General features: G+C 32.5%; 2 protein-coding genes and 2 long non-coding RNA genes across 5 annotated transcripts; 2 read left to right on the forward strand and 2 right to left on the reverse strand.

The window, feature by feature from the left end:
* The first annotated feature begins 3582 nt into the window (after positions 1 to 3582).
* On the forward strand, positions 3583 to 7101 carry LOC139844464 (uncharacterized). Its single transcript, XR_011757967.1, has 4 exons — positions 3583 to 3872; positions 4033 to 5715; positions 6344 to 6473; positions 6569 to 7101. It is a non-coding gene; the product is annotated as an uncharacterized lncRNA (long non-coding RNA).
* Positions 7102 to 10639: 3538 nt separating this feature from the next.
* LOC139844465 (ethylene-responsive transcription factor WIN1-like) lies at positions 10640 to 11761 on the forward strand. 2 transcript variants are annotated; one of them, XM_071834694.1, is made up of 2 exons: positions 10640 to 10802; positions 11055 to 11761. In XM_071834694.1, the coding sequence occupies exons 1-2, from the start codon at positions 10723 to 10725 to the stop codon at positions 11545 to 11547; spliced, it is 573 nt and encodes a 190-aa protein (XP_071690795.1). In that variant the 5' UTR covers positions 10640 to 10722; the 3' UTR covers positions 11548 to 11761. The 2 variants fall into 2 exon arrangements, with proteins under 2 accessions (XP_071690795.1, XP_071690796.1); XM_071834695.1 differs by having other exon boundaries at positions 11064 to 11761.
* A 2036-nt stretch (positions 11762 to 13797) lies between these two features.
* On the reverse strand, positions 13798 to 16165 carry LOC139844466 (uncharacterized). The gene is made up of 2 exons (XR_011757968.1): positions 16006 to 16165; positions 13798 to 14691 (listed from the first exon to the last, which is right to left on the reverse strand). It is a non-coding gene; the product is annotated as an uncharacterized lncRNA (long non-coding RNA).
* Positions 16166 to 48921: 32756 nt separating this feature from the next.
* LOC139844467 (RNA-dependent RNA polymerase 6-like) lies at positions 48922 to 53250 on the reverse strand. The gene is made up of 2 exons (XM_071834696.1): positions 50533 to 53250; positions 48922 to 50005 (listed from the first exon to the last, which is right to left on the reverse strand). The coding sequence occupies exons 1-2, from the start codon at positions 53242 to 53244 to the stop codon at positions 49133 to 49135; spliced, it is 3585 nt and encodes a 1194-aa protein (XP_071690797.1). The 5' UTR covers positions 53245 to 53250; the 3' UTR covers positions 48922 to 49132.
* Positions 53251 to 72089: the final 18839 nt, after the last annotated feature.

Genomic DNA, 72089 nt, shown 5'->3' on the forward strand with positions numbered 1-72089 from the left:
TTGCACTTGTTAAATGACGTTATATGTATTTTTACTACGAAATACAGTATTGTGAGTTTCATTTGCTCCCTTTTATATATATTTTTGGGACTGAGAATACATGCGCTGTTTTTATAAATGTTTTACGAAATAGGCACAAGTACTAAAACTAATTCTACGTGGGTTTAAACCAGAAATATACCCTTAGCTTGGTAACATTAAACTACTTGTCTATGTACGGTAGGCGCGAATCCTAAAGATAGATCTATTGGGCCTGACAAACCCCATCCTGACTATGGGATGCTTTAGTACTTCGAGGTTATTTTAAACACACCTGATCTGGTGTACTTCAGAGGGTAAAACATGAATGTTAAGGCTTGTTACCGGGTGCCTACAACTTATAGAATACTTTTATACACTTGCGAGTGTACATATATTTATAAACGGAAATCTTGTGGTCTATTAATATATTAAAATGATTGTTATGATAAACCTATGAACTCACCAACCTTTTAGTTGACACTTTAAAGCATGTTTATTCTCAGGTATTAAAGAAATCTTCCGCTGTGCATTAGCTCATTTTAAGGATAATACTTGGAGTCATTCATGGCATATTTTGAAAGACGTTGCATTCGAGTCATTGAGTTTATCAAGATTATTATTAAGCCAATTATAGTTGGATGTATTATGAAATGGTGTGCATGCCGTCAACTTTCGTTGTAAAGAAATTTTGTCTTTTAAAAACGAATGCAATGTTTGTAAAATGTATCATATAGAGGTCAAATACCTCGCGATGTAATCAACTATTGTGAATCGTTTATAATGTATATGAACGGGTCCTTACAGATGAATACTGTAGAAGGAAGTTGTAAAAGTAAATGATCGGTTAGGGTTTATGGTGGTTAAAAAGCAAAGAGATATAACAGCTGTAATCAGTGGTGATTTTGGGGGTTTTGTTTTCAGCCACACACGTGTAAGGACAAGATAAAAAGGTGAATACATCGAAAAGTCCTTTTACGGCTAGAGGCGCGTGCGATATTTTAGCTGTGCAAAAATCAATCATCACAATGTCAGTAAAATTCGCCTATCATTTAATGCCTGTGATGTGCTTCCCAATGCAAAAGGAAAACGTGAAGACTTGGTTGGCATGCGTTATTCCAAGTTTAACAACTTAATCAATTTTCAAATGCTTAAGTCATTAAACTGGGGGGACTTAATGGTGTATCCTATCGAATACACGCATAAAAGGTATAATGGTTGCATAAAAGTAGCATCAGGAAGGCTGGAAACAACAGTTTTGTGGAGTTAACCGTCCAGCGTTCTCCGTTGTACAGGCTGCTCCGTCATGCGTAAGCCCTGAAGGCCGCCTAGCGTGTAAGCCCTCGCCGGAGAACGGCCCTTTCAGCATAAATTTCGGATCACGAATAACAGAACGTATCATCATCTGACACGTGTCCCCAAACAATCTGGTGGATCTGACACTATAAATAGACCCCTTGGGTCGTCATTTTACACAGTTCAGACATTCTGACAACTTTGAGAGCTAAGACTTCACTTCTCTTTCTCTCTACTTTCTCTCACGAGAAGTCATCCGGCTAGCACTTTTACGCTCTACGGACGACAGATTGATTAAGCTACCCCACAAGTTTCTACACTTGTGATCCGGGTCTGCAGGGATTATTTCCCGAGGGTAAAAATCAATCGGCAACACTCCGCCCTCCTAAAGCTAGATTACTTCTAGTATTTTGTTGACACACTAAGCCTTACCTCATAAGGAAATAGGTGTTAACAATATACATATATATACATTCCTGAGTTTTCCAATGCCCCGAGCGAGGCGGTAAAAAAAGGCACCTATGAATACAGATCAATGGAAATTACCGAGGTGTTGTATAACATATTGAAAGGCCCTTAGATTCTTAATTTCCTTTTACTTACGAATTCGTGATCAATTTAGATTTACACCTACCATCAATTATGTATAATGATCTTACCCACAGTTCGTGATCGGTTTAGATTTACACCTAGTATCAAAATGATCTCATTGCATGAGCACAATGGACATGTACAAGGAGCTCGTCATGTAAAGTAAGTCTAACAGCAGGGCCAGTCCCGAGTATTTTAAAGGCCTAGAACGAGGTAAAAAAAAGGCCATTAGGTCCTAACGAATAATATAAATTATAATAGACCCTTTCGGCCTTGCTAGAATGCTAGTGGACTTTGAGTTCTATTTTTTCGAGGTCTTTGATTTTTATTTCTGGGCTTATTGTAATTTGTCTTCGCTGCTTCAGTTATGTTTTCCTAGTTCCACTGCTTCCAAATCTTCAATTATGTCTGCATATATAGAAAAATTGGACCCCTGAAAATCATGGGCCCTGAGCGGTCGATCACTTTGCTCCCCCTCAGAGCCTCCCATGATATATATATATATATATATATATATATATATATATATATATATATATATATACATATATATATATATATACATATATATATATATATACATATATATATATATACATATACATATATATATGTATACATATATATATGTATACATATATATGTGTATATATATATGTGTGTGTATATATATATACATATATACATATATAGATATAGATATGTATATATATACATATATAGATATATACATATATATATATATATATATATATATATATATATATATATATATATATATATATATATATATATATATATATATATATATATATATATAGTGGTAGGATCAAGAGGGAAGTAACCATTCGGGGGGAAGCGGGGGGAAGCAAAAACTTTTTTTTTTCATTTTTTGAAAAAACTTTGTTCACGAACATTATAGATGAGATGAAAATATGAACATTTAGTAGAGACACTTTGTGATAAATGTTTTTATTTTAGCGGGAAAACGCTCAAAGAAGTAATATATAACAATTATCGTATTTTTCGAGCGTATTTTGAGGTTTTAGCTATTGGGGTTTAGATATTAGGGTTTAGATATTAGGGTTTATAGGGTTTAGATATTAGGGTTTAGAAATTTAGGGTTAGGGTTTAGATTTAGGGTTTACATTTAGGATTTAGATTGAGTTTTTAACACGAACGGTTTAGAGTTTAGGGTTTAGGGTTTAGGGTTTAAGGTTTAGGGTTTGGTGTTTTGGGTTTATTTCCATAAACCCAAAACACCAAACCCTAAACCCTAAACTCTAAATCGGGCTAAATTTTACTTCACAAAACATGAAAAAAAAACGTTCATATTCTTCACGAACAATATTATCTTGAATGTTATTTTTGTTGATCATTTTCCCGCCTAAATAATAACATTCATCACGAAGTATCTCTTCTAAATGTTCATATTTTCGTGTGATCTTGATGCCGGAAAAAAAAATTCAAAAAAAATGAAAAAAAAATTTGCTTCCCCCCGCTTCCCCCCGATTGGTTACTTCCCTATTGATCCTGCCTATATATATATATATATATATATATATATATATATATATATATATATATATATATATATATATATATATATATATATATATATATATATATATATATATATATATATATGCTAAGTGGGTTAATTGGGGATAAGGGGATAAGCAGTCATCTAACCATTCAATCTGTTCTCATCGACCTCTTCTCTATCTTATTCGGTGATCCGACAATGTATTCTGTCAACATCAACAAGGGTATTTTGGTCTATTACATATTACATGATTCATCTATTTCTCGTCACTTCCATGGACAATCCAACCTAAATCAGTTACATGTTTTATTTCAACTTCACTTCATACAACCAATTAACCCCTTCTTCATACGATTAGAGACGCGTTCATACTCATATAGGTTAATTGATTCAGATTAGAGAAGCGTTCATACTCATTCAGGTTAATCGATTCATTCTGTTTAAGTCAATATCAATTTCTATGTCAGTGGCTTTCTTATAGCTGTCATTATGATTCAATTTCATTAATTCTATTTTCAGTAGTTCGTAGTTGAGATTATCATCTGATTTTAGTAATTCTGATTCTTTTATTTTAATTGCAGATACGTTTTCAATTGTTCATAGTCTGAAAACCATCTTCTAAAACCAGAGAATCATCATGTTTTGGTAATTGAAGATGAGCAGTTACTATTTGATAAAACCAGCTTCTTCTAGCAAAATATTATATTCAATTCAGTTTTAGTTTATCAAGTTGAGAAAATTGAAGCTAATCTATAAGCAATTGAGTTTGAAGACTGAATATGATTAATTTATTATTTTAAATTGACTACTGATACATGGAACATATCATATGATACACTACATTTTGGTTGCACACCACATGTTTGATTAAAATTCTCAGTCACTTAACCTCTATTTTAGTATTTCCTTTGATTTCCGGATATTGCTCAGGCACCACCTATTTCATACCCATGTCTCTCTTACACACATACACACTTGAAAGTCATATGAGGAGGATGCTAAATGAGTCAAGTTGAGCTTAGCAAAGCTTAAATTTTTGTTGAATGCATTTAGCTTAAGCTCAAGATTGATTCATTAGCCAATTGAGCATGGTGCAAGTCTGAGATTGACTATAGAAGATTCATGTCAACTCAAAAGTGTTTATATGACACTATGTTTAGTTAAGCAAGTTCTATATGGTAATTTAGTATGATTTGGACAAGTTTGAATTGATTCGATCTTTTAATTATTTGAAAACCGTGTTTAGTTAAGCTAGCTCTATATGCAACTGATTTACGTGTGTAAGAATAAGTGGTTACATGTAAGATACGACTCGATATGTTTGATAAGAATGTGCTTTTACAACGTTACCCTTGATTTGGTACACATTTTCAACTTATACCTGATAGAAGCTCAATTGCGACTATCTTGATTTCTTTTAGTTTACAGTGTTGTGTGGACAGGTTTAAATAAAGTGTTTTTAGTGAAACAATTGGTCATTACGGTACATTGTACTGTCATTGTATAGTCTATTTACTACCGTTAGTTTAAGATAATCTTGTCTATAATTCTAATCAATTATATACATATATATGGATCAGTTGATCAACCTGTTTAACCCGCCCAATTTTCCTCATGAGGGCTATGAAATTATGATGGAATGCTTATATTTAAATGATTGTTACAAGGTAACTATTTTAATTTGTCTTTTGAGTGTAAATTTCTTGATTTTGTTATTGACGTCATGTGTAATGTTTTTATTACAGAGTATATAGATTAAATGATAGATTATGATGTTGTGTATATTTTCGTTCTGTTTTATTCCTCTCCCCTTCTTCTAGTGTATATAGTCTGTTTTTTATTCATGATTAAGTTAATATGTGTTTGTTTCATAGTAAGGGGATAGGTATGTAAAGTGAGATACTAAGATGACAAATATATGATAAGATGGATCAACCCATGTATTGTTCTTTCAAATTTTTTGTTGTGCATTAAAGTTGTTTGTTATAATTCTCTATTTAAATTAATGTTTTCTACTAATATGTGTTAGAATTTTAGATTCAGTTAGATGGTTAAAGGTTGAAGACAAAAATGCGGAGCTTATTGCTTGCATTCAGCGGACCTCCTTTAGCTCGATAACGCCAAAGATTTTCTTAGATGCTCTTACATTGAGGGGTTGTGGTAGATATCAAAAGGAGTAGCCCTGATCATCTTCTTGTGAAGAAAAAGGAAATGTTTTCGCCGATTATGTTCAACGACTTATTATGAAGTGCTTTTCATGTCAGGTGCATGTTCTTTAGACATAGAGTTATGATTTTTTTTATTTTTTTTTTTTTTATGATGATATGTTGTTATGTGATGTTATTAACCATGCCTCATTGACATATGAAATAGAGATGTGTCTTTAGTTAGGATATGTATATGTTTTTTTTAGGAAAATGTAGAAAATAGGAGATAAGAGAGTGAAAAATCAGTGGGTCAAATGGGTGGAGGTCAAAAGAAGTCATTGTTGTTACAATGATCGAAACAGTTCGTTTCAAGTTAACATGAATCTTTCTGTGTTAAAACTTGTTTTTATTTTAATACACTAGTGTACCAATATGATTATATTAGTTGTGAATGACAAATACATTTTTTCACCTCCGAACTCATATGAAATGCATTTCTAATCTTATAAGAATTTAATTACCTTATGGTGACAGCTACAGTACGAGTTCATATAGTTGGTGGCAGCTGCAGTACGAGACCATATAGTTGGTGGCAACTGAATTTGATTACCTTTTTTCATTTAAAATATTATCATACATCAAATGAATGTTAATACGCTCACAAAATATGTTATTATATATTTTTATCAGCTTAATTTGAACTTAATAGTCAGGCTTTTGCTCAATATCTTAATTTTGTTTGCAGGTAGCAAAGAGTCTGAGTATTCATATTTCAAAGTATTTGTACGAAATTGGTTACTTTGTTGGTGCAAAATGGTTCAAGTATTGATATTATACCAACTCGTCCAATCGAGTTATTTAACCCAAATAGTCAGGTTTGTTTTATTCAACCAGTTTGACACATTACTCCCCTTTCTAAACGAAACCCAAATTGACACATTTATTTAAATGGGTCCTAACATGTATCAAGAGAAGTACGAGGCCATATCATTGCTTGAACAACGCACAAGATGGTGGCAGCTGCAGTACGAGGCCATATAGGTGCCTGAATATTTGAAGTATCAACAGTCACACTCCACATACAAACTTTGCCAACCATAAAAGCAACAGTTTTCTCTTCTAGTGGTTCATCATCAGTTTCATTTTGATGGCCTTTTTATATATCATCCAATTGATTCCAAGATCCATAGGTTGATAACATCCTTAACACTGCAAATGAAGAGGGTTAGATTTGCTGACAAGAGGAGAATTGTGAAGGCCAAGTAATACCGAGTAGGTTGAAGGAGCAAAGAGAAAAGTGAAGTGGTGAGAAATGTTATTATAATAAACATTAATGGTATCTGATTTTTGTTGTTTTGTCACTTAAAATGTTATTATATGTTAACATACATCTCTTGAATGTTAACGTGCTGAAAAATATTTATTGTACATATGGTAAATGTTAACATACATCTCATGAATGATAATCTTTATTGTACATCTGGTGAATGTTAACATAAATATAATGAATTTTTTATATTTATTACTTAATATATTATCATACAATGTTAACGTGTTGATAATTTATTATTGTACATCTCATGAATGTTAATATTATTGTACGTCTAGTGAATGTTAACATTCATTTAGTAATGGTATAACATTTGATGAATGTTAACATACAACTGATAGATGTTAACATACAACTTATGGATGTTTTATATTTATTACTTAATATATTAACATACATAAATGTTAACATGTTAATATACATCTAATGAATTTTAACGTGTTAACATGCATCTGATGAATGTTAACGTGTTAACATACATGAATGTTAACGTGTTAACATGCATCTGATGAATGTTAACGTGTTAACATGCATTCGATGAATGTTAACATGTTAACATGCATCTGATGAATGTTAAAGTACTGAGAAATTATTATTGTACATCTAATTATATTCTAAGGAATGTTAAATGGTTGAGAAATTATTATCGTACATCCGATTTCTTTCAAAGTTGTACATGTTATGATCGCACACAAACGTGATTTAAGATACGGTGAAGAGTGAACACGAAAGCTCTATTGATCTTTTTTATAACCGAGTTTTGCAAATGACAATTTTGGAAGCATACTACCCAATGTGAGCAAAATTAGTTTGTTGAGGAGAATTTACTTATCGAATATAACTTTTCAAGGGTGATTAGAGATGTTAATGAGTTCGATGAGGAAAGTGCAGTTCCAAATTACAAAAACCTTAAACTGATACACTGTAAGCCTCTTGTATTTAACCATCAAATAATCAAATATAAGTAACCTACAATTGGAGAGAATTACTTTGGCTGTGAGGGAATGTGGCCAGCTGAGTCTGGTCATACAAAGAGGCATGTATATAATTCATCATTTATATTTAACATGTCTAGAAATCACAAACTATAACAAAGCCATGGATATACACTCACAAACTGTAACAAAAGGCAACTGTTTTTCAACAATACAATTGTATAAGATTTAACTTATTTATCGTACATAATAAGATTTTACATCAGATTCATCTATCATTCTGTTGCAGCGCCTTGTAGGATCAAGTGGTTCTATAGAGAAGGATAGAAATGAGTGTTCACTTGCTTCCACCTCAACTTCATAATTTTGGATTAAATTTAATTCATCTACGTTCTTATACTAACATATTTAGCTGCAACTTCTTGCTCATTTATCGAGTCATTTGGTTCACTTCCACCCATGAAACTGACATTAGAGATACTCGGTACATGTTAAAACTACAATGTTTTAATAATTAATCATTATTAAGAGGTAGAATAAAACATTAAAATAATCTAGCAACTATATTCATCATTTGAAATGCTGATATTCATTACACTTGACTAATATTCATCATCTGAAATTGAAACTATCGAGCAACAATTTTGAATATAAAAAAGTCTTCACAAAATTTCAGATGCACCTTAAGAAAAAAAAAACTATCAAACATACAAGACTAGAAAGAAACCATACCAATTTCAAAAACAAGTAGCCATTTCAAATTTGTACTCTTCAACTCTAGCTTTAAGTGAACACCCTTCATGTTGATCCTAAATGACAAAATTATAATCACTAAAATTAAGTTGTACACACCATAAATCTTTTAAATCATTATTTCACGCATTAAGCTTTGAAAAAATAAGTATCTCAAATTTTAACTTTAGTTAGATAGAGTACATCAAAGATAAATAAGAGTTTGAAGTTTATGAATCCTTAAAATCATGAGTATAAAGATACTTACAAAGCTATGTATTTACAAAAAAATGATTACAAGTATTTATCTTGTAAAAGATTTTTTCTGAAAACTAAGCAAGTAAAATCATATTATTTACAAGTTTTGACTTTTTAAGTCAGCAGCTAGAAAAAAAAGTACTTAATGGTTCCATTCAAACTAAAACAATGGACTAACAGAATTAGCAAAAACATCAAACATCTGAGTACCAAATATTAGTAAAAAGGAAGAAGAAGAAAAATGATGTTAAAATTGTACTCCGTATCTTTTTCTGAGAACTCCAAAATCAATTCACAAGACTCAATAAAACTTACCAGCAAAAATACCAGAGCAATCAGCATAAGATGGTCTAATAAAAATATACCGTCTGCCTCATGTAACCTCTTAATAACTCCTGTACAATTTGGCTTCAACCTGTCTAGAATTCGAGTATATGCAGATAACTAGAAAAGTCATATTTATGTAGCTAACTTGCTATCAAAGACCTCCATAAGATGGTCTAATTGTTAGTTATCATATAATGTTTAAAATTTAAAAAACAAATATGAGAAAACAGTGCTAACTTGTGACATCATTAGCCAAATTTATATAATGAACTGATTGTATATATTCAAAGGTTTGGACAATAATATGAACAAACTAACACTAGACAATAGATATAATTCATGGACAGATAATTGGCATTAAGATTTCAGTATCTGAATACTATAACATGGTTTTGACATACCCATTATAAAAACATATTGGGATGTATATCAATCGTAATGAAGAGTCAATTAATTGTGTATTACAAATGATCAGCATAATCAAAATGTTCATAATTGAACTAACATGTTCAATTCTTTCTGAATGTTCTATTGTTACATCTAAAATTTTGATATTCACTTCCGCTGCTTCTTCATTAGGACTAACGGCCTAGTATAATTTTCTCTATAAAGGAATTACCATTAATTGTGAACTGTGACATATAACCTAATAAAATTTGAGCAACAAATTTAGTGATGTATGTAAGAATCCTCGAGGAACTGTAACAACTCTATACAATTATCGCACCTATGTTTCACATTAACATTAAAATATATTACCAAATCTGTAACACTGAGGACCAACTAGATGTATATGAACATGATATATACGCAAATACATAAATAAAAGAAAATTGAATGAATTAGTACCTCCCTGAAGTGCTAATTATGGAGTATTTATTACTCAACGGAAGCAGGTCGCAATATTTTAATGAGCTTGTGTCGACGCTGTAACTTTTGTAAATGAGCGAACCCTAATTTTTGAAACCCTAAATATTGAAATCGAATTGACGACAAATCAGGTTAAATTGTGCAAAATACAGATGAAAACGTCGAACATCAACCCTAAATTCATAGTTATTGGGAATCCACATGTGATTTTAGTGTAGATCTGGGAAAATTTAGGATGAATGTGTGAAGAACATAAACCCCCACAGTAATTATTTGCTATTTTTTCTTTGACGCCTTTTAATGAGAATTGTCAATTTACTAAATTGACCTTCCGCGTGTTTTTTGAATTTAATCAGATCTGTGGTTATCTACTTATCCTCATTTTACTCCTTATCCCTTGATCTCTCTCCTATATATATATATATATATATATATATATATATATATATATATATATATATATATATATATATATATATATATATATATATATATATATATATATATATATATATATACACACACGGAGTATATAACAATTTATGATCTCCCACTCCTCTTTCTTTTACCATACATTTTTGATCAATTATTCTCATCATCTTCTATAAATTATTGTGTCAGTGAAACCATAAACACACATACACATACTAATAAGAAGCATAAATAAATATCATGGTACAGTCGAAGAAGTTTAGAGGTGTCCGCCAAAGGCAATGGGGATCATGGGTCTCAGAGATCAGACACCCACTCTTGTAAGTCTACTAGCTATTTACCATTTTCAACTATTTTTTAAAACATTTTTTAACCGCCTTTAAATATCATAATTTTCACTTTACTCATTGGTCTCCATTTTACTCACACAACATCTTGTAAATATAGATGAATAATTACTTAGTATGTAGTTTTGTGTTTGTAAGATGGAGGTTAATGTACATGTATTTTTGTTGACATGTATTCTAGTAATTTATACATATATAGCAGACTAATTTGAATACAATGCATAGAAAACGAAGGATTTGGCTTGGAACATTTGAGACAGCAGAAGCAGCAGCAAGAGCATATGATCAAGCATCCATATTGATGAATGGACAAAGTGCAAAGACAAATTTTCCGACAACAAACAAGAACAACACCTCCAACAATTGTTCATCATCACATACAGATATTCATGCGGCCGCCCTAGCAGCCAAGCTACGTAAATGTTGCAAAGATCCATCACCTTCACTTACATGTTTACGTCTTGATAGTGATAATTCTCATTTTGGAGTATGGCAAAAACGTCCTGGAAAAGGATCAGGTTCGGGTTGGGTAATGAAGGTTGAACTTGGCGGCAAGAGAAAGGAAGGGACGGTTGAAGAAACGATGTCCCCGGTGGTGGAGAATGGTGGTTCTTGTGATCAAGAAACAGATGAAGAAAATAGAGTTGTTATGCAAATGATAGAAGAATTGCTTAATTGGGATTCTACTCCACCTTCACTTTGTAAAGTTAATAGTTAATTAAGGTCATTAGCTTTTATCATTTTATATAATGGAAGTTATATAAAAAAGTAGCTAATTATTGTTAGGTGAATAATATATTAAGTTCAAATAAATTGAAGTAGAGAAAACTAGCAACGTGGAAAAGTCAAAGGTATCTTTGAAGGAATGGAGGAGTGCCACGTGGATAGAAAATGTCAAGTTTAATATATCTTGTAAAAAATATTTGACTTTGTGTGTAAAGTATCTTGTTATTATTTCACAAAATAAGCCTATGACCTTTTATCAAAAAGTACAAAAGGCTACTATGATTATTACCAAATTATAGATACTGTATGATTTTGACTTGTCAAATGTGTGCTCTTGCATCTTACAAGTGAGATTTCATGACAAATTTCATTTTACTTTATAAAGGTAAGGCATAATTATGTACTTCCATAAAAATTCTAAAGGATGAGGACCGATCGGTTTTGGTTGAAACAACAAAAGAAATTTTTTTTGATAAATAAAGTAATCACAAAAATAGATAAAACCTTGTAACCAACGTATTAATAGAAGGTGGTTATAATGCAACTTATAGCGAATTTAAGAGACTTGGCTACCCCACGTAGGTGGGGCCTTATCATATTTTAGTGGCTATTTTGTTATTCCAGACTAGTGTAAGACCCGCAAACTTGCGGGTTTTCTTACAGAAAATTCTCCATAATAACTTTTTGAGACAGATTCAAGAAAGTAATGAAAACGGGCAGGGTTTGAGCTTAGTAGCTGATTATCAGTTTATCACACTTTTGATTTATAAAAGCATTAAAAATGTATTCGATGTGTTTAGTTATAAAATGTTAATAAAAATGAATACATATAGAATAAACTGCAAGAATTGGAACACTCATTCGAAATTCTGTGATGTTAATGTAGTATGTAATAGTTGTAAATGAATGATAGTTCATGAGGGTTAAAGTTACCATGTAAAATACGTTAACAAATTGAATTTAATAAATAAATATAAACAATACAACAAACTACTTGAACCTGTATCAACTTGGCTAGAAATTATGGGTGTTCATCGGTTCAGTTTTTAGTTTCTTCAGTTTATTCGGTGTGGTTTTCTCGATTTTGAATATTTTAGGACCAGCACCGAAAACCAAACCGGAAAACCGAATTCAATTTCAAAACTGAAACCGCATCAAAAATCAAATTTGAATTTGGTTCCGTTCGATTTCGGTTAAAATCGAAAAAAATCGTAACTTAATTAAATTTTCATAAAAATTGACTTTGGTTTCCTATTTTGAGTTTTTAAACTAAATTTTTGTTTCAATAAATTAATAATTTAATATATTTTTCGGAAAAACCTAAAACCGAACCGGATATCAAATTCAGATTTGAAAACCGAATTCAAATTCGGTTCGTTTTCTTCCGGTTTGGATTCGATTTGTTTTTCAGTTTAAACGGATTGAAATCAAATATTGAACACCCCTAGGCTAGATGGTTAGTTTATAGTAGCTCTTAATGTAGCAAACTGAAAGTGTGCTTTCGAAATTTTGTTTGTTGTAGTTGTTTGAAGTTTTTATTGTGTATACGTTCTCAAATAAGTTTATGTATTTGTTAGCATAAGAAATATCACATGTTCAAATATTTATGCACAAACTACTCATGATTCACAGCATACCCAAATAAAAAGGTAGAAGGTTTGTCATGTTCGAGCTACTCGGGATGACGAGTAATCCGACCTCATACTCTGATGTACGTAGTCCAACATGATCGCTCCCTGGCTGTTTCTAACCCATCTCTGACCACCACTAAATATTCGTCATAGACAAGATTCGAACCTGACACCCTTTGCAAGGAACTTAGGATCACAACCACTACGTATCAACCATACCCAAATAAATTTGTCATAAATATAGCGGTAGGATTGTAGGAACTAAAGTAGCGTTTGATTTGCATTCGTAAAACTAAATAACCTATTTGAGATTATTACATCCAAGAAACAACATTTGATTATTATAGGGTCGTAGGTTTGGGAACTTATCATATAAATCAAGTTCTAATTGGCACGCAGATTTATGGTTTTGGTGCTATAATCTTGGTTACTACGATCTCATTGTACATGAGATTATCGAAAGTTAGAGTCTATGTTATCACAAATTATATGAGCATACAATGTATTAAGTATGGTCTCATTGCTTTCAGATGAACCGATTTTAAAATTATTAAACGAATTTTAAAACTATAGTAGAGCTATTAATACTCGAAAAAACAAAAAACAAAAAATGGAAAGCAAACGATCAATATTATTGATATTAGAATATAGAGAACGTATCCAGGTAGGACATGCATGAGGGCTGAGGCATCACGCATCACAATTACATGCCAACAAACATGAAACCACAGGATCACGCATATATACAGAAAAATACAACCCAAGCTAAATACAGTGACTTAATTCACCCAGGAAATAAACGCTCAACCTGGGTCAACTAAATCTATGCGTACAGAACCAATATTACTTGGATTCGAAAGCCAATCTAACCAATTTATTCGAAAATTATTTACTCTTCTATTCATCTGAAACTCTTAGCTTGAATCTCGTTTAGAGCTAGAGGATCATTCCAATTCAAAATCAAATAACTCGAAATCCATACTATGGCAACCCTTGTAGAATCCGAAACATTCAAACTTATTTTACCTTGGAGGATGTCTTCCATTAGCAAGGGTGGAGTAAAGAAGACCTCCAACCAATTAAACACATGCCACCAAACATCTACAGCAACATTGCACGAAAAGATAATATGGAGTCCAAGTCAATGCCTCTCTTGTCAAGTTCCATACGAGTCGGGATACTTTGCCTCTTTAAACGCCAAACAAAGACCTCGACCTTAAGAAGACCAGTTTTGTTTATCACGGTTCCTTTACTTCTTTGTTTTGTACTCGACAACTGACTTGTTATTAAACTCGTGAGCTTCTTTGAAGTGAATATCTTGTGTGCACTTAAATTCAATCTTCACACGTCTTGGCCCCTGTTATTGAAATCACACAACATAAAAATGTTGGTAATTGCTTCGATATCTCCTGCTGCGCGTCCAGTAGGTGCTCGGATCCACGACCAATTTCCGGTCCAGCTGCTGCCATCTCAAATAATCTATCACACATTCATCAAAATCAAGACTGTCCCTTTTTTTTTTTTTTATGTTAGGTTGGGAAATAGGTGATACAACAAAGCAAGAATAGAGGTATAAAGGTTATAAGAATATAAGAATAATGAATATGGCAACATCTTAGAAACAATTTACATACCACCAAATACATGCATAATGAGAGCCTAACATACAGATACATACAAATATATACACTACCGTCGTAAAATCCTTTTGTTGTGCAAACATGAAACTTCTGAACGATTGTGTACATATTAATCTTTCCAGTACATACAACAAAAGAGTTAGGTATGAACATTTTTAGTAATTATAAATAACAAAAACACCAAACCATGCGAATGACATTAACCTGAATTGTTAGTAACATCAACAGTCCAAAGATTAAACTGATTGATTGATTCTAACATGCTGCTGACATGAAAAATAAAATAGATAACTAAACCAAAAGTGACAGAAATCCAGGAAACGAACATAAGAAAGTGTGATGATCATAAAAATACGTTAACAACTAATGATCTAATCCAAAGCTGTCAAACAGTAAAATAATAAATGGAAATTACAACTGATGATCTTTGGGGGTGCTCTGCACAATAATGGCTACACATTCCACACCACTTTTTTGAATTTCAAAATGAAGGGATATATAAAAGAATCACAAAGTATAATGAAGTAATTTGAATTTAACATACAAATGTAAGGTAGCGATTTTTACCTGCAGTTGAACAAAATCAACCATCAAATAGGCCCTTCTGTAGCTAAGACAGCAACATGGTAATTTAGAACATAAAAAGTTACTATAATAATGGTAATCGTAATTGATGGGTGTTCAACAAATAAGATGAAGAAGAATAATAGCAAATTATTTAAGGCATAGTAACCATCTTTATCAAGAAGTTGAAACAAAATTCATCATCCCTAACTGAATTAACACCTATTATAACTGATAATTATAAACCCTAACTGAAATAGGGTTAATTATAAACCCTAACTGAAATAGGGTTAATTGATAACGTAGTTTTATTCAAAAATCTCTAAAAAATCGGAAAATCACATACCACCATCACTGTTATAAAATTTCGGAAATCACAATAATCAGATAAATGTGTTTTCTACATCAACTTTCAATTTGTATGGAGTCGAAAATGAATACATCTGAGCCGCTCGAATTGATTGTAGGAAATTTTCATTCAATAGGTTGCTTATTTTGATTGGCGAATGAACATTAATCACACAAAAAAATCATCATATCGGATCATATCGAATGTTCATGGTACCAAAACCGTAATAAAATTACAGATTACGCAAAACCCTAAGTGAAACTTACAGATTACGAAGATGGTGATATTTCGATCCAATTGAAGGCCGCCTGTAATGGTGTTTCTTCTTGAATCGATGCCTCTTCTCTGTTGATTAGACTTAAAAGACAAGCACGTGATCTGCGATCTTCGTAATCTTTGAAGAGATAAACAATTAAAATCGATGCTGTGTAGAGGAGCCGATTATAATCTGAATTTTGGAAGAAGCGTGTCTTTTTTTATTCTCAGTTCAAAGATTAAGGGCATTTATGTCTTTTTACATGATGATTAGCTAATGTCTTATATTTGTTAGCTAATACCTTTAATGAATGGTCAACCTATGATCATAAATGGATTTGATCTTTTAATGAAGAGAGATAATACTCCTCTTTTAATATATATAAAAGAGATTGACATACATATGCTATACATATGCTTGATTGATTTTAATAGTGTGAAATTTTATGCTATAATAGTAGGGTTAATGCACATTGTACTATTAAATTTAAGAGGAGGCACGGATATAAAATAGGGAAAATGCACGTTTAACTCTAACCACTCAAGTATATATATATAAATCGTATACTTTATAGTTAAGTATGATGTGATGATTAATCTATCAAAATCCTACAATGCCAATGACCTCTTTAATTATGTTGCATACTTGAGTGGTTAGAGTTAAAACAATCGTACAAGCACTTAATATACGTGGCATATCTAACTTCTTTTTCATGTCAATTAACTTAAAATATATCTGAATATGACATTCTTAATAGTAATATCATGTTAATGACATGCAGCAATTTTCGTGACATCAGTTTGAAAATTATCACGGATAAATAATTAGGGGAGACTGGAAGAGTATAATTCATAAAATGGTACTGTATTCAGTAAACATTATTGTAACACCCCATTCCAACTAGGAAATGGAAGGTAACATTTATTTATTACTAAATAATTGAAACCAAAATAGTGTAACAATATTAAACGACAAAGTCTAAAGCAACTGAATTATTAAAATCTCTAATAAAACATAAGTCTCCAAATCTTAACATAAGTATGAATAATTAATAATAAGTGTAGTCTCTAAGGCATCTTCCAGTCCATAAGCTCTCGCACTCATCCCATGTGACCCTGATTACCTGCCGCAGGAAAAGAATAATGCGGCTGAGCTAATAGCTCAGTGCGCGGATGTTGACAGATATAAACAGTAATAATAAATATTTTTAAAGTATAAGAACAGAAGGAATTAAATAAAATTATTTTTACATTTATTTTATAAGTCTCCATCGATTACCACCACAACACCAGAGTAAGAAATGAAATAAGGCTGAAGCAACGAGGGGTTGGGAAATTATACCGAGTACACCTAACAGAACTGAATATGGACCGAATAGAATGCACAACATCGGTGCCATATCATATCATAAATCATATATCACATGTCAGAATCACACACTGGTCATGACTCCAGGTGCAACCCTAAATCGGAAGGTGTGTATGGCACTACACTACACAACCGTCTACAGAAATCTGTCCATAGTATAACCTAGGATGCATCCATACGCCTCCCAAATAATCAGAAAGCTCTCCCACGAGCATAATCACATAATATAACAGAATATAACAGAGCGCTCTTCAACGAGCAATCACAGAAGTAGAGACGCCGCGGACTAATCGCACTGCCACGGATAGTGCCTTGTCATTGGTCGCCACAATGACAAGCCTATGGGCACCCCACAGGTAGTTACCTCGATATACCTATCTCCTATCTACAGAATCTAGGGTTCTATGATAGCACAGTGAACATACCAACCAACACCAGAATTATGTTCACCGTACATATGGAACCTAATCAAATGAATCAGAAAGAACGCTCGCAAATAAATAAGTTCACAAAGCTTATCAAAATTCATTTCATTTCAGAAAAAGGTTTTTCTCAAAGATTTCCAGAATAATCAGATCATGCAAAGTTTCTCATTTCATCATACAAAAGCATTTTCTCAAAAGTTTCCACAAAAATATATCTCATAATTTAGTTCAACTCAAATAGATAGATTAAGCACGCGAAATCAAATAACGAAGTGATAACAAGATAATCATGAAGCATATCAAGGTAACGCTGAAAGAACAGTACGGTCGTACGGACATCTGTACCTGGATAAATGTGTAAAGCTCAGAAAGTCAGAAAGATCCTCCAATATCCTCAACAACTGCTACTTAAAATAATTTAACTAAACTTAGCATTCAATCTCAAAGTCCTACTGTTATAATGACCGTTGTTCCAATATTATTATTATTATGTATATTTAAATACCTTAATAGTAGTTTACTTTGTGAATTATAATTTTGTATTATGTTTAAGATGTAGTAAAATGACATCAACTTTCACAAGCCTTATTATTGCTTTTATCATTCTAGATCAGACGACTCCAAGGTTAAGTATCAAAATTTATGAATCTTCTATTACATTTGCAAAAGTTATTATAGTTAATTATAAATGATCTTAATTTAATTATCTGAACAAATGTTTTCTTTCAACGCTAACCAGGCACTTTCAGAATAGTGTTCTAATAACATTAATTGTTTTAGCATGATTTAATAAGGATTAAATACTAGTCACAATTTCATGAATCTGACTATTTTTACTTGCAGACTCTATATCAATATGCCATTCTTTATAACTAATTTATTAAAGTGCTAGTAATCTAGGGAGTAAACAAAGAATATGGCCTTTCTCTTTATATACATTTGTAACTAGATTTATATCCTAGGGACTGGAAGTGTAATTTTATTATGATCATCTTCTTGTTTACTAAGTTCACAGGTCGAGAGTACAGAGACTTGAAAGTTTAATTATTAACTTTTCCATCATGGTTTATTTATAAGTAGTTTGCTTAATCTAAGCCACTCCTGGTCTAGATTAGTATCGTAAAATATGAGGTTCTAGTTACTAGTAAATGTCGTACTTTAGGACCGATAACTTATAGTAACGTAATCAAAACGAAAATTTAAGAGCTGATTTGGTTCATTTTAAGTAGATACAATCACTGATCGATTATAAAAGATTAATAACGTATATACATATATGTATATTCAAGTTTGTTATGAGTTACCTTTTAAAGAGCAACACCAGATTATGATCGTGAAAATACTCTTCCCTTAGCCTGCACTGATTCTTCCGGTAAAGTTTTAGAAATATTTTATGTGATTTGGTGATGAATGATTAGTTGAAATGTGATGTTGTATATAACCTTAACGTTGGCCAAAAATCCCGGATACCAGTCACGCAATACTAACGGTTTTGACTAGTTTTATAATAAGAGATAAACTTCAAGTAATCTTGAGACTAAAATCACGTGTGATTTCCAATTCAAATGCTCCATCTATTCTTAAGTATTTAATTATTACTAGTGAAATGACCCGTGAAACCACGGGTTTGTTTAAACGAAATAGTTTAATGATATGTTTTAGGTATTAAGTGAACGTAAATACTAAAGTTATTTAGTTTAATGACCCGTGGAACCATATAGTCCGACTAAGAAACTCGTCAGCTGAACATTTCATCAAACACCTAAAATGCATATTAAACAATCTACATCCAATTATAAGAGATAATATTGGTTGCCATTTTATTTTAAAAGTATAAATTAAAATATAAATGTAGAATTGGTTTTTTCTACCTAACTTTTATACCTTCTCGTACTCAATTCAAAATAATTAATTAAAGTAATTTAAAATTATTTAATTTTAATAATTAAAATAATTATTAATAAGATTTAATAATAATAATAATCAATTAATAAGATTTAATTTTAATTCAAAATTATTTAGATTAATGACATCACCCACCATATTTAGATTTTTTTCTTTTTATTTTTGATTTTTTCTTAACAAAAGAATTAACCTAATAATGACATCATCATTTTAGCAATATAATAGAAACTATAAATTATTCAAGTTAGTTTTGTCTTTAGGATAACTATATATATAAGATAATGATAATTAGTTTACTTTTTTTATTTTTTTGTCGTTCAAGCATACCATGTTGTATTAATTTTTTTGTTATTGTATTAATTGAGACTTATAATATAGCTCATTCCTTAGTTTATTGCTTATATTAACGTTACCTATTTTATATACATATTTAATACACTGTGGCGACCCGACAAAATCGTCATTGACGGCGCCGTCCACTTAGGTCACGTTACGTGGTCATAGTCCCTATATGAGACGCGTTTGACTAAAATTATGTCGCATTCGTTTGAAACGTACAAGATTTACAAAGTTCAGTTTACCAAACGGTTCGACAACAAGTTTAAGTTTACAAAAGATGTAAAGTATAAATGAAATAAACTTGCGACATAATATAAGTTGAAAATCACGGTTGCTATAAATAGCCTAAGTATGTATGCTTTAAGTTTGAATCCAAAGGTGCTATCACTAGCGTATGCATGTATGCTTAACCCCAAGCAAGTAATCAAAGTGTGCGGAAGCATGTATCAAGTAGTCAAGTATGAACCTGAGAAACATATAGAAAACTGTCAACGAAAAACGTTGGTGAAATTGTAACATCCCGCATTTTTCCGTTAAATTATTTTAACGCCCGTCTTTTTTTTTTAGATAATATCTTTCGTTATCTAAATGCGTACCTTCCGTTAATTAGCGTTTCAATATTTCCGTTATTTAATTATAACATCTCTCGTTTACTCTCTCGTTTTTAAAATAATTCGTTTGGTTAATTCACGCACCCGCTTTAAACTCGAAGGACTAGACTTGTCATGGGACTAAAGTTTCAACTAGTGGTTGACTTAGTCAACTTCACCTCCTCCATTCATTTTATTTCTTTTTCTCTTTTCTATTTTCTTTCAAATAATACTTCTATTTTTGCATCTTTTTGATCTTCACAAGAATTCATCATCCATTTCACATCTAGGAAACTCACAACAAATCCGACTACATATTTGGAATCCTCTCTTCATCCTCTACAACTTGATACCAATTTCATCCATTTTGGGTAACTTTCTAAAATCACTAGATTTCTTGTTCTTGATGTTTTTGACTTGAAATGATGTTAATTAGTGTCTATGGCTCGTGTCTAGCATGAATATATGATTTATTTGCTCGATCTTGTTGTTTTGCATAAACTAGCATGAACTTGAAATGGGTTTGTTTAATCTTGAGTTTTGAGTGATTAAATGTTATTTAAATATTAAAGTTCATGTATTAAATGTGTTACTAGCATCATTAGCTTCAATTTGATGTGCTGGTTGATTTAGAAAAGCTTCATTTGCAAAAATGGTTGAATTCATGATTTTGGTTAGGGTTTGATGAACTTTAAAACGAACTTTTGACGCATTGAATGCTATGAAATGTTGTTAGTAAGTTTTTAGTTGTATTGTATGTTTCATTACCTTCAAAACGGCGTATCGTATGTGTAAATTGGATTCCCGAGTCAAGAAATGCGTTTTATGAACTTGAAACTTCGATTTTGAACATTTAACGATCATATATTGAGGTTTTCATTACTGTTAATGATGGATTTGATTCATTAAATGTGTTTAGTTGTATTCCTTGTTAAATTAACTTTCCAACGATATAAGATACGTGTTGTGAATATTTACGGTTCATAAGTTATGATCGTTTGAAGTTGGATTCGTGTTTGAGTGTTCAAAAACTGCCAGACTTGCTGAACATGCATACTGAGCGCCGCTCAGGGTTCTGGACCGTCGCTCCGGGCCCCTGCTGTCCAAAAACACACATTTTCGATTAATTCTAAATATGCTACGCACCCCCGATCAACATGAAACTTGGCCAACATGCTTGTATATGATTAAAAACCCCAAAAAAATAGTTCGGGACCCGACCCGACCCTGTTGACTTTTTCGTTGACTTTGACCAAGTTTGACTATTAGTCAAACTTAACCAAACACTTTTGCAATCGTTCTAACGTGCTTTTATACTTGATTCTTGCATGAAACTTGACAACGTGATTCACATGCTATATATTCTAGTCGTAACGAGCCATAGGACTAATTGAACACATTTCGCCTGACCTTGTGTCGTAATCGGTTAATTGATACAACTTACTTGTTTAGGTCAAGGCTAAGCAACTTTCATGCACACGTTTACTTTGTGAAGTACTTTTATACTCGTGCACCCAAGGTGAGATCATAGTCCCACCTTTTCAATAACTTTTATACTTTTAAATCGTGGGCTGAGAAACATATACTTTGTATACATTTTATACGGTTTATACTTTTATACTTTGAACACAAGTACGAAGAAACAAACATTCCACAGCGAGTTTGAACAAAAATCCTCAATTCGATTATCATTAGTTACACTTGTCGGGTGTAAGCGAGAACTTATGTTGTATGGCCATACGGGTTTGACAAACCCTCATTCGGACGGTTCGCTACCGTTATGCGGATGAAATATATTTTCGAGAAACAGTGTATGTTCTAACACTATTGTGATGGGGTTCTATGGAAGGAAACGTTAAGTCTTGATAATTGGGTGCTCGCGAACATACTTTTGGAATGCAAACGATTTAGATAATCAACGTTATGGAAATACAGAATCTTGTGGTTCAAAAACAACGTTTACAAATACACCTATGATATCACCAACGTTTTTCGTTGGCAATTTTCTATATGTTTCTCAGGTTCATGATTGGCTATTTGATACATGCTTCCGCATACACTCATACTTGCTTGGGGTCAAGCATACATGCATACACTTTGATTACTTGCTTGGAGTCAAGCATACATGCATACGCTAGTGATAGCATCTTTGGATTCAAACAAATGTTTACATACATATTTACGCTATTTATAGCAACCGTGATTTTAAACTAATTGTGTCACAAGTTATTTCATTTATACTTTATAACTTTTGTAAACTTAAACTTCTTGTCGAACCGTTTGGTAAACTAAACTTTGTAAGTCTTGTACGTTTCAAATGAATGCGACATAATTTTGGTCAAACACGTCTCATATAGGGACTATGACCACGTAACGGAACCTAAGTTAACGGCGCCGTCAATGACGATTTTGTCGGGTCGCCACAGAAATCATAGGTGTATTTGTAAACGTTGTTTTTGAACCACAAGATTTTGTATTTCCATAACGTTGATTATCCAAATCGTTTGCATTCCAAAAGTATGTTCGCGAGCACCCAATTATCAAGACTTTACTGTTTGGTACCCTGTTACGTAGTGTTAGAACATACACTAAAATCGAAAATATATTTCATCCGCCGACGGTAGCGAACCGTCCGAATGAGGGCACGTCTAGCCCGCATGGATCCACACAACATAAGTTCACGCTTACACCCGCAAGTGTAACAAATGATAATTGAATTGAGGATTTTTGTTCTAACTCGCTGTGGAATGTTTGTTTTCGTACTTGTGTTCAAAGCATAAAAGTATGATACGTATATGTTTCCCATCCCATAATTTAAAAGTATAAAAGTTGTTAAAAAGATGGGACTATGATCTCACCTCGGGTGCACGAGTATAAATGTACTTCACAAAGTAAACGTGTGCATGAAAGTTGCTTAGTCTTGACCTAAACAAGTAAGTTGTATCAATTAACCGGTTACGACACAAGGTCGGGCGAAATGTGTTCAATTAGTCCTATGGCTCGTTACGACTCGATTAAATAGCATGTGAGTCACTTTGTCAAGTTTCATGCAAGAATCAAGTATAAAAGAAGATTAGAACGATTGCATAAGTATTTGTTAAGTTTGAATAAAAGTTAACTTTGGTCAAAGTCAATGAAAAAGTCAACGGGATCGGGTCGGGTATCCGACAATTTTTCTATGAAAGATAAGCATATATAAGTATGTTAGCCAAGTTTCATGTTGATCGGGGATGCGTAGCATAGTTAGAATTAAACGAAAATGTGCATTTTTGGACAGCCGGGGACCGGAGCGGCGCTCCAAGACCCTGAGCGGCGCTAAGACTGTGGGTTCAGCAAGTCTGGGCAGTTTTTGAACACTCAAGCACGAATCCAACTTCAAACAACCATAACTAATGAACCGTAAACATTCAAAACACGTATCTTATATCGTTGGAAATGTATTTTGATGAGGAATACAACTAAACACATTTCATTTACCAAAAACATCATTTACAAAAATCAAAATCCTCGTCGAATGATCGTTAAAGGTTCATTATTAAAGTTTCAAGTTCATAAAGTGCATTTCATGATTCGGGAATCCAATTTACACATACGATATGCCGTTTCGAAGGTAATTAAACATACATTGCAACTAAACACTTACTAACAACATCTCATAGCATTCAATGAGTCAAAAATCCATTTTAAAGTTCATCAAACCCTAACCAAGAATCATGAATTCAACAATTTTGTAAATGAAGCTTTTCTAAATCAACCTACATACCAAAACGAAGCTAATGATGCTAGTAACACATTTAATACATGAACTTTAACATTTAAACAACATTTAATCATCTAAAATTAAAGATTAACTAACACATTTCAAGTGTTCATGCTAGTTACTCCAAACAACAAATCGAGCAAACAAATCACATATTCATGTTAGACTTGAGCCATAGACACTAACTAACACCATTTCAAGTTCATAAATCCAATTAGAGAAATCTAGAGTTTTTAGAAACCTTACCCCAAGTAGTGAAATTGGTACCAAAATGAAGAGGATGATGAGAGGATCTGGAATATGTAATTTGTTTTGATGTTTGCTTGCTTGAATTGATTTAGATGATGATTCTTTGATGATGTCAAAAATGGTGTTTTGGTAACTAGAGAGAAAAGAGAGAAGTAGAAGAAGAAGTGAATGAGTGGTGGTGGTGGGGTTTGACTAGTTGACCTAGTCAACTAGTTTGGCCCATTTGTAACTTTGGTCCCTCAAGTTTGAAAGCGGGTGCGTGAATTAACCGAACGAATATTTTAAAAATGCTAGAATAAACGGGAGATGTTATAATCGAATAACGGAAATATTAAGAACGTTAGTTAACGAAAGATTCGAATTTAGATAACGAAAGATATTATCTAAAAAAAAGACGGTGTTAAAAATAGAGAACGTATCCAGGTAACTATGGTCTCATTGCTTTCAGATGAACCGATTTTAAAATTATTAAACGAATTTTAAAACTATAGTAGAGCTATTAATACTCGAAAAAACAAAAAACAAAAAATGGAAAGCAAACGATCAATATTATTGATATTAGAATATAGAGAACGTATCCAGGTAGGACATGCATGAGGGCTGAGGCATCACGCATCACAATTACATGCCAACAAACATGAAACCACAGGATCACGCATATATACAGAAAAATACAACCCAAGCTAAATACAGTGACTTAATTCACCCAGGAAATAAACGCTCAACCTGGGTCAACTAAATCTATGCGTACAGAACCAATATTACTTGGATTCGAAAGCCAATCTAACCAATTTATTCGAAAATTATTTACTCTTCTATTCATCTGAAACTCTTAGCTTGAATCTCGTTTAGAGCTAGAGGATCATTCCAATTCAAAATCAAATAACTCGAAATCCATACTATGGCAACCCTTGTAGAATCCGAAACATTCAAACTTATTTTACCTTGGAGGATGTCTTCCATTAGCAAGGGTGGAGTAAAGAAGACCTCCAACCAATTAAACACATGCCACCAAACATCTACAGCAACATTGCACGAAAAGATAATATGGAGTCCAAGTCAATGCCTCTCTTGTCAAGTTCCATACGAGTCGGGATACTTTGCCTCTTTAAACGCCAAACAAAGACCTCGACCTTAAGAAGACCAGTTTTGTTTATCACGGTTCCTTTACTTCTTTGTTTTGTACTCGACAACTGACTTGTTATTAAACTCGTGAGCTTCTTTGAAGTGAATATCTTGTGTGCACTTAAATTCAATCTTCACACGTCTTGGCCCCTGTTATTGAAATCACACAACATAAAAATGTTGGTAATTGCTTCGATATCTCCTGCTGCGCGTCCAGTAGGTGCTCGGATCCACGACCAATTTCCGGTCCAGCTGCTGCCATCTCAAATAATCTATCACACATTCATCAAAATCAAGACTGTCCCTTTTTTTTTTTTTTATGTTAGGTTGGGAAATAGGTGATACAACAAAGCAAGAATAGAGGTATAAAGGTTATAAGAATATAAGAATAATGAATATGGCAACATCTTAGAAACAATTTACATACCACCAAATACATGCATAATGAGAGCCTAACATACAGATACATACAAATATATACACTACCGTCGTAAAATCCTTTTGTTGTGCAAACATGAAACTTCTGAACGATTGTGTACATATTAATCTTTCCAGTACATACAACAAAAGAGTTAGGTATGAACATTTTTAGTAATTATAAATAACAAAAACACCAAACCATGCGAATGACATTAACCTGAATTGTTAGTAACATCAACAGTCCAAAGATTAAACTGATTGATTGATTCTAACATGCTGCTGACATGAAAAATAAAATAGATAACTAAACCAAAAGTGACAGAAATCCAGGAAACGAACATAAGAAAGTGTGATGATCATAAAAATACGTTAACAACTAATGATCTAATCCAAAGCTGTCAAACAGTAAAATAATAAATGGAAATTACAACTGATGATCTTTGGGGGTGCTCTGCACAATAATGGCTACACATTCCACACCACTTTTTTGAATTTCAAAATGAAGGGATATATAAAAGAATCACAAAGTATAATGAAGTAATTTGAATTTAACATACAAATGTAAGGTAGCGATTTTTACCTGCAGTTGAACAAAATCAACCATCAAATAGGCCCTTCTGTAGCTAAGACAGCAACATGGTAATTTAGAACATAAAAAGTTACTATAATAATGGTAATCGTAATTGATGGGTGTTCAACAAATAAGATGAAGAAGAATAATAGCAAATTATTTAAGGCATAGTAACCATCTTTATCAAGAAGTTGAAACAAAATTCATCATCCCTAACTGAATTAACACCTATTATAACTGATAATTATAAACCCTAACTGAAATAGGGTTAATTATAAACCCTAACTGAAATAGGGTTAATTGATAACGTAGTTTTATTCAAAAATCTCTAAAAAATCGGAAAATCACATACCACCATCACTGTTATAAAATTTCGGAAATCACAATAATCAGATAAATGTGTTTTCTACATCAACTTTCAATTTGTATGGAGTCGAAAATGAATACATCTGAGCCGCTCGAATTGATTGTAGGAAATTTTCATTCAATAGGTTGCTTATTTTGATTGGCGAATGAACATTAATCACACAAAAAAATCATCATATCGGATCATATCGAATGTTCATGGTACCAAAACCGTAATAAAATTACAGATTACGCAAAACCCTAAGTGAAACTTACAGATTACGAAGATGGTGATATTTCGATCCAATTGAAGGCCGCCTGTAATGGTGTTTCTTCTTGAATCGATGCCTCTTCTCTGTTGATTAGACTTAAAAGACAAGCACGTGATCTGCGATCTTCGTAATCTTTGAAGAGATAAACAATTAAAATCGATGCTGTGTAGAGGAGCCGATTATAATCTGAATTTTGGAAGAAGCGTGTCTTTTTTTATTCTCAGTTCAAAGATTAAGGGCATTTATGTCTTTTTACATGATGATTAGCTAATGTCTTATATTTGTTAGCTAATACCTTTAATGAATGGTCAACCTATGATCATAAATGGATTTGATCTTTTAATGAAGAGAGATAATACTCCTCTTTTAATATATATAAAAGAGATTGACATACATATGCTATACATATGCTTGATTGATTTTAATAGTGTGAAATTTTATGCTATAATAGTAGGGTTAATGCACATTGTACTATTAAATTTAAGAGGAGGCACGGATATAAAATAGGGAAAATGCACGTTTAACTCTAACCACTCAAGTATATATATATAAATCGTATACTTTATAGTTAAGTATGATGTGATGATTAATCTATCAAAATCCTACAATGCCAATGACCTCTTTAATTATGTTGCATACTTGAGTGGTTAGAGTTAAAACAATCGTACAAGCACTTAATATACGTGGCATATCTAACTTCTTTTTCATGTCAATTAACTTAAAATATATCTGAATATGACATTCTTAATAGTAATATCATGTTAATGACATGCAGCAATTTTCGTGACATCAGTTTGAAAATTATCACGGATAAATAATTAGGGGAGACTGGAAGAGTATAATTCATAAAATGGTACTGTATTCAGTAAACATTATTGTAACACCCCATTCCAACTAGGAAATGGAAGGTAACATTTATTTATTACTAAATAATTGAAACCAAAATAGTGTAACAATATTAAACGACAAAGTCTAAAGCAACTGAATTATTAAAATCTCTAATAAAACATAAGTCTCCAAATCTTAACATAAGTATGAATAATTAATAATAAGTGTAGTCTCTAAGGCATCTTCCAGTCCATAAGCTCTCGCACTCATCCCATGTGACCCTGATTACCTGCCGCAGGAAAAGAATAATGCGGCTGAGCTAATAGCTCAGTGCGCGGATGTTGACAGATATAAACAGTAATAATAAATATTTTTAAAGTATAAGAACAGAAGGAATTAAATAAAATTATTTTTACATTTATTTTATAAGTCTCCATCGATTACCACCACAACACCAGAGTAAGAAATGAAATAAGGCTGAAGCAACGAGGGGTTGGGAAATTATACCGAGTACACCTAACAGAACTGAATATGGACCGAATAGAATGCACAACATCGGTGCCATATCATATCATAAATCATATATCACATGTCAGAATCACACACTGGTCATGACTCCAGGTGCAACCCTAAATCGGAAGGTGTGTATGGCACTACACTACACAACCGTCTACAGAAATCTGTCCATAGTATAACCTAGGATGCATCCATACGCCTCCCAAATAATCAGAAAGCTCTCCCACGAGCATAATCACATAATATAACAGAATATAACAGAGCGCTCTTCAACGAGCAATCACAGAAGTAGAGACGCCGCGGACTAATCGCACTGCCACGGATAGTGCCTTGTCATTGGTCGCCACAATGACAAGCCTATGGGCACCCCACAGGTAGTTACCTCGATATACCTATCTCCTATCTACAGAATCTAGGGTTCTATGATAGCACAGTGAACATACCAACCAACACCAGAATTATGTTCACCGTACATATGGAACCTAATCAAATGAATCAGAAAGAACGCTCGCAAATAAATAAGTTCACAAAGCTTATCAAAATTCATTTCATTTCAGAAAAAGGTTTTTCTCAAAGATTTCCAGAATAATCAGATCATGCAAAGTTTCTCATTTCATCATACAAAAGCATTTTCTCAAAAGTTTCCACAAAAATATATCTCATAATTTAGTTCAACTCAAATAGATAGATTAAGCACGCGAAATCAAATAACGAAGTGATAACAAGATAATCATGAAGCATATCAAGGTAACGCTGAAAGAACAGTACGGTCGTACGGACATCTGTACCTGGATAAATGTGTAAAGCTCAGAAAGTCAGAAAGATCCTCCAATATCCTCAACAACTGCTACTTAAAATAATTTAACTAAACTTAGCATTCAATCTCAAAGTCCTACTGTTATAATGACCGTTGTTCCAATATTATTATTATTATGTATATTTAAATACCTTAATAGTAGTTTACTTTGTGAATTATAATTTTGTATTATGTTTAAGATGTAGTAAAATGACATCAACTTTCACAAGCCTTATTATTGCTTTTATCATTCTAGATCAGACGACTCCAAGGTTAAGTATCAAAATTTATGAATCTTCTATTACATTTGCAAAAGTTATTATAGTTAATTATAAATGATCTTAATTTAATTATCTGAACAAATGTTTTCTTTCAACGCTAACCAGGCACTTTCAGAATAGTGTTCTAATAACATTAATTGTTTTAGCATGATTTAATAAGGATTAAATACTAGTCACAATTTCATGAATCTGACTATTTTTACTTGCAGACTCTATATCAATATGCCATTCTTTATAACTAATTTATTAAAGTGCTAGTAATCTAGGGAGTAAACAAAGAATATGGCCTTTCTCTTTATATACATTTGTAACTAGATTTATATCCTAGGGACTGGAAGTGTAATTTTATTATGATCATCTTCTTGTTTACTAAGTTCACAGGTCGAGAGTACAGAGACTTGAAAGTTTAATTATTAACTTTTCCATCATGGTTTATTTATAAGTAGTTTGCTTAATCTAAGCCACTCCTGGTCTAGATTAGTATCGTAAAATATGAGGTTCTAGTTACTAGTAAATGTCGTACTTTAGGACCGATAACTTATAGTAACGTAATCAAAACGAAAATTTAAGAGCTGATTTGGTTCATTTTAAGTAGATACAATCACTGATCGATTATAAAAGATTAATAACGTATATACATATATGTATATTCAAGTTTGTTATGAGTTACCTTTTAAAGAGCAACACCAGATTATGATCGTGAAAATACTCTTCCCTTAGCCTGCACTGATTCTTCCGGTAAAGTTTTAGAAATATTTTATGTGATTTGGTGATGAATGATTAGTTGAAATGTGATGTTGTATATAACCTTAACGTTGGCCAAAAATCCCGGATACCAGTCACGCAATACTAACGGTTTTGACTAGTTTTATAATAAGAGATAAACTTCAAGTAATCTTGAGACTAAAATCACGTGTGATTTCCAATTCAAATGCTCCATCTATTCTTAAGTATTTAATTATTACTAGTGAAATGACCCGTGAAACCACGGGTTTGTTTAAACGAAATAGTTTAATGATATGTTTTAGGTATTAAGTGAACGTAAATGCTAAAGTTATTTAGTTTAATGACCCGTGGAACCATATAGTCCGACTAAGAAACTCGTCAGCTGAACATTTCATCAAACACCTAAAATGCATATTAAACAATCTACATCCAATTATAAGAGATAATATTGGTTGCCATTTTATTTTAAAAGTATAAATTAAAATATAAATGTAGAATTGGTTTTTTCTACCTAACTTTTATACCTTCTCGTACTTAATTCAAAATAATTAATTAAAGTAATTTAAAATTATTTAATTTTAATAATTAAAATAATTATTAATAAGATTTAATAATAATAATAATCAATTAATAAGATTTAATTTTAATTCAAAATTATTTAGATTAATGACATCACCCACCATATTTAGATTTTTTTCTTTTTATTTTTGATTTTTTCTTAACAAAAGAATTAACCTAATAATGACATCATCATTTTAGCAATATAATAGAAACTATAAATTATTCAAGTTAGTTTTGTCTTTAGGATAACTATATATATAAGATAACGATAATTAGTTTACTTTTTTTATTTTTTTGTCGTTCAAGCATACCATGTTGTATTAATTTTTTTGTTATTGTATTAATTGAGACTTATAATATAGCTCATTCCTTAGTTTATTGCTGATATTAACGTTACCTATTTTATATACATACTTAATACACTGTGGCGACCCGACAAAATCGTCATTGACGGCGCCGTCCACTTAGATCCCGTTACGTGGTCATAGTCCCTATATGAGACGCGTTTGACCAAAATTATGTCGCATTCGTTTGAAACGTACAAGATTTACAAAGTTCAGTTTACCAAACGGTTCGACAACAAGTTTAAGTTTACAAAAGATGTAAAGTATAAATGAAATAAACTTGCGACATAATATAAGTTGAAAATCACGGTTGCTATAAATAGCCTAAGTATGTATGCTTTAAGTTTGAATCCAAAGGTGCTATCACCAGCGTATGCATGTATGCTTAACCCCAAGCAAGTAATCAAAGTGTGCGGAAGCATGTATCAAGTAGTCAAGTATGAACCTGAGAAACATATAGAAAACTGTCAACGAAAAACGTTGGTGAAATTGTAACATCCCGCATTTTTCCGTTAAATTATTTTAACGCCCGTCTTTTTTTTTTTAGATAATATCTTTCGTTATCTAAATGCGTACCTTCCGTTAATTAGCGTTTCAATATTTCCGTTATTTAATTATAACATCTCCCGTTTACTCTCGCGTTTTTAAAATAATTCGTTTGGTTAATTCACGCACCCGCTTTAAACTCGAGGGACTAGACTTGTCATGGGACTAAAGTTTCAACTAGTGGTTGACTTAGTCAACTTCACCTCCTCCATTCATTTTATTTCTTTTTCTCTTTTCTATTTTCTTTCAAATAATACTTCTATTTTTGCATCTTTTTGATCTTCACAAGAATTCATCATCCATTTCACATCTAGGAAACTCACAACAAATCCGACTACATATTCGGAATCCTCTCTTCATCCTCTACAACTTGATACCAATTTCATCCATTTTGGGTAACTTTCTAAAATCACTAGATTTCTTGTTCTTGATGTTTTTGACTTGAAATGATGTTAATTAGTGTCTATGGCTCGTGTCTAGCATGAATATATGATTTATTTGCTCGATCTTGTTGTTTTGCATAAACTAGCATGAACTTGAAATGGGTTTGTTTAATCTTGAGTTTTGAGTGATTAAATGTTGTTTAAATATTAAAGTTCAAGTATTAAATGTGTTACTAGCATCATTAGCTTCAATTTGATGTATTGGTTGATTTAGAAAAGCTTCATTTGCAAAAATGGTTGAATTCATGATTTTGGTTAGGGTTTGATGAACTTTAAAACGAACTTTTGGCGCATTGAATGCTATGAAATGTTGTTAGTAAGTTTTTAGTTGTATTGTATGTTTCATTACCTTCAAAACGGCGTATCGTATGTGTAAATTGGATTCCCGAGTCAAGAAATGCGTTTTATGAACTTGAAACTTCGATTTTGAACATTTAACGATCATATATTGAGGTTTTCATTACTGTTAATGATGGATTTGATTCATGAAATGTGTTTAGTTGTATTCCTTGTTAAATTAACTTTCCAACGATATAAGATACGTGTTGTGAATATTTACGGTTCATAAGTTATGATCGTTTGAAGTTGGATTCGTGCTTGAGTGTTCAAAAACTGCCAGACTTGCTGAACATGCATACTGAGCGCCGCTCAGGGTTCTGGACGGTCGCTCCGGGCCCCTGCTGTCCAAAAACACACATTTTCGATTAATTCTAACTATGCTACGCACCCCCGATCAACATGAAACTTGGCCAACATGCTTGTATATGATTAAAAACCCCAAAAAAATAGTTCGGGACCCGACCCGACCCTGTTGACTTTTTCGTTGACTTTGACCAAGTTTGACTATTAGTCAAACTTAACCAAACACTTTTGCAATCGTTCTAACGTGCTTTTATACTTGATTCTTGCATGAAACTTGACAACGTGATTCACATGCTATATATTCTAGTCGTAACGAGCCATAGGACTAATTGAACACATTTCGCCCGACCTTGTGTCGTAACCGGTTAATTGATACAACTTACTTGTTTAGGTCAAGGCTAAGCAACTTTCATGCACACGTTTACTTTGTGAAGTACTTTTATACTCATGCACCCAAGGTGAGATCATAGTCCCACCTTTTCAATAACTTTTATACTTTTAAATCGTGGGCTGAGAAACATATACTTTGTATACATTTTATACGGTTTATACTTTTATACTTTGAACACAAGTACGAAGAAACAAACATTCCACAGCGAGTTTGAACAAAAATCCTCAATTCGATTATCATTAGTTACACTTTTTTGGTGTAAGCGAGAACTTATGTTGTATGGCCATACGGGTTTGACAAACCCTCATTCGGACGGTTCGCTACCGTTATGCGGATGAAATATATTTTCGAGAAATAGTGTATGTTCTAACACTATTGTGATGGGGCTCTATGGAAGGAAACGTTAAGTCTTGATAATTGGGTGCTCGCGAACATACTTTTGGAATGCAAACGATTTAGATAATCAACGTTATGGAAATACAGAATCTTGTGGTTCAAAAACAACGTTTACAAATACACCTATGATATCACCAACGTTTTTCGTTGGCAATTTTCTATATGTTTCTCAGATTCATGATTGGCTATTTGATACATGCTTCCGCATACACTCATACTTGCTTGGGGTCAAGCATACATGCATACACTTTGATTACTTGCTTGGAGTCAAGCATACATGCATACGCTAGTGATAGCATCTTTGGATTCAAACAAATGTTTACATACATATTTACGCTATTTATAGCAACCGTGATTTTAAACTAATTGTGTCACAAGTTATTTCATTTATACTTTATAACTTTTGTAAACTTAAACTTCTTGTCGAACCGTTTGGTAAACTAAACTTTGTAAGTCTTGTACGTTTCAAATGAATGCGACATAATTTTGGTCAAACACGTCTCATATAGGGACTATGACCACGTAACGGAACCTAAGTTAACGGCGCCGTCAATGACGATTTTGTCGGGTCGCCACAGAAATCATAGGTGTATTTGTAAACGTTGTTTTTGAACCACAAGATTTTATATTTCCATAACGTTGATTATCCAAATCGTTTGCATTCCAAAAGTATGTTCGCGAGCACCCAATTATCAAGACTTTACTGTTTGGTACCCTTTTACGTAGTGTTAGAACATACACTAAAATCGAAAATATATTTCATCCGCCGACGGTAGCGAACCGTCCGAATGAGGGCACGTCTAGCCCGCATGGATCCACACAACATAAGTTCACGCTTACACCCGCAAGTGTAACAAATGATAATTGAATTGAGGATTTTTGTTCTAACTCGCTGTGGAATGTTTGTTTTCGTACTTGTGTTCAAAGCATAAAAGTATGATATGTATATGTTTCCCATCCCATAATTTAAAAGTATAAAAGTTGTTAAAAAGATGGGACTATGATCTCACCTCGGGTGCACGAGTATAAATGTACTTCACAAAGTAAACGTGTGCATGAAAGTTGCTTAGTCTTGACCTAAACAAGTAAGTTGTATCAATTAACCGGTTACGACACAAGGTCGGGCGAAATGTGTTCAATTAGTCCTATGGCTCGTTACGACTCGATTAAATAGCATGTGAGTCACGTTGTCAAGTTTCATGCAAGAATCAAGTATAAAAGAAGATTAGAACGATTGCATAAGTATTTGATAAGTATTTGTTAAGTTTGAATAAAAGTTAACTTTGGTCAAAGTCAACGAAAAAGTCAACGGGGTCGGGTCGGGTATCCGACAATTTTTCTATGAAAGATAAGCATATATAAGTATGTTAGCCAAGTTTCATGTTGATCGGGGATGCGTAGCATAGTTAGAATTAAACGAAAATGTGCATTTTTGGACAGCCGGGGACCGGAGCGGCGCTCCAAGACCCTGAGCGGCGCTAAGACTGTGGGTTCAGCAAGTCTGGGCAGTTTTTGAACACTCAAGCACGAATCCAACTTCAAACAACCATAACTAATGAACCGTAAACATTCAAAACACGTATCTTATATCGTTGGAAAGGTATTTTGACGAGGAATACAACTAAATACATTTCATTTACCAAAAATATCATTTACAAAAATCAAAATCCTCGTCGAATGATCGTTAAAGGTTCATTATTAAAGTTTCAAGTTCATAAAGTGCATTTCATGATTCGGGAATCCAATTTACACATACGATATGCCGTTTCGAAGGTAATTAAACATACATTGCAACTAAACACTTACTAACAACATCTCATATCATTCAATGAGTCAAAAATCCATTTTAAAGTTCATCAAACCCTAACCAAGAATCATGAATTCAACAATTTTGTAAATGAAGCTTTTCTAAATCAACCTACATACCAAAACGAAGCTAATGATGCTAGTAACACATTTAATACATGAACTTTAACATTTAAACAACATTTAATCATCTAAAATTAAAGATTAACTAACACATTTCAAGTGTTCATGCTAGTTACTCCAAACAACAAATCGAGCAAACAAATCACATATTCATGTTAGTCTTGAGCCATAGACACTAACTAACACCATTTCAAGTTCATAAATCCAATTAGAGAAATCTAGAGTTTTTAGAAACCTTACCCCAAGTAGTGAAATTGGTACCAAAATGAAGAGGATAATGAGAGGATCCGGAATATGTAATTTGTTTTGATGTTTGCTTGCTTGAATTGATTTAGATGATGATTCTTTGATGATGTCAAAAATGGTGTTTTGGTAACTAGAGAGAAAAGAGAGAAGTAGAAGAAGAAGTGAATGAGTGGTGGTGGTGGAGTTTGACTAGTTGACCTAGTCAACTAGTTTGGCCCATTTGTAACTTTGGTCCCTCAAGTTTGAAAGCGGGTGCGTGAATTAACCGAACGAATATTTTAAAAATGCTAGAATAAACGGGAGATGTTATAATCGAATAACAGAAATATTAAGAAGGTTAGTTAACGAAAGATTCGAATTTAGATAATGAAAGATATTATCTAAAAAAAAGACGGTGTTAAAAATAAATTTAACGGAAAAACGCAGGATGTTACATTACCTATACCTTAAAAGAAATTTCGTCCCGAAATTTAGTTGGAAGTAGTAGTAGTTGTTTCTTCCTCGAGATCTTGCGTTTTCAAATCTACAGATAAGTGAAGGTACTTCCTTGGGCATTTCAACAAATTTCGAAAATCGGGGTTTTACGTTGTTTCAAAATTTGGTTTCACGATTCATAGTTTCAACCGGTTCTCCTAGGAAGTGAAGTTAATCATCGATAGTAAGTTCATCGAAGAGGATAACAAGTTCTTGTTTCGCAAGACACGTCTTTAAGTTTGATACACAGAATGTAGGATGAACGGAATTTATTTGAGTTGGAAATTCGAAACGGTAAGCAACGGGTCCAATACGCCCCAAGATTTCAAAAGGATCAAAATATCGTGGATTTAGCTTTCTACATTTCCCGAAACGGATTGCACCTTTTCAAGGTGCGACTTTTAACATTTCGCGATCACCCACTTGGAATTCGAGAGGTCTACGTCTAACATCGGCATGGTGGCGACTATGGGCCGTCTTGAGCCTTTCTTGGATTTGAACGATCTCTCGGTTGTTTCATGAATGATTTCGGGTACGGTGGTTTGATTATCATTTACTTCGGTTCAACAATTAATAAAACGACAATTGCGGCTTTATGAGTTTTCGAAAGGTGTGGTGTTAATACTCGAATGAAAACTATTGTAGTACTAGAATTCAACTAAAGGCAAATACTTTTCTCAAGTAAATTTGAAGTTGATAACACAAACTCGTATTATGGTTTCTAAGGTTTGAATCGTATGTTTGTTTGGTCCGTCGGTTTGTGGTTGATACACCGTACTCATATCTAAAGGTGGTCCCGAGGCTTTTTGTAAGTCTAGAAGTGAAACGAACATCTCGATCCGAAACGAGGTACATTTCTTTAAGATACATTTTTGAACAAGTTTTTAGGACTTGAAAACGTTTGTTAGAACAAGTTTCTTATCGGTTTCTGAAAACGTTCGTTAGGACTATTCACCTTCGAGGCGAATACTAGCATAATGTGAAGAGTCTCTCTCTCCATTGAGAATTTATATAAAAGATTTCCTTATACATAAGTACGAGTGTGATGCGAGAGAAGTTTCCGCCTCGATGTGAGCATTACAAGCATATTGTAGTTCGTCGATAAAACTGTGTGAAAACGAGATAGTATACACGTGTAACATATGTTTGAAGTTGAAGGAATTTGTCATCCATTCGGAAGCATAAATATGATTCGGCAATAATCAAAGGTGTGTCCTTGGTATGGTTGTCATCAATATTTTCGGAGTTTTCGGATATCCAACAAGGAAAATGAAGTCATGTACATGGCACATGGTGGTGATTAGGTTGATCAAGTCCAATCACCATCACGTGTCATTAGAACTTTGGTATGACTTACCATAATATAACCACGTTGATCGAGTGTCGTTATATTATGCTAACTCATACCTCCATTCCCACATCACTCCATAACATCAAGTTCGTGTAATCGTGAAGATCTAAAATAACAAAGTGTAACGACGTCTCAAACGTGACTCGTATTGGATAGAAAGAATTAGTGCAACTCTGAAGATGCGTTTCCCGAGGGAAGTGTATAAATGATTGTTCACGTCAATGTGGTTCAAGTCAAACAATAACGTCTTTAGGTACGAAAAGAGTAACTAATTATAATAACGAGTAGTACGCAACCTTAGTGATAAGTAGTGATGACGATAATCTCCTATAGTATTGGTGGTAGTAACAAGAAGTGGTAGATAGCAAGGAACACCGGTGTAACATCGGTAGTGGTTAAGGATCGCCATAGCGGTGGGAACCTCGCAGCACTTGTGGATAGCAAACCCGGACGGTGATAAATAACAATCTGGGAGACAGAGTTTCTGAAATAGTGTGACTAATGAAGTCGTCGTCATCCTTACGTGTATGAATCATGAATTTACATGTGTTACCAGAAAGTGGCAAAATACGGATTCGTATGATGAAAGCTTGGTACCATTAAGAAGTTTGCCTAAGAATGATTCAAGTATAAATGCACAAGTAGTCAAGTAAGTGCTATCTATAGCAAATGCAAGTCAGAATGCAATGATTAACTATCCGGTTGTAGTCTAGATTCACTAATGCTTCCTAACGACTCTGTTAGACACACTAATGCACATCCTAGATCCCAACAACCAACGCTCTGATACCATCTGTGGCGACCCGACAAAATCGTCATTGACGACGTCGTCCACTTAGGTCCCGTTAAGTGATCATAGTCCCTATATGATACGCGTTTGACCAAAATTATGTCGCATTCGTTTAAAACGTACAAGATTTGCAAAGTTCAGTTTACCAAACGGTTCGACAACAAGTTTAAGATTACAAAAGATGTAAAGTATAAATGAAATAAACTTGCGACATAATATAAGTTTAAAATCACGGTTGCTATAAATAGCGTAAGTATGTATGCTTTAAGTTTGAATCCAATGGTGTTATCACTAGCGTATACATGTATGCTTGACCCTAAGCAAGTAATCAAAGTGTGCGGAAGCATGTATCAAGTAGCCAAGTATGAACCCGAGAAACATATAGAAAACTGTCAACGAAAAACGTTGGTGAAATCATAGGTGTATTTGTAAACGTTGTTTTTGAACCACAAGATTTTGTATTTCCATAACGTTGATTATCCAAATCGTTTGCATTCCAAAAGTATGTTCGCGAGCACCCAATTATCAAGACTTTACTATTTGGTACCCTGTTACGTAGTGTTAGAACATACACTAAAATCGAAAATATATTTCATCCGTCGACAGTAGCGAACCGTCCGAATGAGGGCACGTCTAGCCCGCATGGATCCACACAACATAAGTTCACGCTTACACCCGCAAATGTAACTAATGATAATTGAATTGAGGATTTTCGTTCTAACTCGCTGTGGAATGTTTGTTTTCATACTTATGTTCAAAGCATAAAAGTATGATACGTATATGTTTCTCATCCCATAATTTAAAAGTACAAAAGTTGTTAAAAAGATGGGACTATGATCTCACCTCGGGTGCACGAGTATAAATGTACTTCACAAAGTAAACGTGTGCATAAAAGTTGCTTATTCTTGACCTAAACAAGTAAGTTGTATCAATTAACCGGTTACGACACAAGGTCGGACGAAATGTATTCAATTAGTCCTATGGCTCGTTACGACTCGATTAAATAGCATGTGAGTCACGTTGTCAAGTTTCATGCAAGAATCAAGTATAAAAGAAGATTAGAACGATTGCATAAGTATTTGTTAAGTTTGAATAAAAGTTAACTTTGGTCAAAGTCAACGAAAAATTCAACGGGGTCGGGTCGGGTATCCGACAATTTTTCTATGAAAGATAAGCATATATAAGTATGTTGGCCAAGTTTCATGTTGATCGGGGGTGCGTAGCATAGTTAGAATTAAACGAAAATGTGCATTTTTGGATAGCCGGGGCCCGGAGCGGCGCTCCAAGACCCTGAGCGGCGCTCAGACTGTCTGTTCAGTAAGTCGGGGCAGTTTTTGAACACGCAAGCACGAATCCAACTTCAAACAACCATAACTAATGAACCGTAAACATTCAAAACACGTATCTTATATCGTTGGAAAGGTATTTTGACGAGGAATACAACTAAATACATTTCATTTACCAAAAACATCATTTACAAAAATCAAAATCCTCGTCGAATGATCGTTAAAGGTTCATTATCAAAGTTTCAAGTTCATAAAGTGCATTTCATGATTCGGGAATCCAATTTACACATACGATATGCCGTTTCGAAGGTAATTAAACATACATTGCAACTAAACACTTACTAACAACATCTCATAGCATTCAATGCGTCAAAAATCTATTTTAAAGTTCATCAAACCCTAACCAAGAATCACGAATTCAACAATTTTGTAAATGAGGCTTTTCTAAATCAACCTACATACCAAAACGAAGCTAATGATGCTAGTAACAGATTTAATACATGAACTTTAACATTTAAACAACATTTAATCATCCAAATTTAAAGATTAACTAACCCATTTCAAGTGTTCAAGCTAGTTACTCCAAAACAACAAATCGAGCAAACAAATCACATATTCATGTTATACCTGAGCCATAGACACTAACTAACACCATTTCAAGTTCATAAATCGAATTAGAGAATCTAGAGTTTTTAGAAACCTTACCCCAAGTAGTGAAATTGGTACCAAAATAAAGAGGATGATGAGAGGATCACGAATATGTAATTTGTTTTGATGTTTGCTTGCTTGAATTGATTTAGCTGATGATTCTTTGATGATGTCAAAAATGGTGTTTTGGTAACTAGAGAGAAAAGAGAGAAGTAAAAGAAGAAGTGAATGAGTGGTGGTGGTGGGGTTTGACTAGTTGACCTAGTCAACTAGTTTGGCCCCTTTGTAACTTTGGTCCCTCAAGTTTGAAAGCGGGTGCGTGAATTAACCGAACGAATATTTTAAAAACGCTAGAATAAACGGAAGATGTTATAATCGAATAACGGAAATATTAAGAACGTTAGTTAACGAAAAATACGAATTTAGATAACGAAAGATTTTATCTAAAAAAAAGACGGTGTTAAAAATAAATTTAACGGAAAAATGCGGGATGTTACATACACTTAATTAACTAATGTTAAATTTTGGGTCATTATAACATATCCCACTAAAAATGATTTCGTCCTCGAAATCAACAATATTAAACTCTAGATATCTCATTCTAAATTTCCGGTCGTTATAATTATGATCGAAAGTTTTTACTTAGTGACAGGTAGGAATGTAAGATACATTAGTAGCGGATGTAAAAAAATATATTTTATTTACAATATGTATTACTCCGTATACGTCAATATGCTACATATACATGAAGAAACATTTTTATATATATTTATATATTCTTAACGGGCCAACCGCCCCCTTATAGTTTTTTTTAAAAGACCAAAAAAAATTTATTAAATAAACGTGAATATTACAACATTAGGTACCTAAGCGGAGCCCAAAATTACAACCCGAGGACCAGTAATGACTAACTATACATGTATGAATGTTAAAATATAAACACGATGAAGGCATGAGAAACTCGAAATCTTATAGGAAAAGACCTTTCCTCACTCAAACCACTCCATAAGGGAGACGGAACTCGTAATAACAAGCTAGAATAGAAACAAGAAACAATGCTGATAACTCGGCTACTGCCCCCTTATAGGTTCATCTCTGAATTTGCAAACCAAGTCTGAATACTTTAAATATTTGCATCTGATGGTGCTTTTCCATTAATTGACCTATATACTCCATATAATATAAAAACTCTGCATCTCACCTTCATTCTAATTATCAAGGTTGCAAAATTTGCTATTCGGGGATTAATCGGTCAGGACTTTGGAAGGATTAATCGGCAATTCGGAGATTAATCGAGGATTAATCGGATTGTACTTTATGCATTAAATATTAAATTTCAAAATTTATATGTGTAAATATAGAAGAAAATGAAAAATATAAACATAAACTTTAACATAATTGTCTAAATTTGTTTATTTTATTCAAAAACTATAAATTTCTAGAATAAATTCATGTTAAAATGTTGACCAATTTTGACTTTGACTGAATATGATTACTAAATTCGATTTTGACTCATTAATTGACATTGACCAATTAATTAAATGGATTTTGAAAAATCGGAACGGATTGCTCTTAAAAATGATTAATCGGAGATTAATCGGCGAGTAATCGAGTTTTTTTCCAACACTGCTAATTATGATTCCCCTATAGAAATTTTGACACTTCATTACATATTATAGATGGCATTATAGAAAAACTCAATGTAACCCACAAAGTTTTTTAGTTGTGCTTGCTGGGTCCGTCTTTATTGTTTCGTATTGCTAGTTGTAGTTGCTTTAGTTGGTATCCATGTTTAGATTTTGCGTTTGTACCTTTGATGCTCACTAGTTTGGTTGGTTGCACTTTATGTCCGTCTTTGTATCATTTTGGATTAAAGTCTCTCTTTATGATAGTTCGTGTTTGTTTTTTTTTTTTTTTTTTTTTTTGGGGGGGGAAAAAGAAATAATGATTTCTATAATTAGTCTATCAAGTTGTATAAATAAGGGATTATATATCCGAAAATCACCTAAGTTTATTGTTTTGTGTTTGCATTCTATGATTATTATTTTTTAGTTCTAATATATATAAGAAACTGTTATAATATATATATATATATATATATATATATATATATATATATATATATATATATATATATATATATATATATATATATATATATATATATATATATATATATATATATATATATATATATATATATATATATATATATATAAATGGATAGTCAATTATTGATACACAAAAGTAATATTATTGTTTACCTAAACTTGTGATATTTTTGTTATAAATAGCCATGGATGCAAGCATTAAACTTGCACCATTTCTCACACTTACAAAGTGTTTCTTTCTTTCTCTCCATTATCATCTTTGTTCTTACACTTCATTATTAGCATTCTTAATCAAGAATCAAACCAATAAAGGTAGTTATAGGCCTACTGAATTATAACACGTTATCAGCACGATAATCTTAATACTAATTATGGTTGGCTCTGCCACCTAAATGATATATGGTCGGTTATACCACCTGAATAATATATGGTCGACACTGTCACCTAATTATCATTTATGTTACTAACATTTATATTTCTATTATCTAACATTTATATGGTCGACACTGTCACCTAATTATCATTTATGTTATATAACATTTATTTATGATTGCTTACATATGGTCGACACTGTCGCCTACTTATTATTTATGTTATATTAAATTTATGTTTAATGTTTATATACTTATGAATATAAATTGACTCTAATTTATCATGTTGTTTGTTTTAATTTTTGATAATAGAAAATGTCGAATCTGGAAAAGCTTAAATTTACTCCTTTAGAATCAACTGGAAACAACTACATGCCATGGGTTATAAAAGTAAAAATGCATCTTAAATCAATGGACATTCTTGAAACCATAAATGAAAACAACACTTGTTCTGAAAAAGAACAAGCAACGGCATGTTGCTTTATTCATCAACATATTGATGAATGCTTACAAAATAATTATGTGACTGTAGAAGATCCCCATATTTTATGGGAAGGTCTCAAAAGCAGATTCAATAATCAAAGAAAAATTTTACTTCCAGCTGCAATGGATCAATGGAGAACATTAAGGTTCCAAGACTTTAAGAAAGTAAATGAATACAGCTCAGCTCTGTATAATACAGTCTCACAACTTAAATTCTGTGGACATGAAATAAGTGATGCAGACATGTTGGAGAAAACTTTCTCCACAATGAATGCTGCCAACATCACAGTGCAAAGAAATTTGAGAATGCTAAAGTTCAACACATATCCTGAACTTAATTCATATCTCTTGGTTGCAGAGCAAAATGATGAGCTATTAATGAAAAATCAGCAATCCCGTCCTACTGGTACACTTGCAATCCCTGAAGCAAATACTGCAAATAATTATAAACAGGGACAAGGACGCGGGCAAGGTCGTGGTTATAATAACCATCGCCATCATCATGCCAAAAGCCATAACTATGGTAGAAACCATCCTTATGGTAATGGGAATGGCGTGGACGTGGCCGTGGTCGTGGTGGTCAAAGAAATAATAATCTACGAAAATATAAATATCAACCACAAAACAAGCCCACTAAACAAGATGTTGAAGAAAATTCTTCTAAAAATTCTGAAGAATCTTGTTACAGATGTGGTAGAATGGGCCACTGGGCTAATACTTGCCGAACATCTAAACATTTTGTTAAGATGTATCAGGATTGGCTGAAAGGTAAAGAAAAGGAAGTAAATTTTGTGGGTAATATTGATCCAACAGTCACTGAGCAACCATCTGATTTATATGAAGATTTCTTGAATTAAATTAATATGTTTCTTTTATAAATAAAACGATTTAACCTTTGTCATCATGTTTTCTCAAATGTTTCAGTTCTATATGTTTTATCAAATGTTCCAGTTCTATGTTTGATGTTTCAATTCTATGTATGTCAAATGTTTCAGTTTTATCTATTTGTGTGTAATAAACATTTTGTGTAACATTTATATACTTACTGTTTGTTTCTTATATATAAAGTTTAATATGAATTCTGCTGGAACACAACATCAATCAAGTAGTGGAGATCTCTGTATAGCAGATAGTGGTACTACACACACTATACTTAAATCTGAAAAATATTTCATTGATTTGAAACCAACGGAAGGAACTATACATACAATATCAGGTGCTGCTAACTTGATAGAAGGGATAGGAAAGGCAAAATTCATATTACCAAACGGTACAACATTTTTAATTAATAATGCCTTATTCTCTCCTAAGTCAAGCAGAAATTTATTGAGTTTTTCTGACATATACCTTAATGGATATGATTATCAGTCAGTAACGGCAGAAAATGAGAAATATTTAAGTATCACTAACAAGAATCACGTGATTGAAAAACTGCCAAGACTTAATTCTGGATTACATTATACACATATAAATGTACCAGAAGCACATATGGTGATTAAAGAAAAGTATATTGATCCTGGTGTATTTAATTTATGGCATAACAGATTGGGCCATCCAGGATCAACAATGATGAAAAGAATTATTGAATGTACACATGGACATCCACTGAAGGATAGAAAAATCCTTCATAATACAATGGTTCCATGTATATCTTGCTCTCTTGGAAAATTGATAACTAGACCCTCACCACTTAAGGTTGAGAAAGAATCACCAATGTTTCTTGAAAGAATTCAAGGTGATATTTGTGGACCAATTCATCCACCATGTGGACCATTTAGATATTTCATGGTCCTAATAGACGCATCTAGTAGATGGTCTCATGTTTGTCTGTTATCAAGCCGTAATGTGGTATTTCCAAAATTTCTTGCCGAAATTATTAAATTGAGAGCACATTTTCCTGATTACATCATTAAAAAGGTGAGACTTGATAATGCTGGTGAGTTTACATCTCAAGCATTTAATGACTATTGCATGTCTATAGGAATTGTTGTTGAACATTATGTTGCTCATGTACATACACAAAATGGTTTAGCCGAGTCACTGATTAAACGTTTACAGTTAATCGCTAGACCATTGATAATGAGAACAAAACTCCCTGTATCTATATGGGGTCATGCAATTTTACATGCTGCTGCATTGATTCGTATCAGACCAAGTGCAAGTCATAAATATTCCCCCCTACAACTTGCTTTTGGTCAAGAGCCAAATATTTCCCACCTTAGAACATTTGGTTGTGCAGTATATGTTCCAATTGCGGGACCACAACGTACAAAAATGGGTCCTCAAAGGAGGTTGGGAATATATGTTGGATATGAAACATCTTCAATCATAAGGTATATTGAACCTATGACAGGTGATGTTTTTACAGCAGGTTTTGCTGATTGTCATTTTAATGAAACATTGTTTCCTAGATTAGGGGGAGAAATAAAAAATAAAGAAAATGATGTTTCATGGTGTGAACCTAAATTAAAGTATCTTGATCCTCGCACAAAAGAATGCGAGATAGAAGTTCAAAAGATAATGCATATACAAGAACTTGCAAATCAATTGCCTGATGCATTCACAGATACAAAAAGGGTAACTAAATCATATATACCAGCAGTTAATACTCCAGCTCGAGTTGAGATTCCAAATCGGAAAACTGATAATGTAGTCACTCAAGAATCTATGCTACGTCTGAAACGTGGGAGACCAGTTGGTTCCAAAGATAAAAATCCTCGAAAAAGAAAATCAGCTGATAATAAGGTAAAAGAAAGTGTTCAAGAAGAACCACAAATCAGTACTCCTACTGCAGAGGAGATTGATGATGTCAATACAGAAATTGCAATCAATTATGCACATTCAAAAATATTATGGAACCGAAATGAAATGAAAAATCTTGATGAGAAATTTTCATTTAATGTTGCATATGACATCATGAATAATGATGATGATCCAGAACCAACATCTATGGTTGAATGTCAAAATAGACATGATTGGGCTCAATGGAAAGAAGCAATACGAGCTGAATTAGAATCACTCAATAAAAGAAAAGTTTTCGGATCCATCATTCTCACTCCTAAAGATGTGAAACCTGTAGGATACAGATGGATTTTTGTCCGAAAAAGAAATGAGAAAAATGAAGTTACAAGGTATAAAGCTAGACTTGTAGCCCAATGTTTTTCTCAAAGACCGGGAATTGATTATGAAGAAACTTATTCCCCTGTTATGGATGCAATTACTTTTAGATACTTAATCAGCCTGGCAGTTTCTAAAAATTTAGAAATGCATCTCATAGATGTTGTGACTGCTTATCTATATGGATCACTTGATAGTGATATATATATGAAGATACCTGAAGGATTTAAGGTACCAGAAGCATCAAATGCAAAACCCAAAGAAATGTATTCGATTAAATTACAAAGATCTTTATATGGGTTAAAACAATCGGGACGTATGTGGTATAACCGATTAAGTGATTACTTGATAAGCAAAGGGTATACAAATAACCTTACTTGTCCTTGTGTTTTCATTAAGAAAACAACATCCGGATATGTGATCATAGCTGTTTATGTTGATGATCTTAACATCATAGGTACAAATAAAGAGATCCATGAAGCCATTCAACTTCTAAAGAAAAAATTTGAAATGAAAGATCTCGGAAAAACCAAGTATTGCCTTGGTTTACAAATTGAGCATATGCCTAATGGTTTACTTGTACATCAAACAACATATACTGAAAAGATTCTGAAACGTTTCAATATGGACAAGGCAAAACCATTAAGTACTCCTATGGTTATTAGATCACTCAATGTTGAAACTGATCCATTTCGTCCATGTGAAGATCATGAAGATATTCTTGAACCAGAAGTACCATATCTTAGTGCAATTGGAGCTCTTATGTATCTTACAAATTGTACAAGACCTGACATTTCTTTTGCAGTTAATTTATTGGCAAGGTTCAGCTATGCTCCTACCAAAAGACACTGGAATGGGATCAAACACATATTTCGATACCTTCGAGGAACTACTAATTTAGGATTATTTTATTCTAACGAATCAAAACAAGATTTGGTTGGTTATGCTGATGCAGGTTATTTATCTGACCCACATAAAGCTAAATCTCAAACTGGATATGTATTCCTAAATGGAGGTACTGCAATATCATGGCGTTCTCAAAAACAAACACTTGTTGCTACATCATCAAATCATGCCGAAGTGATTGCATTACATGAAGCTACTCGGGAATGTTTTTGGTTGAGATCAATGACACAAATCATTACTGATTCTTGTGGACTAGAACGCGATAAAAGTCCAACAATTATCTATGAAGATAATGCAGCTTGCATAGCACAGATGAAAGAAGGGTATATCAAAAGTGACCGAACCAAACACATACCTCCTAGATTCTTCTCATACACTCAAAATCTCATTAAGGACAACGAGATTGAAATGAGATATGTTCAATCCAGCAAAAACTCTGCTGATCTTTTCACGAAAGCACTTTCAACTGCTATTTTCAGAACACACGTTCATAACATTGGTATGAGACATGTTCAAAATATGTAACAACTGAAGCGATGTCTACTTGAGGGGGAGTCAACTCCATGCTGCACTCTTTTTCCCTTAGCTAAAATTTTTTTCCCACTGGATTTTCTTTAACAAGGTTTTTAACGAGGCAGTAACTTACAGTTGATCTTCAACAAACAAAATTGCTATCCAAGGGGGAGTGTTATAATATATAAATATATATATATATATATATATATATATATATGGATAGTCAATTATTGATACACAAAAGTAATATTATTGTATTACCTAAACTTGTGATATTTTTGCTATAAATAGCCATGGATGCAAACATTAAACTTGCACCATTTCTCACACTTACAAAGTGTTTCTTTCTTTCTCTCCATTATCATCTTTGTTCTTACACTTCATTATTAGCATTCTTAATCAAGAATCAAACCAATAAAGGTAGTTATAAGCTTACTGAATTATAACAGAAACAACATACAAATTTGAGTGGTCTGCAAAATTATTTTTAAAAATAGAAAATTTGGATGACTTACAAAATGAGTGGCCTAAAAACACAAAACAATAAATTTGAGTGGCCTTTGGATATATAATCCATAATCCATATAAATAAAATCAGTCCTATTTTAACCAACTACAATGTCACATGCAGCATGGACACAAAATATCTCAAACTAAGTAAAATAAATATTAGTAGAGTGATAATGATGCTATATAGCATTGCTTCCACTCACCTAAACCTAAACAAAAAACTGAACACCAGTTAGTACACTAAAACTGATCAACTCTATAATAACAGGTAACTTTAAACAAAACCACTACTATCATCATATGCAGCTCAAGATCAACATAATAAAAAGGTTCCCAGTGAAAAGCAAGGAACTTGATACTTAGCTTAATACAAGAAGTAAACACATCCAAAAAAAAGTCCCAAGAAAACAACCAACTAGTTCAAGCGATGCCAATAGTATCTTAAATTCGTAGAAACAAACATCATAGTTATGAAATAAACATAAACATAAACAAACAGAAACTCAAAAAGTGGCAGAGTGGCCGTGCAGCCAAAAACTTCAATCATAAACTTGAACCAATCACATCCTATCAGCAAGATACTTTCCAAGCGAATCAATCGGCTTTTGTGAATTTTTATCTCCTACTCCCCTACGCTTGATCTTTATTCGAGCAAGATAATCAGCTGCAATCCACGCAAAGCTTAAATGTACGGTTTCGCCCTCACTATCAGGTTCTTTTAATTTTAACGCTTTCTTTACCCAAGTAGGATCATAAGTAACCTGGTACCAAGCTGACGCCTTTCTCTCAAGTATCAGATTCCTCTCCTCTTCTGAAACTTGGTCAAACTCGGGATCTAAATGGTCAAACACTTTCCTATACTCCTTTCTCAACGCACTATAAGCATGTTTAATTCTTTCTTTTAACTCACCTTGTTTCTTGCTACTGTGTTTCGGCATTGACCAAATGTGACCCGTTACAATTTCTTCTTCTCGGGCTACTTTATACTGTCCAAGAAGCCCATTTAGTGATCGATCATACGACAACTTACATCCCCATGCATCATTTAAAAAGGTTCCCGCTTTATCAACTTCGAGATCTTTATCATACGGTATGTTTGACGGTTCGATTTGAAGCTTGGGAGGTGTGACATCAGCGCTGTAACAGTCGTGAATTTGTCGGTATAGTTTCCCGAGTATCTTTTTAGATTTGTAACTTTGGAACTTTTCTTTGCCCATAAAGTCAGGGTAAAGATTCGGTCTAAGCTTAGGTGGCATTTTAACGATCTTTCCGGTTTTCGGGAAATCAACGGCAGTAGCTGCCAGCTCAGCCAATTTGACGCAGTTTTCATCTAGGGCTCCATAATCACTCTTATCAGCATGGACTACGTGTGCATTGCAAATTGTACCAAGACTATCATTAACCATGTTCTTCGTGAAAAACTCTATGATGTCCTGTAAGGGGATAAGAAGTAACAATGTGACTCAAGTTTTGTACAGTAAGATCAGTAAAAAAGTTAATTGCAAATAGTAGAGGTTGACTATTTCAACCCATTTACTCATAGATGAGTAAAACTTTAATAAGCAAATGGGTAGAATAAAGATATATAAAGTTATAAAAGTCAACTAGACTTACTGGTTGCCCAACTGTTTTCTAAAGACAATGATGAACCGTTAAAAAACAAGTCCACCTTTTTTAACTACTGTTTAGGTAAATATATATGGTTAAACAGAACCATAAGTTGGTTTGATAACACACATTACTATAAGAAACAAAACAGAAATGCCCATATTTACTTAATTTTTTAGTACATGCAATACAACAGTAACTGTTCTGTTCTACAATTAGAATATCATATCATTGCAATGATATATTGTATGCAATTATCTTTAATGCAGTAATTATCTACTTAAATGATGGTTAGACAACCAAAAGTGTTTCACAAACTAAAAAAGTTTCAGATAGATGAAAAAATAGTTACTGAGTTTTTAACTTCGCGGGGTAGTTTTTTAGTTTCAGCAGCAGCATACTCCATAGGTGGCCAGCTTCGTTTACTAGGCGGAACAAGATTTTCATCCCAAGTAACAAAATACAAATCGCCATCAAGATCACTTCCGGAAGCTTCATTTGTGTGGGGCCGATCCCCCTTTTGTGGAAATATCAAACAGTCAAAAAGATGTTCAAGACCCGGTACATTAACGGCCTCCAAAATCCTTATATCACCAGGATGAAGACACGGGTTCTTTGCAACCACCACATGACCCGTAATAACAGTTAAATTTCTACCCGTTTCAGTAAATTTCGACCCATGTTTAACAAAACAGTTTTCAACCGAAGGGTTTGAAATTTGGATAAAGCATTGACCATGTTCAAGAACAGCTAACTCATCAAAACACCCCATTAACCACCTACCATTATTCACAAAAATTCTCGATTTTTCACGCAAATCATCGAGTTGCGTGACCCGTATGCTACTTAACATCCCTCGTAGATGCGGCTCGGTTCGGGGCTCGAAACCCGCACCTAACATGATAGACGCAGTGGACCCACTTTCGGCACATGAAGATGTAATAACATCAAACGCAACAGACGTATCTTCCATCATTTTGTCCAAATTGTTCACCATCTTCGTCTGCATATCCCAAAAGACTTCATCTTTAATCTCTAGGGACGAAAGCAACGTGATTATCTGTCTATTTAAGAACCCGGGTTGCAACCGTGTCCAAGAGCATATTTCAAGAACCGTATGATTCGACTCAAACTTATTCATACTATCCCTTAACTCAAGCTTAACACTATCGCCTTCTTTATCGGGCCACCACACGATAACACCCTTACACCCCGCATATCTAATCTGATACGCGCACGGTTGAATATCTTTCAACTGTAACTTTTCAGCTACTTCGAGTGCAAGTTCAGGCGATATTTTCCCGATCCCGTCTGAAAAAACATAGTTGTTTCTCTTGATATCTTCAAGCTTGAAATTAACCTCGGGGGCCGGTACGTCAACAGTTGCGTATGTAGACGAGAAACATTGGCCCATTCTAGCAGCACATTTTGCAATATTTCGGTCGCTAAACTTACCCATCCATTGTTTGATAGCTTGACACGTAATCTTGCTATTTTCAGCAAAAAACCAAGCGGATCGATCACGCAATTGGTTAGCCGAAAAGGCCAAGAAACAGTACCTTCGACCACATAAGTAGAACCCATTAGTCAATATACTTTTTACCCGTCTATATATCGTTGTATTCCGGGCTGCAAAACTCGAGGTAACGATTGGGGCCGGGTAAAAATTTAGAACGTGGTTGTTTAACGTTGTCATTCCTTCATCGGTGAAAGTGACACGTAAGAACCGGTCAGAAACGTCTCGATAATGCCTTAGAACACGGTTCGATAGTTCAACTTCTGGTGGCAAACAGTACGCTTTGCTTGGAGTAATAATAAGTCTTCTTACTTCAATTATATCATTTTGGTCAACTTGTTTTTCAATCAATTTCGGGCTATTTAGTAGCCATTCTTGAACTAACTTCAAACGAGAAAATGCATCATATTCGGGGAGTTTTTTAGAACTTATGTATTTCAAAGCCGCCATGTTAACCTCCTCGGGTTGACTTCTTAACAAATCGAAAACCTTTTCAGTAAATTGGTACTGATTGATAATGCATCTGTGTATTACCGAATTGACCAAGAACAAAACTTTAAAGGGTATGTCTTCTTCGTGATGAATACAAAAAAAAGGGTCTTGCATAGGCAAACCAAAACCGGGTTCGTCTTCTACTTTAAGCTTTGTGTTGAAGTGATCTATATATGCCCTTTGTTCTTTAAGAAAAGCTAAAGCTTTTATCATTTTAGGGACTTCACGAATCTTGATTGAAACCCGATATGTGTTACATCTCCCGATGGCCCCACTAGGCGTGAAATCGGTGGTCCGGATCCATGGATCATCATCATCCAACGTTTCAAATGGGTCCGTTGTTGCAATATCATCATCAGCAGTTCGATAAGATATAACGGGGGCCGATGCCAACTGAAAAACCACAACCAAATGATTATTATACTCTTTAACAACGTTCACATCCTTCACCAAAAACTCGACCTTGAAGTCGCATTTTATCACCGCATAACTTTTCGTCTCTTTAGCAAAAAAGGCGGTGTCTCTCGTGAACAGAAACTTGCAACTCCGATCGAACGGGTCAATAAGAAAGTCAACACCTAAATTAGGCCCTTTCCATGCAACAACAAAGTCAATTCGACTAGTCAACAGCCCGATTTCAAGAAACACATTTGAAAACCTAAACGGTGTCTCTTTCCTTCTACGTTGGTTCATTCGGTAAGGATTCTCGGGTCCCGAACTAACTTCTAACGTATTGTTGTTGAGTACAAGTTGACCTGTGCGCGACAAATCTATAGCCGTGTGAGCTGAATCGTGATGTACAAAGTGCACAAATGCGTGCGGTTCAACTTTCTCGTAATCAATGACTCGTTGGATGTTTTCGAGGTCAGCATCGAATTCGGGAAACGTGTCGGGTGGCGTTGATGACCATTTCACCCTGCATCTGATAACTTGTCCCGCTTCTTGTTCGATGTAATCGAGAAGCATTTGTGCGGTGACTTGATTGTCGAACCCGCGTATACTGACCTGTGTGACCACCATCTCCCTATCGTTTTTCTCTGATTCCATTGTCTCCATTGTAAATTTATATTTATAAAATTCTCTAAAAAAACAAACTGTCTTCTTTGTTTGATCAATCAACTGTTGTTTCAATACCAAACCTGCAAGTGATACCGTAATCAGAATGTTACTTTAACATCACACATTCATCAAATTTCAAGAATTCGCATGGAAAAACAAAAATAAGAATGCTAAGATAGAATTTTAAGAATGCTACTTCTGTTCTGAAAATAGAATTTGTAAATCTGCGTCCGATTAACAGTACACAATAGAGGCCAAGAAGATATGAAAATGCTAATGATCAAATGAAGGATTATGCTAATACAAAAACACTTAAAACAATAAAATGTCTTATTGTCTTAACTTTTAAAGTAATAGTACGAGTTTTCGAAATATACGATATACTTTTGCATAATTTTATTTCTTTAATTAACTTACAGATATAGATGCCTATAAATTACTATCAGCCATTTATAAAGTAGATAATAATCTCAGCCAAACATAAGCAAGACACAATTCTTTATTCAAATTTAGGCATGATCCATTTTTTTCATCAATATATGCAAGACGAATGACAAGGCTAAAAATATCATAGAACTAGATAATAAATTATAATGTATGATGAATATTGTTTAAAGATACTGCATTTCCATTGATTTTATGTTTACAAGTAAATAAAAATTGCAAAAAATGATTACTTTTTGAGAAATAACACAAAAACAAAGAAGTAACAACGCAACCTATAAACCCCTTTTCTAGACAAATTGAAGTCAAAAACTTAACAAGCAGTGAAGTACTAAAATCAGCATACCAACAAAACCCTTTTTACACATAACTGAAACCCTAGTAAAGTTTTTTTTTTTTTTTTTTTGAACGGCGGTATCAATCAAATTGAAACCCTAGTAAAGCTTGATGATCAAAATTGAAACTTTTTACAATCAAAGTAACAACAACCAACAATCAAGAGGTAAATACTAATTACATTGTTCAAATCGAAACCCTAGTACAACAAATTAATGAATCACGCACTGACCTTGGTTTCAATTGTGGAAAACGATGAAACCCGGTTGAGAAATGGGTTTAAAGTTTAAACGATGAAAGAAGGCATAAAGGGGAGTGTGAAGAACAAACAGGATGTACATAAACTGTTTTTTTATGAAACGACATAAAATGCGTGATGTTGATTGATTATCATGCGGAAATGGCTTTAGTTCTTTTTTACCAAACGTATTTAAGAAGTTGGTACATATTATGCATTTATCATTTATAGAATATAGAATAGAACATTTAAAGTTAATAAAAGTTAGGAGTATATATTATTATTACTAGTGAAATGGCTCGTGAAACCACGAGTTTGTTTAAACGAAACAGTTTAATAATATGTTTTAGGTATTAATGAACGTAAATGCTAAAGTCATTTAGTTTAATGACCCGTGGAACCACAGAGTCCGAATAAGAAACTCGTCAGTTGAACATTTCATCAAACACTTAAAATGCATATTAAACAATCTACATTCAATCATTAAAGATAATATAAGTTGTCATTTTATTTTAAAAGTGTAAATTAAGATATAAATTTAGATTTAATAATAATAATTAATTAATAAGATTTAATTTTAATTCAAAATTATTTAGATTAATGACATCATCCACCATGCTTAAATTTGTTTCTTTTTCTTTTTGATTTTTATTTAACAAAAAAATTAGCCTAATAATGACATCATCATTATAGGATTTTAATATTAACTATAGATAGATTTTTTACATTATAAAATAAAATAATAAATTATTTTATATTTTTTTTACGTAAAACATAAATTAAATCAAATTAAATTAAAAAAAATGATCATAAATCCAACAAGTACAATTAACACATACTTCATTATCCGCAAATAGTCTTTTTTTTCTAGGTGCTCATTTTATATTGGCTTTTAGGTTTCTTAAGTAATGTTTGATTTGAAATCAACAAGCTTAATAGAATGAAAATTAATTTGAAAATTAAAAAAATGAATGTTTGTTTTGAATTTATTAAATAAAACGAGTCTTAATACAAATATTTCAAATAAATGTGAAATTACATATTAGTCACAATATTTTAAAATTTATCAGTAACTGCTTTTATAACTACTCAATATAGAGGTTAATATAGAAATATCAATTATTCATATGATTATTCAGCACAAAAAACAAACAATAGTTATTTATCCATTACTTAGTCATAAAGACATCTTATTTAAATTTAGACAACATGACTTAATAAGAACAAAAACCAAACGGACCCTTAGTCTGCTTGAATATATCAATTGGCCTAATTGCCTACTATCCTCTATTTAATCGGATAATACCAACATTAATCATTAATACATAAAAATTGAAAAACAACTAAACATGTTGAATCAATGCAACAAAATTTACACAACAACTAACCAAGCCGATAAAAGATCACATTTTAACCGTCAAAATCACATCAAAAACGACCAAACACCAACACAGTTCCTAATTTACTAAAACAAATAAACTTGGTATCAACAAACCACTCGAGCACGCTTCGCCCAACCTATAAGGAACCATCTAAAATCGCCATCTAACTCAAAAGCCAATCGACAGGAAATAAAAAGAAAAACACTCCCTCAAAGCCGACTACAAGTAATTCGAGAAATCACCTCTCAACAACCCTAAAACCGCAGAGGTCCCCATCCGATGTTGGGCAAACCAACAAGAACCTCCAAAGATCTTGCAACAATAAAACTGTCGTTAACCACCACCAATTGTATTTATTTGGGGTTGCAGTTGTGGTTGAGTGGTAGTGGCCTGCCTCTAATACACTTGAGGTCAGGAGTTCGACTCCACCCGGCTACAACAATTACTTAAATGTAAATGCAACTCTATCCTGCCCGTCCGGAATCACCCGGGGCACCCCTAAGTGGGGTAAAGGGATGGGGGGTTTTACTTGGCCGTGTCCTTGGATCGGTTTCAAGATTTCCTCCCGGGCAGCGATGGGGGCGGGGTTATTATCGCTGCATCGGCATAGTCGAAACGGGAGATGATAGCAACGGGTGGTTTAGTCCCCCTCGGGTGATCCCAATTTCGCTGTCCTAAAAAAACCAATCGTATTTATTTATTGTGTTTTGTTTACATTGTAAAACCTTTTTAATGAAAAATGTTTTTGTAATTTAATAATTAAAAAAAATATTACTTTTATACTTTATGTTAAAATTAAGGGAAGTGATCCTCACACACCACTTTTTGATCCATGTACACCTAATTACATATTTTACCCTTAAATATATACGGAGTATATAATAATAATATAAGTTTAACTTCCTAAGAGCATAACTGTAAATTTATTAGACAAAAGTGTACATGGATCAAAAAGTTGTGTGTGAGAATCACTTCTCTAAATTTAAAGACCTCAAACATAACAAAAATACTAAAATTAATATATCAACAAAATTCATTTTACACAAAATTAAAAGCCAAACAAAAGCTTCATGATTAAAACTCAATCTTAATCTTGATTCAATCACAGTAAAAAGAGCTAACAATCAGCAAGTATAAAACTTAAAGACATTGTTACTAACTGCTCCTTCATCTAAAAAAAAGAATTTATATTACTATTTATAGTTGTTTTAGAATAAATGTTTAATATATGAAATAGCACTGAAAATTCACTAAAGTTCCACTTTTACCCTTTTTATAAATATAAAGGTAAAAATTAACATAATTTATTCGTGAAATTGAAAACTTTGTTGAAGTTAACAAAATTATATATTATATATAATTATTAAATGAGAACAAAGTGGACAATTATATCATATATCTTAAAATGTTGATCCTTTTGTTGGGGGATGTTTTTTCGAGATGGAAGGAGTATAATGTAACACCTTGATTTTTTTTTTTTTTACAGCGGAAGTGCATTTAATTACCAAAATAACCTTAGCTATTGTTTACATAACATTGTTTACAAACCACTTTATACAACAACGGGGTTACGTGAAAACATCATGAAATTAGATCAAGAAACATCAGAGTTTGACTAATAGTCTAACATGTCTTCAACCCGTCTGCAGCACCCGTCCTAACTAGCAGTACCTAAACCTGCAATGGGTGGAAATGTGGGGGAATTAGTACAACTGCTAAGTGAATGGATACTATCTAACATACCAAACATAAGCAACTGAACATGCAAGGGTCACATCTATGCTAACGTCTTGAACTAGCATATAACAACAATTGACAATATGAGGATCGGCGGCTTGTACGAGCACACGACTTAGCTGATCAGGCTACAGTCTACCGATAGTCCGCTTTATTGATTCCACTACATAACCGTCTAGACGCAACACATGCGTCCTTTTATGCTATACTGAACAATCAGTAATATCATGACCCGACCAGGCTACCACAGTCGACCTCACAAAAACCCTACCTTGCCGCCTCGGTGGGTTCCCAGCTTGCCGCCTCGGTTGGTGTCCAACTAACAGTACGCACATAAGATCACAAATAATCAGTCATGCAATCGTCCTAACTAGCATGACAATATCTAACTACACATGGCAATCATACTAGATATAAACATAAGAGTAAAGAGTCTGAACAAGTAGCGTGTCAGCTACTTAATACTCTATCCGAAGATATACCCACTCACCAAATGCCAGCAACTAGCTCAGATAATCTATCACTGAGCGGCTTCCTTATCCTTATCACCTGAACATAAGATAAATCAAGTTAGTTTCTGTCCTTTAGCACAAAACAGCATATAACAGAAAATCAGTTACAAAAAGTGTCACTAAAAGTCCACCTAACACTTATACATTTTCAGAATTTACATCCAGATTATCATAAGTCATGTGGACAGCATAACGGCTAGGAAACAACTAATTTAAACAACAACTACTGATCTGATCTACATCTGTACAGTTACATCGTGCATCCGTACGGTTACACACTTTCTGCCCGGTTGCACCAACATCATTGCATCCGTACGCTTGTACATGCATCCGTACGGTTGCACAGTGTACCTGTGCGGTTGCAAGCTACAACCGTACGGTTGTGTTCATCAAGCAACAGCAGCAGAAACTGACGGGTTTCAACCTAAAATTACCAATTCTTGCTCTAGAGCTCGTTTCTTACCTCTATACTGACCAAATCAAGTACACTTAACATCAATGAGCATAAACCCACAAGATTTTGACACAAACAACATCAAAATCAACCATTTTGACTCAAAATTGCACTTTTAACAAAGTTAACACAAAATCTTCATTTTCTCAAAAATTTGAGCTAGAAAAACTTTGATTATTACCTCAATAGACTCAGTATATAGTAGAGAACAAGATGATATGAATGATTTGAGCTCTATAACACAAATTAGAAATTGAGTGTTTTCAGATGGTGAGAGTTTAGGTACGGTGTGTGGAATATTTAAGAAGGAAAATGTGGAAAAAGATGTGACAACCCGAAAATTTCCAACCAAATTTAAACTTTATCTTTATATTATTCCGACATGATAAGCAAAGTTTGTTAAGTTAAATCTCAAGAATTATAAACGTTATTTGTACATTATTTAACCTTGACCAAATTCTGACGATTCACGAATCATTATATCAATGAATATGATTATATGTGTATATATATGTGTACATATTATAACTTAAAAACGTTAACAGTGTATTAAATGTATAATACTTTACATGAACGTATTTGTTTCAATATGATTATATATGGAATTAGAAGATAATATCAAATGAGTGATTTATCAGATACATTGTATGATTATGAGTCTTTGTTGAGAGGTCCACATTGATTTGAGAAATCTTTCCATTTTAACAATATTCGGAAAATGATAAAGTGATTTACGAGTAAGAACAAATGTGTCTATTATCGAGAATTAGACAAAGGTTAGTGGAAGACTAAATTACATAATAATCATTTGATTTAGTTTCAAATGTACGAAAACGCTTTACGATATAATAAAACTCGATTATTTAAGATATCTTTGAGTAAATAACGTGAGATGGAATATTGGTTATTAAACATGTAGTTAACATGCAATGTGTATTTAAAATGTGTTTACGAATATTGAAGATATATATATAGTTTCAAATTAAGTAACACTTGATTCGATTGATATTTAGATATGTCATCTAGGATGTTTGATAAACGTTGGCGCATAAATGGATTACGCCAAATTAAGTTTTAAAGTATAAACGATACGTGTTATAATATTTTCTAAACAAAATTTAAAACGAACTTTGAAATATATTTAGTTTTGAAAAACTAAATATTATATCATTACATAAATATTTTCATTACTTATAATATATACAAGTTTATATTTTAATATATATATATATATATATATATATATATATATATATATATATATATTATTGTGTAATATTAATTTAGTTATAAGACGTGTCGATTTAAAATAATACTTTTATATACATAACAAGACGATGATTTATAGAATCAAATGACCATAACACTCAAAGGATTAAGTTACACTTTGAGTGGGTTAGTTTTTCATTAATTTAAGTCTAATTATTAATAAAGGTGCACGTCACGTAACGTAAAGTGCAAGTTTTCTTAGCGTACGAAAATGCGTTCAAGAAATCGAAACCGAGACATAAGTCGAGTGACAATGCACAAGTCATTGGAATTAAATTTACAATTTAACGATGCACGTAAATATAATATAATATTTAATTAATTATAAAGATTAAATATAATATATAATTAAAAACGTGTGTCGGTAGAGAAAAACAAAGATGTGGGCAGGTAAGCAAGGCCATGCGATCGCATGGCCATAGTGCCCAAGACCCATGCGATCGCATGGGGGCTGGAATCAGGAAACATCTATAAAGCAAGTCGAGTCTGGTTCATTTCAATCATCCACCTCTCTCGATCTCTTCTCACACACATATATATTATTATTATTATTATTATTATTATTATTATAATTAATATTATTATTAAGAATATTATTATTATTGATAATATTATTATTATTAGAAGTATAAGTATAATTATTAGTATTATACATAAAATACTACGACAGAGTGTTGCTCGAGTGATCTTAAACGAGTTTTCAAAACTGGTTTTCGAGTAGGATAGGGCTAAGAAAATTATGTGTTATAGCTATGGAGGTTATGGGTAATGTTCGAGGGTATGCTTGTGAGGTCAAACTAGTGTTTATCATCTCCGTTGCATCTACGTACCTTTCCTGCAATATTGAATCTCAATATTGATACGTGAGCACTCATAACTTAACTTTTACATATTAATAGTGTATCCCTGACTAGTGCTCGAGTATATAGGATTATGCATGCTTGTATATTTAATTTTGTCATTATATAGTTTATGATAAATTATGAATTTATTACATATACGACTGAGATAAGGTATATGATATGCATGTCGTTGGAAAGCTGTCGAAAAATTTAGAACTTTTCATTTAGATATCGAATGGTTTCGATGAACGGATTAGAAGTTATAGTCAAGTTAATTTTTGTATTATTATTAAAAATGATTATTATTATCGTCGTTATTATCATCGTTATAATTATTATCTAATTATTATTATTATTATTATTATTATTATTATTATATTTATTATTATTATTATCGTTATTAATAAAAAGTAATATTGTTATTTTTAATATTATTACTATCGTTATAATATTTAAAGTTATAATTTGTACTATTATTATTACATAGTTATTAGTACTATCACTGATATTATCATAATATATATTATTAGTATTATTATAATTAAAACTAATATTAGTAATATCTAATTATTATGAATACTATCATTATCATTAATATGAACGCGATATAAAAGACGACTAAAAAAACTATTAACAAATTGATTGGGAAATAATGAGTATATGTATCATAATTAAATTAAAATTTGAAAGGTATTGATTTAGAAAAATATCGTTTTCATTATTTTATCATTATTATTAAAAGTATTATGAATATTAAAATTATCATTTATTTATAGGAATATCATTGTTAATATAAAATGTCATTATTATTATCATTTTAATAAAAATTATCATTTTATCATAATATCATTTTTAGTAAATATAAATATTATTATTATTACTAATAGAATAATAATTATTATTATTACAAAATAATACAATTTTTACGTACTATTGTTATTATTAATATTATTTTATCAAATAAATATACGATACAAAGATATTTTACTACGTGTAATATAATTACATTAATAAAACTTATCATATTATTTTTATGATATTAAATGAACTTTATAAATTTTATTACTTAAGATATATAAAAGTATATTTTATTATATAAATTTTATTATAAAATTTTATTTATTAATAAATGAATTATAGTATTTACTCTAATAAATCTGTTAAGAATATTTAAAGATATAAAATGACTATATTTAAACTATATAATATTCATGTATAAATTTTGGAAATCATTTTGACTCAAATTGACTTTTGTTAACTTTTGCATAGTAGTCTCGAGCATTAGGATTTTGGTATACTATGACTTGACCTAAATTGTTACACAGTTATTGACCAAATATATATATATATATATATATATATATATATATATATATATATATATATATATATATATATATTTATTTATTTATTTTGGGTAAAGGGTTACCCCGACAAATATTATTAAATAATAACTAAATGAAACAAAGAAGCACAGCTATTACAAGCGAAGCTTGCAGCCGAGCAAAAAATAAACAACCATCTAGCAATCGACTAAACAATTAAATATAGGTTCGTGAATTCGAGGCCAACCTTGCACTTGTTCAATGACGTCATATGTATTTTTACTACGAAATACAGTATTGTGAGTTTCATTACTCCCTTTTATACATATATATTTTTGGGCCTGAGAATACATGCGCTTCTTTTATAAATGTTTTACGAAATAGACACAAGTACTTAAAATTACATTCTATGGTTGGATTATTAAACCGAATATCGCCCTTCAAGTCTGGTAACCTAGGAATTTAGGGAAATGGCCCCTGATTGACGGGAATCCTAAAGATTGATATATGGACCTTGACAAGTCCCATTCGGGATACAAATGCTTTATTACTTTGAGATTATTATTATACAGACGAGAGGTTCTGTTTAGGGATATTCTATGCATTAAAGTTAACATCGGTTACCAGGTGTTCAATCCATATGAATGATTTTTAATTCGCAGATTATGCGTATCATTTTGTACTCGAGTTACGTGTACAATTAAATATCTGAAATCTTGTGGTCTATTAAAATGATGAAAATGAATGTTTATGATAAACTAATGAACTCACCAACCATTTGGTTGACACTTTAAAGCATGTTTATTCTCAGGTATGAAAGAAATCTTTCGCTGTGCATTTGCTCATTTAGAGATATTACTTGGAGTCATTCAAGACATATTTCAAAAGACGTTGCATTCGAGTCGTTGAGTTCAACAATATTACTATTAAGCCATTTATAGTTTGGATATATTATGAAAGGGTATGCATGCCTGTCAACTTTCGATGTAATGAAAGTTTGTCTTTTAAAACGAATGCAATGTTTGTAAAATGTATCATATAGAGGTCAAGTACCTCGCAATGTAATCATACGTTATTGTATTTGTTCTTATGGATTAGGACGGGTCTTTACATGTGGTATCAGAGCGGTAGTCTTAGCGAACCAGGTCTGCATTAGTGTGTCTAACTGATAAGTCGTTAGGATGCATTAGTGAGTCTGGACTTTGACCGTGTCTACATGTCAAAAGATTTGCTTATCATTTTCGTCAGAAAATTTCCTGCTTATCATTTTAGTCTAGACACATCTTATCGCATTGATTGCATGAATAGTGTATAGACAAAATTCATATCTTAGCGTATCTGCTAATTCATATCTTAGCGTATCTGTTACTGTAAACTTTGTCTGACATATTCCGTAAATTCCTCCGTAATCTACGAAATATTTTGATCTATATATATAGATATTCTATGTAATTAGAATACCACCCGATAACCAGAAAATCATTTCGTATTGAAAAATCCTTTATCAAATCGTACGAAATGGAATTCGTCATCAGTTCGAGTCCCTCGGATTCCAAAATGGAATCCCACTCAAGCTCCGAAAGCAGTGTGACCAGAATGGATCAACCAATCAGCCAACATCTATTCTGGATGAATTGGGGATGGGTTCGTAGTCTCCTCAATCATTGAAGACAAGAAGAAGGTGATCCCTTACATCCACCACATTGCCCTCTTGGCGAAGAACTTGAAGCACTTACCGGCGAACCTGTCCGAAACACCATTTTCTTTCTCATTTCCAGAGTATCTCGTCACGATTATATACTACATCAAATTCTAGATTTTATTTATCCGCTTATCTGAACCGACAATCACTCCGGTGTAATAGAAGAAGTCAACGAGCTTCGCGCTCGGGTAGTGGCTTTAGAAAATATGGTGCAAAGGTTACAAGCACCAGCAGCATAACCAGTACCACCATCATCAACGCCAATAGTACCATTACCAACCCCAACCACAACCGCATCGTAGACATTAACTTTACAATCTGTACCTCGAGCATCAACGTCATACACCCTGTAGATATCAAGGAGTACCAACAACAATAACCGATGAAGTATTAATCTATAACTCCATGGGAGAAACATTCTGCGATGATTATGTAGTCTCTAAAGTCTTAGAGATTATCTATTCTAGCCCTAACCATAAATCAGTTGAGTGAAACAAAATGATAGAAGAAAGAGTAGGAACCCTGACAAGAATGGTGTGTGATTAACAAGTTAGACTTGTTTTAACAACATCATCAACAGTACCGTAGCATCATCAGCACAGGCAGTGCCGTCAGTATCGTCAGAATCAGCAGCACCTATAACATCACAAACTCCATCAGTTCAAGAATCACTGTGGACATCATTACGAATCAATAACGTGTATATTGTATCAACAAGTTATGAAGTATTAACTCATTCCCTCTGAAAAAATTATATGTATATTTTATATATATATAAATTTTGAGATCAAAATAAATTTTTCTGTACTAAGCTATTATGTATGGATCTTAACTACTCGGTTAATTCATATTACTAATATGCTATGATGTACATCCTTTGTCAGCAACTTAACCATCATTAACTACAATCTCTGTTTTAATTCAATGAATTCCAGCTCATAATAAATCAAGTATATTATTCAAATATATGTTTAATTTTACACTTTCATCATCGATGTACTCAAAACTTTTCAAATAACATCATTCGTACCTTGCGAAGTTCACAAGAATTCCACGAACACCAACATCATGCATCAACAAATAACGAAGTATTAATTCATAATTTCAATCACATTGAAGAAATACTCTGTAAAAGTTATGTAATTTCTAAAGTTTAGGGATTATTCAATTCTAGTTTCAACCGTAAACCAAATGAGTTTAATTTAATATTAACTCATTAAATCTATGTTACATCTGAAGAAAATATACATATGTATATATTTTCATAAAGACTGTAATAAAATTCTTTTGTACAAAATATTAATTGTAAATTTTTTTAACGGGTAGGTAATACTCGAGAGATATAAATACACAATTAATATGTTACATTCTTCGAATCTGATACAGCAATCATCGACTATACTCACTATTTTCACAACAAAATACATTATTTTATTGAAATCAAAACAACCATACTCATTCAAATCCAATTACATATTCTGATTTTGAAATCTCAGAATTCAATTCGAGATATAACCGAAATCATTACTCTTAGATTCCTACAGTTTTCAAAGCTATACTTGGATTTCAAAACTGTGCTAGGACATCATCTCTATAAATAGAATCCAGAAAAATATTCGTATCATTCAAAATTCTAGAACAACATATGTGTATTGACGATTACGATCTGTGTTCAAACCCTTCAAAATTCCTGAAGACACTTCAAACAATGAACAATCGAGATGATGATTCAACCACATGTTGTGACGACCCGGAAATTTCCGACCAAATTTAAACTTGATCTTTATATGTTTTCAATACGATAAGCAAAGTCTGTAATGTTGAAGTCTCGGAATTTTTGAACTGTTTTCATATATGCAATGACCTTTGATCGTTTCCGACGATTCACGAATAATTAATTACGAATAGATATATGTGTAAGTATATATAAATAATAATTTGAAATATGAATTTGATATATATAATTTAATAAAATATTATTATTACTAATATTACTATTAACATTAATAGAGGAATATTCATTTGAATCCATAAATTAAGTTGAGATTAAAAGAACCAATGAGAGCGTGATATGTGGCGCGAAATCACATGTGATTGAAAAAAATTCCAAAAATATTTTTTTAGAAATTTTTTTTTAATTTTTTTCGAAATTTTTTTTTTCAAATTTTTTTCTACAATCACATGTGATTTACGTGCATGATCACATGTGATTGAATTGTACAATCACATGTGATTGGATTTGACATGCATAATCACATGTGATTGACATGCATAATCACATGTGATTGGATTTGACATGCATAATCACATGTGATTGACATACAGAATCACATGTGATTGTAAAAAAAATTTAGAAAAAAAAAATGTTCAAAAAAAAAAATTGCGAATTTTTTTTTAAATTTTTTTTATCCAATCACATGTGACATGTCACGCTCTCATTGGTTCCTTAGATTTTAAGCAAATTAATGGATGCAAGTGATTACAACTCAACATTAATAATATTAGAATTATTATAATTAGTATTATATTATGATCAATAAATACTATTATTATTAATTTTATAGATATCATATTCATTATCAGTAATAATAATATAATTGTTAATACAATTAGGTTATTACAAATTTTTATATTAAGTGTATTATTATTATAGTTATAATTACTAATTAATAAGAGTAATTATATAATATAAATACAGATATATTAATACATATGTAAATTCAGATATATAGATACGGATATATATAAATACATATACAATATATAGTGATATATATGTATATACATATAAATACGGTTAGATACTATTATAAATCCAGATAATCATAATTTCTGCTATAGATCACTATCTTCACTATGTAATTTGCCCTCTTAATTGAAACCATGTCGTTATCAAAATCACAAAAAGGATTAAGTCAGTATCCATCTATTTCAGAGTTTTATTTTCTTTTATTATTTCTGTTCTTGTGAATGAATTCTATCGATCACCTACATCAATCATTTTTTCAAATATAACACCAAACCCAACATCATTCATCATCCATACCCTCTATAATGGTTCTGTTTTCAGTCCACCATAACCACCACAAATGTCCACCATCATAATGTATCTGTTGTCATCGTGATTACTCAAACTACCGTCACCGAACCATACCCACTCTCTCTCTTATATTTTCTTGAACTCACCTTAATAAACACCACCACCTTTAACTCCAATTGTAACCCATTTTAAGCAACCCATAAACACCTTCAAGCTCGACTTACCTCCTGTTTAATCACAACTTACACACCACCTTACTCTCTTTTTAATATTTGTCAACCTACAATCACACACAACCACAACTTTCCTTCACCTTGATGACCACCATTTATTATTTCTGATTTCTATCTTGAACGAACAACCACCACATCGATTCCTATTACTCACCCCCGGTTTATATTTGAAAACGACTAAGATGAAACCCACTCAAAGACATCATGGGAACTGGCTGTTATTTATGTCATCACCGTAGCAAAAACCATCATCTTTCTTCATAAACAACCACCACAACCCACAAGAAGATCATGTACAACCATCTACTGCTATCGTGTGTTCCTACTGCTACTTGTCTGTTTTCTGTTTCAAACCAAACCATCACCATTTAATCCCTGCGAAAACCATCGGTATTTCTTACAACTAAAAATTTCTGTTTTAACTACCTTTCTCTTACGGTTTATGTTCGTATAATACAAACAAAAGCTATCAATAACAGCTGTGTTACTCTACACGAATATTGTTTCTAATTCTGTGTTCCAATTTATAATGCATGTTCTTTCCCACTTGCTTATTAACCGACAACTATTTGGAGACACTTTAATAACTTTATAAAAAAAAAGGAAAAACGAATGGTGCTGAAATGTTTGGGTCGACAATTCCTTTCTAGGTGGAGCCAATTTGAATTAAAATAGATATTAGTGCTAGTGACTTGTGATGATTATGAATTAAGATAATGTTCATGAAGTGAGGATAAGAATAAGAAAAAGGCACCAATGTTTGTTTAATCGAATACAGCGGTTTAGATTATTTGATCGATCATTAATAAACAAATCCCCACTTGCAATAGATTAATTGGTAGTGGATTACACAAGAAAAAGGGGATAGATAAGTATTGATTATGTGTAGTCCTCGGAAGAACCATTTATTTTTAAATTGAGTATGTGGGCTTATGAGTGATATCGAGCAGAAGTCCATTTCCATTTTATGTTGGGCCATCAGTTTTACTTGGGCCGAGTGATATATAGACTAAAACATAAGGTTGAATGATGTACGTGACTAAAATGATATGTACAGATTGTTGATGAAGATATTATGATGCGAAGATGTGATGATGATAATAATGGATGATAAGGAGGGTGATGAAGTGAAGTCGATTATTATGATGATGACGTGATAAAATGATGATGATCATTATTGTTATTAGGATGATGAAGTAGTGTTGTGGTTTAACGAGAAATCTCGGATTCGAGCCCGGTCTCGGACATTATTTTTAGAAAAAGAAGGAGAAAATAGAAACAAGTTAATACGGGTTAAATAAATTTAAGGTGGGAATTAAATCAGAAAAGCTGAGACAGAGGAATGGTTTAGGTTGTTATCGGGTTAGCGGGACATCGTGGGTTCAAACCCGGACTTGGGCATATTTTTAAGGGCTACTCCTTTGAGGTAGTTTACTTACCACTTAAAATTATTATTATTATTTCTATTATCATTATTATTATTTTATCAATACTAATATTATTTTAATATTATTATAATTGTAATAAACAAACAAAATATATATATATATACAAAGATATACCTAATACACATAACATAACAAAAGTAATATTTTTATTTATTTTAAATATATAAAAAGTATATATGAAACATATAGATTATTAATATAAAAATGACATAACTAGTAAATTTATATATATATATATATATATATATATATATATATATATATATATATATATATATATATATATATATATATATATATATATAAATTTGTGTAATTATAATTATGTGTGTTAAAATATATATATAAATGATATAGGTTGGTGAATCCGAGGCCAACCCTGCATTGTTCAATATAGTCATATGTATTTTTACTATAAAATACATTAGGTGAGTTCATTTGATTCCCTTTTACTCTTTACATTTTTGGGACTGAGAATACATGCGCTGTTTTTATAACTGCTTTATTAAATGCTTTTGAAATATATTTTGAACTGAGAATACATGAAATGCTTTTATAAATGTTTGACGAGATAGACACAAGAAAAATATTTCTCGAATGAATTATGTGGACGTGATAATTGCCACCATTGAATTATGTGGACGTGATAATTGCCACAATTGATATGAATATTTTTCCCCTGATTATTATTGCTTGGTAACCTAAGAATTAGGGAACATCACTAATTTTGAGAATTAGTGCACGCCTAATTGATGTGAATCCTAAAGGTAGCTACCGGGTTTAACACCCCCACCCAGAATGTTCACTACACGGAAGGGCTAGTGGGCGTGGTGTTTAGTACTTCAAAGTTTATATGATTATTATACAGACAAGATGTTCTGTTTTGGGGTTATTATTATGCGCATTATATGTTAAGGTCGGTTACCAAGCCAAGCTACGAAAGCAATGAAAAGTGAATGTTATGTATCGAGAGAATGATTTTATACACAGGTAATGTGTATGTTATTTTTGTGCACAATATATGTGTACGGTTACTAAGATTTATGAAAGATGATTTCGTACACGAGAAAGGTGTACTGTATTTAAAAGATATCGCATGTACATTACAGGTGGGTATAGGATTCGGGCCCATTTGTACCATGCAGCATTTAAATCTTGTGGTCTATCAAAATGATGAATTTTATTGATTTATGATAAACCTATGAACTCACCAACCTTTTGGTTGACACTTGAAAGCATGTTTATTCTCAGGTATGAAAGAAATCTTCCGCTGTGCATTTGCTCATTTTAGAGATATTACTTGGAGTCATTCATGACATATTTCAAAAGACGTTGCATTCGAGTCGTTGAGTTCATCAAGATTATTATTAAGTCAATTATAGATGGATATATTATGAAAGGGTATGCATGCCATCAACTTTCATGTAAATGAAAGTTTGTCTTTTAAAAACGAATGCAATGTTTGTAAAATGTATCATATAGAGGTCAAGTACCTCGCAATGAAATCAACTATTGTGAATCGTTTATAATGTATATGAACGGGTCCTTTCACATGTTACCCACAGTCTTGTACCTGAAAAACCCTCGAAACCAAAGTCATAGTTTAAACACGTATCCGCGTCAGATTCTTTGGCATTTATTAGCACAAAAAAAATAACTTTGCGATTTCTTTTCAAAGTAACCAGTTTTGTCACAGCTCCAGCAAGTCAACCTCGATTTTTCATCCGGAGTAGCCTTATTATAATCCTGATATATACGATTACCCTTTTGTTATCGGAGAATCTTTTATATTCTGCGACATTATCAACAGATGTACCAGCAACTTCGTTACCCTATGGCGTAAGTCTCTCCGAAAAATCATTATATGTACTCATTAAAACCCATCATTTACTCATCCGCATCTTGTAACGAGAATTGTCATACGAATCATCGGGAATTAGCAATCAGTATTTTGAAATCTCACAGCATGTCTACGCCAACAGTCATATGTGTACGTATAACGTCTATATCCAAGACTTACATACTTCGAATGTGAAGTTTCTGAAAAACACCTTGAACTGCGAACTAGTTCCCGAAATGCTGATGAAGCAGCAAAAACAATAAACAACCTTAACAATAAAAAGTTTTATGATAAAGAGTAGTGTGATGGTAAAGCTCAGAAAAAGAGAAGATTTGGTACTAAAAAATGGATTGAGCAAACCATGAAGGAAGTTGTGGACAAATCACAAGGACGAAATCTACCTTCAAAGAATCCAAATGATTCCGTGTCTGCTGAAGTCATTAACGAATACCTTACTCCTGACTCTAAACCCCTGCGAACAATATTCTTCATCATCCTCTGATATTAGAAATTCTAAGATATCATCGTATCTTTTATTATAAATATCCTGCATATTTCTGAAGATATTTCCATAATTATTCTTATCTGAAATCATTTATCTCTTCGCACTATCTGTATTATATCATAAAAGAAACTATTTTAGTTTCTAAATTCTGAAACCGTCAAGTTTAAATTATGAATGTTTTAAAGTAGTGTTGGGAACTGAATCATGAGTTAGTATAATATAATGACACTAGATCAACGTGATTATATTACAGTAATTCATGCTGAGTTTCTAAATGGAACGTGATGATTCACAGATTATAACGTCATCATGTGCTATGTCACACGACTCTTGTATTCTAATTAACCTCTAAAATATCAAGAAAATATTTTCTTGATAATTCGGTCTTCTCCGAAGTATTCTGGTAATTTGACAAATCAAGATCGTGCCACTACGATTTTCTTCTTAGAACGTTAACTATGTTCATACCTAAAATTCTGGACCATTAATCGCTTGACTTGAAGCCGGGAAGAGGAGACAAAAGTATGGAACTTTTGAATATAAAAGAAGATATAAAGCTCGACAACAACACATAAATTACAAACCGTGCATATCAATACGTATTGCCACGTAAAGGCACGGGAGAATTAAAAACACTATAACCCCAAGGTAATAGTAAAAGTAAATAAAATCCTTCGGTGGTAGATGAAAGAGAAGAATGACAGATATGAAAGTTAAGAGTATATCAAGGATCAGAACAGGATGGAGCATATTGACGAATGATTCAAAGTATGAATTAAAGGAGAAAGAATAGAAGGTGTGAATTGTAAGGAAACGAATGGGGAGGATTTATAGTAAAATACCCGACAAAGAAATCGAGACAGATTATCGCATTTAATCCAAGAAGATCCTAACTTCCTTGATTACCGATGAACCAAATCTTATTACGAAGATTTTCTCTAAATTCCTTGATTTCCGGAAATCAACCGTGACTACGTCACCGGTTAAAAATTAACCTACATTTAATGGTTTCATTCTTTTGTGATAACTTCACTCATACTCTTCATATAAACGGATTGTTTATTCCATATTACTTAATGATGATAAAATCCTATTTATCAACTCATATTTGTCATGAAAACATTCTTATTGTTACCCATGACGACCTCGATCAAATTTCGGGGACGAAATTTCTTTAACGGGTAGGTACTGTGACAACCCGGAAATTTCCGACCAAATTTAAACTTTATCTTTATATTATTCCGACACGATAAGCAAAGTTTGTTAAGTTAAATCTCAAGCATTTTAAACGTTGTTTGTACATTCATTTAACCTTGACCAAATTCTGACGATTCATGAACCATTATATCAATGAATATGATTATATGTGTGTATATATATATATATGTGTACATATTATAACTTAAAAACGTTAACAGTGTATTAAACGTATAATACTTTACATGAACGTATTTGTTTCAATATGATTATATATGGAATTAGAAGATAATATCAAATGAGTGATTTATCAGATACATTGTATGATTATGAGTCTT

This window comes from Rutidosis leptorrhynchoides, chromosome 4 (genome assembly GCF_046630445.1).
Source record: "Rutidosis leptorrhynchoides isolate AG116_Rl617_1_P2 chromosome 4, CSIRO_AGI_Rlap_v1, whole genome shotgun sequence".
NCBI classification, from domain to species: domain Eukaryota; kingdom Viridiplantae; phylum Streptophyta; class Magnoliopsida; order Asterales; family Asteraceae; genus Rutidosis; species Rutidosis leptorrhynchoides.

What these genes read in the sequence shown, in the direction of transcription:
- LOC139844465 (XM_071834694.1), top strand. Translation starts at nt 10,723, where the DNA reads ATGGTACAGTCGAAGAAGTTTAGAGGTGTCCGCCAAAGGCAATGGGGA. An exon ending in GAGATCAGACACCCACTCTT is followed by an intron (nt 10,803 to 11,054) that starts GTAAGTCTACTA and finishes TACAATGCATAG; the next exon opens with AAAACGAAGGATTTGGCTTG.
- LOC139844467 (XM_071834696.1), bottom strand. Translation starts at nt 53,244, where the DNA reads ATGGAGACAATGGAATCAGAGAAAAACGATAGGGAGATGGTGGTCACA. An exon ending in CCCGCGAAGTTAAAAACTCA is followed by an intron (nt 50,006 to 50,532) that starts GTAACTATTTTT and finishes ATCCCCTTACAG; the next exon opens with GACATCATAGAGTTTTTCAC.